At 36.2% G+C, this 60,948-nt stretch overlaps 15 protein-coding genes across 15 annotated transcripts; 10 read left to right on the forward strand and 5 right to left on the reverse strand.

Annotated features, from left to right (window-relative positions):
- Positions 1-5,015: 5,015 nt before the first annotated feature.
- Positions 5,016-6,764, forward strand: CBG27106 (the record flags this gene model as incomplete). The annotated part of the gene is made up of 5 exons (XM_045237703.1): positions 5,016-5,033; positions 5,294-5,329; positions 5,926-6,141; positions 6,614-6,694; positions 6,729-6,764. 5 exons carry the CDS (start codon positions 5,016-5,018, stop codon positions 6,762-6,764), a joined length of 387 nt encoding a protein of 128 aa, XP_045098924.1.
- A 2,107-nt stretch (positions 6,765-8,871) lies between these two features.
- CBG09403 lies at positions 8,872-9,688 on the reverse strand (the record flags this gene model as incomplete). Its single annotated transcript, XM_002636888.1, has 3 exons — positions 8,872-8,891; positions 9,315-9,425; positions 9,658-9,688. 3 exons carry the CDS (start codon positions 9,686-9,688, stop codon positions 8,872-8,874), a joined length of 162 nt encoding a protein of 53 aa, XP_002636934.1.
- A 3,127-nt stretch (positions 9,689-12,815) lies between these two features.
- Positions 12,816-16,447, reverse strand: CBG09401 (the record flags this gene model as incomplete). The annotated part of the gene is made up of 10 exons (XM_002636887.1): positions 12,816-12,902; positions 12,948-13,658; positions 13,725-13,781; positions 13,856-13,982; positions 14,029-14,209; positions 14,441-14,543; positions 14,584-15,242; positions 15,304-15,439; positions 16,021-16,179; positions 16,229-16,447. The coding sequence occupies 10 exons, from the start codon at positions 16,445-16,447 to the stop codon at positions 12,816-12,818; spliced, it is 2,439 nt and encodes an 812-aa protein (XP_002636933.1).
- Positions 16,448-16,715: 268 nt separating this feature from the next.
- Cbr-srd-9 lies at positions 16,716-17,783 on the forward strand (the record flags this gene model as incomplete). Its single annotated transcript, XM_002636886.1, has 2 exons — positions 16,716-16,903; positions 16,949-17,783. The coding sequence occupies 2 exons, from the start codon at positions 16,716-16,718 to the stop codon at positions 17,781-17,783; spliced, it is 1,023 nt and encodes a 340-aa protein (XP_002636932.1).
- A 70-nt stretch (positions 17,784-17,853) lies between these two features.
- Cbr-nhr-216 lies at positions 17,854-20,888 on the reverse strand (the record flags this gene model as incomplete). The annotated part of the gene is made up of 13 exons (XM_002636885.2): positions 17,854-17,949; positions 18,001-18,152; positions 18,203-18,321; positions 18,365-18,465; positions 18,509-18,604; positions 18,690-18,770; positions 18,823-18,930; positions 18,975-19,255; positions 19,317-19,375; positions 19,427-19,501; positions 20,416-20,522; positions 20,571-20,690; positions 20,754-20,888. The coding sequence occupies 13 exons, from the start codon at positions 20,886-20,888 to the stop codon at positions 17,854-17,856; spliced, it is 1,530 nt and encodes a 509-aa protein (XP_002636931.2).
- A 10,420-nt stretch (positions 20,889-31,308) lies between these two features.
- On the reverse strand, positions 31,309-31,872 carry CBG27107 (the record flags this gene model as incomplete). Its single annotated transcript, XM_045237704.1, has 2 exons — positions 31,309-31,433; positions 31,785-31,872. The coding sequence occupies 2 exons, from the start codon at positions 31,870-31,872 to the stop codon at positions 31,309-31,311; spliced, it is 213 nt and encodes a 70-aa protein (XP_045098925.1).
- A 33-nt stretch (positions 31,873-31,905) lies between these two features.
- CBG27108 lies at positions 31,906-32,482 on the forward strand (the record flags this gene model as incomplete). Its single annotated transcript, XM_045237705.1, has 2 exons — positions 31,906-31,915; positions 32,262-32,482. 2 exons carry the CDS (start codon positions 31,906-31,908, stop codon positions 32,480-32,482), a joined length of 231 nt encoding a protein of 76 aa, XP_045098926.1.
- Positions 32,483-32,854: 372 nt separating this feature from the next.
- Positions 32,855-33,986, forward strand: CBG09398 (the record flags this gene model as incomplete). The annotated part of the gene is made up of 4 exons (XM_002636884.1): positions 32,855-33,050; positions 33,486-33,616; positions 33,660-33,805; positions 33,854-33,986. 4 exons carry the CDS (start codon positions 32,855-32,857, stop codon positions 33,984-33,986), a joined length of 606 nt encoding a protein of 201 aa, XP_002636930.1.
- Positions 33,987-34,262: 276 nt separating this feature from the next.
- Positions 34,263-36,443, reverse strand: CBG09397 (the record flags this gene model as incomplete). Its single annotated transcript, XM_002636883.1, has 10 exons — positions 34,263-34,418; positions 34,494-34,644; positions 34,691-34,851; positions 34,897-35,028; positions 35,080-35,275; positions 35,326-35,529; positions 35,575-35,688; positions 35,743-35,840; positions 36,058-36,216; positions 36,264-36,443. 10 exons carry the CDS (start codon positions 36,441-36,443, stop codon positions 34,263-34,265), a joined length of 1,551 nt encoding a protein of 516 aa, XP_002636929.1.
- Positions 36,444-40,650: 4,207 nt separating this feature from the next.
- Positions 40,651-40,722, forward strand: CBG27109 (the record flags this gene model as incomplete). Its single annotated transcript, XM_045237706.1, has 1 exon — positions 40,651-40,722. The coding sequence occupies one exon, from the start codon at positions 40,651-40,653 to the stop codon at positions 40,720-40,722; it is 72 nt and encodes a 23-aa protein (XP_045098927.1).
- A 2,006-nt stretch (positions 40,723-42,728) lies between these two features.
- Cbr-dmsr-7 lies at positions 42,729-44,656 on the forward strand (the record flags this gene model as incomplete). The annotated part of the gene is made up of 9 exons (XM_002636882.1): positions 42,729-42,814; positions 42,905-43,117; positions 43,346-43,489; positions 43,538-43,796; positions 43,847-43,977; positions 44,026-44,151; positions 44,199-44,339; positions 44,422-44,496; positions 44,545-44,656. The coding sequence occupies 9 exons, from the start codon at positions 42,729-42,731 to the stop codon at positions 44,654-44,656; spliced, it is 1,287 nt and encodes a 428-aa protein (XP_002636928.1).
- Positions 44,657-44,971: 315 nt separating this feature from the next.
- Positions 44,972-46,285, forward strand: CBG09394 (the record flags this gene model as incomplete). Its single annotated transcript, XM_045237707.1, has 6 exons — positions 44,972-45,295; positions 45,491-45,619; positions 45,661-45,849; positions 45,900-46,040; positions 46,082-46,159; positions 46,205-46,285. 6 exons carry the CDS (start codon positions 44,972-44,974, stop codon positions 46,283-46,285), a joined length of 942 nt encoding a protein of 313 aa, XP_045094056.1.
- Positions 46,286-46,963: 678 nt separating this feature from the next.
- CBG09393 lies at positions 46,964-50,139 on the forward strand (the record flags this gene model as incomplete). Its single annotated transcript, XM_002636880.1, has 9 exons — positions 46,964-47,207; positions 47,260-47,437; positions 47,485-47,987; positions 48,042-48,080; positions 49,345-49,427; positions 49,473-49,598; positions 49,644-49,763; positions 49,812-49,972; positions 50,025-50,139. Coding segments are annotated over 9 exons (1,569 nt in total), but the record flags the coding sequence as incomplete, so codon positions are not given.
- Positions 50,140-53,937: 3,798 nt separating this feature from the next.
- On the forward strand, positions 53,938-55,610 carry Cbr-rhr-1 (the record flags this gene model as incomplete). The annotated part of the gene is made up of 7 exons (XM_002636879.1): positions 53,938-53,991; positions 54,037-54,483; positions 54,533-54,829; positions 54,876-55,028; positions 55,076-55,209; positions 55,256-55,496; positions 55,545-55,610. 7 exons carry the CDS (start codon positions 53,938-53,940, stop codon positions 55,608-55,610), a joined length of 1,392 nt encoding a protein of 463 aa, XP_002636925.1.
- A 1,010-nt stretch (positions 55,611-56,620) lies between these two features.
- Positions 56,621-59,972, forward strand: Cbr-acl-6 (the record flags this gene model as incomplete). Its single annotated transcript, XM_045237708.1, has 12 exons — positions 56,621-56,746; positions 56,791-56,858; positions 56,903-57,176; positions 57,227-57,593; positions 57,640-57,842; positions 57,889-58,063; positions 58,114-58,352; positions 59,013-59,182; positions 59,222-59,330; positions 59,379-59,537; positions 59,570-59,768; positions 59,815-59,972. The coding sequence occupies 12 exons, from the start codon at positions 56,621-56,623 to the stop codon at positions 59,970-59,972; spliced, it is 2,247 nt and encodes a 748-aa protein (XP_045094057.1).
- Between the last annotated feature and the right edge of the window lie 976 nt (positions 59,973-60,948).

Raw genomic sequence — 60,948 nt, forward strand, 5'->3', positions numbered from 1 at the left:
TCGCTGTCATCGCCCGGGAGCTCCACAAAATGGTCATTTAGATTAGGGATCAGTTGTTCCTTCGCTTTTCTCTTTTTCTCACTCTCAGAACCCCCGACGACTAATGGGACGACTTTTTGCAAGAAGACGAAAAATTGAGGAAGAGAATCGAGGGAAAATTTGAGAGCTGGTCAAGAAGAGAGAAAAGTGAAAAAAAAGAAGAATATCCGTATTATTATCTGATTGTACCTTTGAAGAGTGCCGACTAAAATTAGAATCAGCTCGAAAAATAGTTAAGGGAATGGATGGAATGCAAAGTTGTCAAAGTTATTTTCCAACTTCGCTTCGTTTTCAGACATAGAGTTTCTCAAGTTTTTGGAAAAAGAATAAAGAAACAGACAATTTTAATTATTAGGTTGTTCGGAAAGTCCTTTCCATTTTTAGCGTCAGATACATTCGAAGTAAAATAGGTCAAAACGATGTCGGATAAATTGGAGGTAATGACCATCGTTATCAATGACTATCTGCCAATGCCCCACTAAATTGTGGATGCCTTCCTTCCAGAACTCCAGTCACAGCGAGTTCAAAACCAAGTCAACCCATTTTTGATACGTTGTTTTGAAGTAAATTGTCGTCAATCAAGATGACGTTAGAAGTGGCTGGATGGGTAATAATCAGAAAGTAGAAGGTTAGAGCTATACAGTGAATAAGGCAGAATCGTCTAGACATATCCACCGAGATCGGCCTGGGTCTTCCTTCCCGCATGAGGTTGCTAATTTTAATTTTCAAAATAAACCTTTGCGTTCCTCTCCAATGGAGATCCACATAAAGTCTGAGTTATGTCACCTGACAAGAATAGGTATGGGTCGTAAAAGTGACACTATTATCAGGCAGCTCCTAATACTCCATTCTTTGGTAGACCACCATACCGACAACATCCCATTTTTAACACGAATTTCACGTTTCGAGACGTCTGGTGGTTGAGCGCCTTTGTCAACCCATTTGGCTTGTCGCTTATTGTAATCACACATTACCCATTTATCACCACTAGCAATGGTTTGATTCCAAAATTCATGTGTGCAACGCAGGATGAAAAGATTCAAACAGGTGCCCACCCGGGAAAAAAGTTGCGTTGAGCCAAAAGATGGGGTCAATTTCTTCCCACTTTTTTGACTGTGCCGAGAGTTTTCAATCTACGGTTTTTTAACGAAAGGCTTGCCACTGATGTACTTCATATATCACACGCAGTTTGAGGCGGGTCCCTTTCTTTCCCGGCTTTTAATGCATCCAAACCTAAGCCCATTTGCCTTTTTGAAGGTGGATTTTTGTCAAACAAGAATTCCCGTTTTTCAAATTACTGAATCCAGGTTGTGATGGTAGTTCGAATGGGTGCATTTGCGTTGTTAACCGCTACTAGTTGGCGATCGATTTCAGCTAATTTACGATCAGATATAAATACAATTAAAATGATAGTCCAAAAATGGAAATTAATAGAGCCAAAAACGGTGAGCATATCTCAAAAAAACAAAGTTCGAAAAAAACAGATCAAAAATGGAAAGGACTTTCCGAACAACCTAATAGATTCAAACGTTAACCTTAAATAAACACTCTAATGAAATGCTCTCCAAACCGTCCATTTTAGCCCATATATTTTATTTCATGTAAAATATATTTTAAAATCTTTTATTTGCTAATTCACGTTATGCAATAAATTAATCCATTTAAATCACGCCCCCTCTTTCTGCACACGGTTAAATATTTCACATATTGCAAAAAAAAGAACGCTTATGTGGAATTACACTCTCTCAACTTCATTACTCGTTGGATAATTTCCACTGGCACTTTTTCACTGATACGAAGCTTTTTGCAGACGCTCCTTATTGTTGTTTCTTTTTTGTCTTTTGATTGGTCAATTGCGAAAAAAGTACTAAAAGGCCCTAAGGGTCGCCATGTTGTGGGGTTCATGGCTAGGTTGAATTCATTTTCACTGAACGTCCCCCTTTCAAAAAAGATTCAATCAAAGATTAAAAAAATGGAACAACAATACAACTATTGTTGACATAGACTTCTAGCACTGAAGAAGAACTAATGGAAACTTTATCAACAGTAATGGGTCCAGGAGCCCATGGGGTTTTTGGTTGGTGTTTTACCCCGGTGAAAAACTATTTTCCCTTTCATGTACTGAGCCTCTACGTGGCGAAAGGGATCAACAGACGAAAAGTTCGTTATTTCAAGTTACCCTTTGGAAACATTTAAATTGTTCATCTTCTAAGAAAGAAGGGTAAAACCCTTCTGCGAGCAAATTTGCTCAGTATCATGGCTATAATATTAACTTGAATTTAAGAGCTTTTCACTAACTTTTCGAAGAATACCGAATATGCCTCTCCCTTAAAAACTTCTGATTTTTTCCTTCCTTCCGTGGACCCAGAACTTGTTCCTATTCATTTGATTGACTCATTTCGTGTTTTTGACCCCAAAATGTTTCTCCATCAAATCTTTATGTCACTCGTAATTATTACACATTTCGAGTTGTTGCAACAGCAAAAAGTCGCTTCTGTTTCTTTTTCAACTCGAACTACGGGGTTCAAAAGAAGAAAAAAGTCCATCGAGTGGTGATAATAAATCAGATGAAGAACATGACATCCCATTTGTCAACATTTTCTCATCGACTCATTCACTCACACTGACTTTTTTCTTTTCTTATTACACAAATTAACGGTTGATAGGGAGAAAAGAAAGGATATGAGAAATTGGAAAAATAGAACGACGATTATTGTGAGAATGCATTTAAAGAAAAATAAAAAATAGAAAATAGCATTTCAGTACTGGAAAAAAATATTTTCGTTGTGGTCTAGTTTTTTAAGATCCTTTTTTGTTGACAAACCGAATTTGAAAATTGAAGGCAACAAATAGAAGGGGAACAAGTTCTTGCTCTTCTTTCCTCTATTCCTAGCTCTAGAACCACAAAATATAACAACAAAGAAGTACACATTTTGTGAAGGGCTGTACGAACAAGATGCATGATGATATGTCATAATAAGATGGATTTGATAGTTTGTAAAATGAAGAAATGGGCGAAGAAAAAGAAGCACATGATTTTTCGGAATTACACATTCATCGGAAGAGTCATCAAGTGGTCGAAAAACGAATACCTACCATTGAACATCACCCATGCATTTGCACAATATTTCAGAATCACAGCGAATAATCTGTTGGACATAGTCAGTGAGAAGAAGGGAATAAGAAGAGGAATAAGACGAATAATATTATTATAAGAGATCGAAGACGGAAATGTTCTTCCCATGGAGCACCAAAAGAGAGAGCCTCAACCTCTTCTCGATTGACAGGTAATACTAGAGGTTTGCATGACTAAGAAATGGATACTCAAAAGGGTCCAAATTGGGAAAACAGAGGGAAAGTGAACACTGAAAGAGAAAGAGGCAAATGGAAACCTCCCCTTTATAACAGAGAAAGTAAATGGTGATTAATGGAGATTCGTGTAACAAAAGGGAAGTTTATAGGGATGATAAGAAACTGTATCAGCAAAAAAAAGAAAGAAAAAGGATCGATAAAAACAGTTGGACAGAAGGAAAACTGTAGGTTTTTAAAGACTCAATACAAATTCTCGAGTGACTCAATACAAATTCTCGACAATAATTTGGAAAAAATCTTTCTTAGAAAGGGTTTTGAATGCTACATCTAAAAAATCTTAAACTCTCTTTTCGTGGTCAAGTTTCCATATAAGTTGGGCTGGAATACAAAATTTTCACTCAAAAATTTAGATGCGGAGCGACGAACCAGCTAATAAAAATTGACTGAATCACGCCGACGGCGCACCAGCCAGCTATTTGAAGCGTCAGAGGCTTGGCGAACAAACTGGGAAGTTAAAAAACGAACGATGTGCAAATTGTACATATTCAGCTCGAATTGTTTTTGGTGCTCGTTTTATCCTATAAATAACAATTGATGAGCTTTTTTTTCCCTAAAAACTAACTTGAAAACTAAATTAAATTAATTTTCGGGACCTCAAAAAATCTCTCATGTATTTTATTCATAAAATTTTGATTTGCAGATCAGCATAAGAAAAAATTGAATTACAGAATTATATTTCAAGAATCAGAGGTTTCCAAAAATGTTTAACAAAATTCTGTGTGAAAGAAAATAATTTCTGAGCCTTACGAAAACTACCAATTATTATGGAAAGAACCGTTTACAAAACTTTCCCTTCATGATTCATAAGGGAAACTTGTGCGTTCATGAATACTGTCAAAAATCTTACATAAAATTGTTCCACTGAAAATTGCTCAGAATAAGCGCCAAAAATTGTCTCATTCTCTGAGAAAGGAAATCTATGTTGCCTTGTTGACCAGCATCTAGTCTCGTTTTCATTGTTGCGACGATTATATGTTTATACACAAAATGAATCTCAAATGACCACAAGAAAAAGAGTGACCACACAAAAAGAAAATGAAAAAATATTCAATTTGGTATCTTATTACCTATCAAATTCATTGTTTTGACCACCAACAGCTTCCACTAAAAATTTTACTGATTTGTTTATTTGAATGAGGGCAGGGAAAAAACTCACAAGCTGCATGAAACTCGACCGAAAAAAGAACACAAAAAGGAGAAAAAACCAATCGGAGGCCTTATATTGTGATTCGGCGCTTTGATTGAATATAAAAGGGTTGAATAAGGGGAATGTATAGGAACTATAGTACGTTCTCGGAAACCATTTGACTGGAAACCAAATGAACTGAACTCCTCTTTTTTCTTTTTCCCTCAACCTCTTAACCTACAAGACGCATTCTCTTCCTCCAAATTACAACTGGACATGTGTTCGGCGTGTATTCAAGAAGAAGAAGTAGACAAAAGGTCATATTCTCGAAAGAGAGGTTACTAGAAGAAGAAGAAGTTTGAAACAATTGTACTAAAAGTTAGAAAAATAGTGGAAAGCAAAATCATTGAAAAGCTGTTCTGAAATAAGAAAACAACTGGAATAGGTCAAGAATCTTCTGGAATTGGAAAATAGAAAAATGGTTCAATTAAAACAGGTAAACTGGGCGTAGCAAGGAAATGAGTCAAGGAAGGTTATAGCAAAATAGAGGTCACATCGAGAATCATCTTTTTAATGTTTAGACATATATTTTGCAAAGTCTACAAGATCTGGGATGTTTAAATCGGGAGAGATAAAGTGAACACTTTTTTCTCACAAAGCTCTTCGAGTGGGTTTTGATCAGTGTGTCTTTTGTAATTCTCGAAAAATGCCTTTTTCGAGAAATTGTCGAATATATTTTGATAAAAATTTATCGAGAAAGGAACGAGTTCCTCGAAATTTCTAGAAAAATGTGCAATGCGGAGTTTTGGAGTGCCGTTGCTGAAATTATTTCCTCGTTTCTTGGTTATTTGTACGTGCTGGCCTAACTTTGAAAATTGGGTTTTCCAGGCCACTACTATTGGGCCTAGGAAACGCCTGACATGATCGTGGTGTGTTTTCTAGGCCATTTTAACGAAGTGACCTAAAAAACTCAACTTCGAAAAGTTAGTCCATCATGTTATAATGACCTAGAAAACACACCAGGGTCATGTTTCCCGAGAAATTTTTCGAAAATTTTCTCGAAACCGTGTCTAGAGGAAATACTGGAATAAACTATTGTTAATCAAGTTTCTAAAAAAAAGTACTGTACAAAATTAGATATTCAGTCAGGTGAGAAGATTAAGATAAAGAAAGTACATTAAGTGTTTAGTATACACTCCATCCTGACAGTTTCGCTTCTCTCTCAATCTCCGGTTGATGAGATTATCAAGGAATACAAAAAGAGAATGGGGAGGGTTCTCGGAAGATGAAGGACACTCACTGGCTGAATAAGAATGCGCTGCTGCTTTTATAGATTTGCCCATAATCATCGTTTCTGTATCCCATTAACTGTTTGTCATAAAATATAGGTTGTCATCGGTCAAGAAAACGGGAAAAATGAGAAAGATGAAACTCGTCAAAACAACAGGAAAAAGGATCTAGGTGAAATTGAATTATTATCAGTAGAAACCGAGAGTGAAAGACAAGTGGAACGAGACAAGTGCAAAAGAAAAAGTGAACGGAAAAGTGAGGAAAGAAGAAGAAGCTCGATGGTTTTTTTCCGGCTGCCTCAAGTACACTTTTACGTGAGTAAATCTTGAGAATAGGTGACTAGATAATGGTATACTTCCAATAGAGATTATGAGAACTTGAACTTTGTTCTTTTACAAAATATAGTTTATTTGTTTGCCCAGTTCGCTTCTTATGGCGGCAAAAAACAAAGACTTTGCGAATTTGCTCAAATCCAGTCAAGGTGAGAATTTTCGAGAAATTTCTGGTGCTCTGTTATTCATTAGATTGCCTAGTATTGTTTTCAGGGCTCCTGAAGTGATAAAAATTCACTTCACTCGTTTTGATATACATAAGATAGTGAATCAAAAAACTACAGACGCTATAAAATTGATCAGATAGCGTCGGGAGTTGGAAAATAAATCAAAATCCAGAAGGAGCGCGGTTATATCATTTCAACCGGCATATCTGTGAGAGTCCGTGTGGCTTTCCTGATACTCACTCTGCGTCTATCGATTTTCAATTGATCTCTCATCACCTAATTCTCAGATATCACACGCACATCTCACGCAACTGTCGCGTAGAAATACACACAATCCGGAGAGATGGTGCCATCATGAAATTGAGAAAGTAGGTGAGAAGGAGGCAGGAAAAGAAGAAGAAGAAAAACAATATAATAAATATACTTCTTATACTATAAACAAGAGTTGAGATGAACGCAATGAGTTCTGGAACTGAGGTGAGCTACTCAATCAACAATGTCAATTTTTTTCTTCATGATCTTCAGACTTCAGTCGAAAAAAAAACTAACAAAGTTCTCAAATTTTCTCAGAACAGCTCTTGGTAATTTTGAATCTTAATTTTGCGGAAAAAAGTGTATGAAGAAACCACAAAAATCGAAATATTCAAAACACTTCTCAAGAGCAATTGTGCTGTCTCGAACCTGCCGCCATCGTCGTCACCAAGATAACAAAGCAGATAACAAATATTCATATTTTTCCAATCAGAAAGATTATTGGACAACACTAGCCGCAGATTGCTCTTCCTGCGCACACATAGTGGTGTAATTGTGGCTTCTAATATTTGACACTTTTGAAGATAAAAAGAACAAAAAAGAAGTGTGAGCAGCGAGAAAAGGGCAGAATTTCAATTCGAGGAGGACCAATAGGAATATGTGTTCTTGACTAAAAAGACATTGATGTGGTATTCGAAGATTCTAAGAAGAAGCAGAAGGGAAAAAAGATGCGATCGCAAAACTGACAAATGACATTTTCTGGATGGGAGGTTGTGTCTAGTAGTTGTCCTTTTCCACTCAATTTGTTTAGATTACGAACTCATTTACACTTGTTTTTCGTCTGGAGCATTACGAAGAAATCAGCTTTTGTCTAGATTTTTTAATGAAAAGTTTTCTTCTTACTACATTAGAAAATGAGGAATCTGCGGAATAATGGATGATTTATGTTAGTTGTTCTGCTCATTTCGGGAGCTAAACAATTTCAAAGGAAGGAACCGTAGATTACGAAATAAATTACAACCCAGATATATCTGCAGTTATTGATGATGGACATAATAAAAATCATAATAATAATAACTATACGGATGGCATCGATGAGTGCGCATGGATGACGTTTGAGGTCAACTTTTGAATTATATGGATTCATTTTGAAAATTGAAATGAAAAAGTTATTGGGTGAGGATCGTCATGAGGAGGATATTCGAAATATTTGTATTTATTTTGAAACTGAAAACCGATCCTTATAAGCATGGAGTAAAAGCAGGAAGGACAATAGTGTTCATCCTGAATTTAAAATAGCTATTTGGACCAAAGCTTTGTCCGCAAAATTGCAAAGGAAACCAGGAAAAAGGGGAAAAGAAGGACAAGGAGGGTTATGTTTGCTGAAAATTAGATTTCGGCTTTACAGAAAGAGAAGGAAGATTATGAGAAACCGAAATGTAACAACATAGAATGATAATTTGTAAACTTTTCCCATTTTCTCTCATTCTCTTCTCTCTTTCATCATCAACTACCACATCATAAATCTTATGAACACTTGAAAGTTCTTCAACCAATCAAACAAGCTTCCTTATAAAATCAAACAGTCTTTTTCCCCAAAGAATATCACGTTCCTCAAAAAAACTCCTTACAAAAAAACAGAAAACCGAGGGATGGGGGGTTCAATCTAAAAATGAAAGGTGAGCGATGTGAAAATCAGAAAAGCAAATGATTCAGTGTGTCATCTCAACAAAAAAAAAAGAAACTGTAGTAAACATGCGCCTCGACACGTTGCACGAGAGCCAGGTTAAGAGGGTATAAAACAAACAAAACCAAATTGTGCCGAATGATGATGATCGGACTTGAAAATTGAAAGTTTCTTTTTCTGGGGTATTAAATGAGAGAGTAAATGCGAAAATTGGTCTTCTCGAAAAACGCGAAGATGATGTTTGATGAGAGGAAAAAAACGAGTTGAAAGTTCGGAAGATCTGTGTTAGAAAACGTTTGGATTTGCATAGATGGGTCAGGTTTAAATCAAAAAGCTGAGGCAAACATGGAAAAATTCATAGTAAAATAGAAGTAAATCGTATTGAGGAAACTCAATTCACCATAAAACCCAAGGTACCTCAGGAGAGTCTTTCTATTAGAGGGGGAAATTTTATTAAAGAGGGGCCCTTCAAAAAAATGAAATTTCGAAATTACTGGAATATTTTTCACTGAAAACCTACGGAAATTTTTATTTGAAAAAACACATTTTGAAGAGGGTCCTTTTATTACAGGGAGGTTAATGACAGAAAACTGTTAGAAGATGGGCCTAACACATTGACTTTTGGACTAAAAAAATCATTCACTATTAAATTGAAAACTCTGCAGATGTAGTTCCCAGGCTATAAATATTTTCTAGGAATTAAGAAGTTCTAGTTCTATTATTGTTCTATCAGTTCTAGGATTTAGATTCTTAGAAATTCAAATGAGCAATTAAAAATACAAATTTTCTGGTTAATTGGCAGCAATTTTCAGATTTCTAAAGGCTTGATATGAATAGAAAATTGTTTTCTGTACGAAAAATTCTAGAAATTTCGATTTTTTAAATTATCGACAAATCTTAATTTTCTGGATTAAGTTCAGAAATTTTTAGATTTCGAATTGAAGCATTCAGAGAGCTTTCAACCATTTTCAGAATCACTTGTAAAATTTGTTTCACTATAAAAAATAATCAAAAAATTATAGCAAAACATTCAAAATTTTCAGACATACCTTGTAATCGAATAGTTGGCTCAGTATCATTTGCACATTCCTGGAACTGATGTTTATCCTCGTAGTAGCTGAACCTCCTGCGGATCCAGGAGAATCCCAGCGACATGGTACCTTTAGAAACAAATATTCAAATTATTTCAAAAATATAGAAATAACCGAAAGATACAAAGAGAATGAAGAGACCACCAAAAACGTTAATCCTATCAAAATGACTTGAGAAATAAACTTGAGAAACTTGAAACAAAATGACAGAAAGGATTCACAGGAGAGGAGTAGTTTTTATTCAAATTATAGCATAAAATGTTCCACTTTTTGCATTGTCTTGTTTCCTGGATTCTTATACCTCTTCGGTTTCGATTCACCCGATGAAACATCTATCATATATCCAGAAAATTGTGGGAACATGATCGCATCGGAAACACAAGTAATTATAGGGATTCCGAAAATCTTTGGCGTTCAGGGGAAACCTCTGAACCCTTCCGAACAAATAGAATGACACAATAAGAAGATGTTGGGAGGAGAAGAAGTCAAAATAGAACGGAAGAAGATCGCAAAGTGTTGGTAATGTAGTACAGAAGAGTCAACTCGATACTTCTCTCGGTGCGTAGAGTTCGTCACACTACTTGGTCCGTATTTACACTCATAATACAGTCGGCACAGGGTAGAAAATATGAGAGTGGGTAAACTGTTATGCCAAAACGGGAAAAGGAAAGCGCTCCCCTATACCAAAAGATGCTCCCGTTTACGTCGCAATAAAAATGTTTATTGCTGCGTTTTGTTTCGGTTTTGGTTCAGTTTATAAGTGGTGGATTAGGACAAGGGATTCTCTCGATTTCTTCTCCTACTTTCTTATTCTGGATGAGAGCAAATAGGACGAACACAAACCTTTTAAGGATTGTGGGAAAAAGGGCATTCGTGATAAAAATGGGTAGAAAAAGAGGTAGAAAGAGAAGAAAGTGTCAATAATTCTTATCAGCTTATTCTATGAGTGAACTCTTTTTTTTCGAGAAGAGTTATGCTCTCAAAAAAGATGATGATATCGTTTTGAAACTTTTTTTCAATTGAGAAAAAAAATCCAATGAGCAATTTCATAAGTAAGAAGGAGGGAGACAAAAAACGAGAAAAAACTAAATGTAAAGAAAACAAAACTATAAATATGACACCCATCCTCAACGAGATCTCAAAGGTGTCGAATAGGAAGAAAGTGGATAATACTCAAATGGAGTGCTCCGAGAGAGAAAAGAGAAAAGGAATAACCTGTTTATTTATTTGACGCACCAAATAAAGTCTTCTTTTTGGTTTTGATTTTTCGCTTGATAGTGAGACAAAGTAGAAAAAAATTTGGCTCATATAAATGTGAGAAAAAGAATAAAGAAGAATTCAGGAAGGCGAAAAAATGGGAAAAAGAGTTGGATGTGTATGTGTGGCAATTAGCCCAAAGTGACAGACTCCAGAACATTGTTCTTGTTTCACTGATAAATGACAACTGGCTCTCCCAGGTATCCACTCAGGTATGAAAGCCTCATTTAATCTTCTTTGGCTGCTCTTTTGACCTACTCTGAACTTTTTTTTGGGGAAGAGAAGAATGCATTTCAACAGAAACTGGACACTTTTCCAGGTGGGACATGTAGACACCGAACGTATTGGCTTTGAGTGACAGACTCCAGAACAACAGGAGAAAAAGAAACTCTAGAAATAACTCAAATACTCAGTTTATGGAGTAGAGTGTTCAAATGCTAATTCGTCTATCTCCACACCATCTTGTCACCCGCACTTCTTAAGGCAAAAAGACAGAAGGCAAATGAAATTAATTGGTGTGATCAAAAGAAAACAGGACCAAGTGAGGAGAGAAGAAAAGAGAGCACTCCTGTCTTTTCCTGTTTCCGACGACGTTCACCGGAAAACTGCACACCAGATGGACAAAAATGATGAATTGGATTAGATTCAAAAAGCATGTCGGCAATGAGATTTGCGGTAGAGAGGCAAAAACAGTCATAACATACGGTTAAGTGTCATTTAGGAAATTCAAAAATTATAGGAATTTAATTATTTTATTTGCCAACCAAAACCAAAAATTCTCATTCTAAAAAGAATACTAGGTGATTCAATATGGCTCCTAGAATTATGTGGCCTCAAAGGTAGCGAAAGTGACCACAACTTATTGAAAAACCTAATAGAAAATTTAAATATTGAAAAAAAACCTAATTACCTTCTTTGCTAACAAAAAACTAAGATTCTCATTCTAAAATACCAGGTGATTCGATATGGCTCCTAGAAATATGTGACTTAAGAGGGTAAGCTCAAATATCCTCACTTAACGACTCCTATTAAAAACCTACAACCTTTTAACCTCTTCCACCCAGCTGCCCCCAATAAAAACGGAATCGTCTTCTTCTCCTCCGGATACCATGTTTGTCGAAACGTTGTGCATAACAAAACCATCTGTCGACCATGTGAAAATCAGGGTTGAAAAGGAAAAAAAATGGATGGGCATTTTCTGCCAACACACAAAAAGTGAACAAAAAAAGAAGAAGCACTGCAATCCACTAGCACATCATGTAATTTTTGATGTTTCTTTTTCCCGTTCAACTGACCTACTAAATAAATGAATCGCCTTTTCCTCTGCTCATTCATCATTCATTCTTGAAGAACAAATAGTAGTAGGAATAGTAAGTCATTGGTGGTGTTGCAACTTTTGAAATGAATATATCTAAGTATCTTCTTTTTTCAAAATGTCAGGTCAGGTCCCTCAGACACTGATCGGAGATGGGGACGGAGGGACACGGGGCCAAGAGGGATAGGTGAGCAGTGTCTGATTAGATGATAAGAGATATGTGATATAGGGATGATGATACGTGGAGCAGAATCGACGAAAGAACGTCTGTTCACATGCATCCGAAGAGTAGACACAGACAAGAAATCAAATTGTGTATGTGCACTCTGATGTGCACGAGGGAGCAGAGGGACCACCAGCGTTTCATTTCAACAATTGTCAAACGGGAGTAGATAAAAAGATATGATCGGGTGTGATACTACGGCTTTCGCAACATTGAAGAGAAAAAAGATAATGTTTTTTTAGTTGAATGCTCTCGGATTTTTAGAATCGGAAAGTTCTGGAAAAACGACTGACATCTGGTAAAGAGAAGAGAGGAAACAACAGTAAAACAATAAAGAAAAAGCAGTTCACTGAATTCTCATTACCGAACGAAAAACAACGGAGAGACCCGGAAATCCAGTTTGCCCGTTATAAAAAAACTGTAATGGGTAACTATGAACTGTCAATATTTTACAATTGTTTGGTAAACACCATTTATTAACTTAAATCATCCTGACGGCCATATGAAGTAAAATGAAATAATAGAGGATGAATGAGACCTGAGAATGAATATTGAATGAAGAAGAGAAGATGTGGGAATCAACTGGTGACTGGGTCACGGTTTGCATAATCAAGTAGGCAATCGGAAGAAAGAGAAGACGAAGAAGCTGTTGATGATTCAAGATTCATAGTTTACGGATACTATCCGTCATGAATTCAATGAAGTTTGCTGCATGAGAAAAGTCGTCAGTGATGTCTTCTTTTATTTTCACCTGAAACAGAAAACATTGATCCTAGGTTAAATTTTGATACCGTACCTGAGCCAGCTCACTCAGAACATCCAAAAAGTTTTCTGACCGGATGACATGCCTACCCCGAATATCTCCAACCGAATTCTTTTTTTCAACAGCTTCTGTTTTCGTTCCAGATAAAGCATTTCCATATTCATCCGTAGGAGTTGATGGTAATTGTGAAGTTTGTGGAATCGCCCACATTCCATATGCCGGTATCATCGGTATCTTGTTAGCTTTCATTATCATATCAGGGTAGATTGGTGTTAGATTCATCATGATTTTGGGTGTAGTGGTCTTTGATATCGGCACAGGTGTTGTTGTAGTGGTAGAAGTTGTGAAAGTTGTGGAGTACATCGTTGTGGTCATAGGTGTGGTCCTCTCAGTTGTAGTTGTAGTTGGCGCTGGAGTCGTGGTTGTGGTAGTTGATGGTGTAGTTGTCGTGTTCGGAGGTGTAGTCGTTGTAGTTGTTGTAGTCGTCGTAGTTGGACATGGAGGAGGAGTCGTGGTTGATGAAGTTGTGGTTGGTGTACTTGTTGACTTCCCATCACTTATCCGTTTCTTTGTCCAGAAAGTCTGTTTGGGCTTTTGTGTGACATTTTCAATGTCTGAAAACATCTGATTCGTGAAGACGTTCTCCTGAATACCCCAACCGTGTTTTCGTTTTTCGGCTCTCATCCGAATCGGTGTGTACATTCGTTTTTCATTGATCACATTCTCTTCATCACTGTTTTCAACCTAAAAACATTTTTGTTTGTTCCTGGGAATAAAACTTCAACTAGAATATTTTTCACTTTTTCTCACCTCTGTTTCTTCAGATGACTTTCTCAGCACATTGCTTCTCATTCTTGCAGCAAGATTCTGAAAGCAAACATTCATTATTTCTGGGTTGCGTGTTTTGGTTCTGGTGTTTTTTGAAGATTTTCATTTCTCACGGGGTATCTCATGCAACAAGTGAATGCTGCACATTGCACGTAGCCAGCTAGACATTGACAGTTGAAACTGTTGCATCGAACTTGTTGGGGTGGAATGATAAGACAATCCACGTGGCAGGAGGGCATACTAGAAGTTTGACTTTTGAGACTTGAACCATCTGGAAGAAACTTACCAATCGGGGCGACATGTTGGCTCCAGAATGTGATTGTAATAAAAATTAGTCTCGTGCATGTACTGTAATCTTGCAACACACTGTTGATTACAATGTGGTTGACATGCTGGAGAGCATTGTTGTTGAATAGGCGGAGATGGATGAACAACCAAAACAAGAGGATGAGGTGGTCCGGGAGATCCTAAATTTTTTCAAAAGTTGGCCCCTTATTTTTTCACTCTAGAAGTGTCTTTCAAATTGAACCCTTGCTCCTTGTAAAATTTCGAATCATGCACTTGGGAGCATTTTTCATTGACGTCAAACCAGTTCCTATTTAGTAAATACGTCTTTGTAGTTTAACAAAAATCTAAAAGACGCATAAGCGAAAACAATCATAAGAGTCCAAAATACGGATAAAATTTTTATTTCGTACCTGGCATGGCAGTAGCTTGAATTGTAGTTGTAGGCGAAGAAAATTGCCTTCTGGATTCGCAGCACTCATTTCCACACCATCCAGAAATGCACGTCATTCCAGACTGAAGTTAATAGAAGTTTGTAAAAATTGTTTCACCTCACCTGAAAGAAGTTCCGATGATCTACTGGAAATCGGGGCATCCCAAATAATCTCTTTTTCGATGCGATTTTCATAACTTCTTCTTTTGGTGGTTCTTGAATTGGGGGCAACGGAAGAGGAGATAATGTTGGGAAGTTTGGATTGCCGTGAATTTGAGGAGCAATTTGTATGGGAGGAGTTGGAGTAGAAGATTCTTGGAGAATAGGATTCAGAAGTTGACTTAAAATTGATGGCCCGAAGTTATGAGTCATGTGATTCGGAAACGAAGACGAATTGGTTGAAAACATCGGAGGAGTTGGAGTTGGTACTTCAGTTTCCATCAGCCTTGGAAAATTAGGATTCATCGAAATAGTTGGTTGTTGCACTCGGACAGGAGATCGGAAGACTTGGCGATTCTCGGTTGGAAGTTGCGATATTCGGGCTGGTGGTGGTACTTGTTGGTAATAATATGGGGATGAAGTGACATTTGTTGGATTAGCGTAGTATGGGTTTGGCAGAAATGTGAAATCAGTATTGAATTTGGGAGCAGGTGTAGTAGAATAGAACTGGCTATTTACTGGATGTGGAGAGTAGGAAACTTCCGAGTGTGGGTAGCTTATGGGTTTGGGATTCGGAGATGGTGGTTGAACTCTAACTTGGTGAAAAAACCGCTTTACTGGTGCTGAAATTATCAAGATTGCAAGTACCAACTAGAAGCTTATCAGTGTTAGCTAAAAGCTTACCAGTGTTATAACTTCTTGGAGGTGTCTGAACCTGAGTTATTTGGTAATTACTACTTGGAGGGGAAAATTGGTAGTTTGATTTTCCGAGTGCCCAATTACTGTACTTTTCAGCAATATCCGAAACTCCATTGATTACCTGGAAATCAGTTGAGGCGTCTTCTTTCTAGAAGAAATTTCGAACCAATTGATCTTTCTCACTTTTTTGAGAATTCACTGAAGCAGAAAATAGTATTAGTAATTTAGTAGCACTGATTAAAATGGAAGTCATGATTCAGCAGAATAATGAAGCATCGAATGATAGTGGGAGCCCGTTCAACTTTTTGACACATTCAAATTCGTATTTGCCTATTTTGTGTATATCTTCATCTCCCTATTACCTAGATTTGCATGATTTGACAGAATATTACGCGTGCGTTCGTTTCCTTGTTTGCTCAACGATTTGCGTAATCGTTACGACTATCTTTGTGAAAAGTGTATTCCATTTTTGAAATTAGAAATTCAGGTTGAACCATGAGAGAATTCCCCTCCGAGATTCCGTTTTACTTTCTCACGAGCAACACGTGACGGTGGTAACATATTTTGCACGAAGAATGACAAGGAAAAACTTTAAAAATCTCTTTTTACATTCTAGTCTCCCATTCATTTTTTTTAAATGTGAAACCAGATCAAATCTCAGAAAAATATTCATTCCATAAAGAGGTCGAATAATTAGGTCACTTTTTCGAATCTAGCAAGAACAGCAGTGATCTTCTCGAAGCGGTTCGGAAGATTCTTTCTGACAATAAGAGCATCTTCACGAAGAAAATATTCCGAGCGATACTGCTTGTCGGAACCTTCTGGAGGAATTGTGTAGATGATAGTGACGCGATCGTTTTGCTGAAAAAAACGAGACTTTAGATCCTACTTTTTTTTTGAAATATAATACCTCTTTTCCATCACATTTGACAATGAAAAGTGCCGCTTCATTAGGATCCAAAACTCCCGTCGGAGTGGTAGTTGCCTTCTTGAGCGCCGTGCTTACACCGAACACAATTCGTTTCCCGGAAGTGTTCATCATTTTGATGTGACCTGATTGCTGAGAAATTTGCAATTCTGTTGGAGACAAATGGGTTGTCAATGTAGTGCCAATCGATTGAGTAGTCATGTTTTCACTCCAAAACCGTTCATCTGGTTTAATGATTTTGAACAATAAATTCTCTGCTAGACTCAACATCACAGAGACAAGAAATAAGACCACGTGATTGGAAGTTCTTGGGGAACAAATATGGGAACGAAGTACGAAGACGATGAATTTGGGTACAATGTGCCAACCACGTTGCTTTCTTCTGAAATCACTATTTTCTCACAGCTCACTGACTTCTAAATTTCATTTTTAGACCTAATTTTTGTTTCAATTTTCAGATCTTCGAAAAATGATTGAAATTATTGTTCTTGCTTACTACACAATTCTTGGAAGTTTTGGCGTAATTCTGAACGGAATTCTCCTCTATTTATCAATATTCCGATCGCCATCACAAATTAAAACTTATCGGGTTTTGATAATTAATTTTGCATTAACTGACATGCTCTCCTCAATCTTCATGATGTTAATTGCGCCGAGGTAACCAGATCTTTAATAACTTTCAAATGTTATATTTCATTTCAGAATCATCCCTCTCGATCTTGCGATGGCCCATATATTCTATGGACTCTGTCACTATGCGGGTCCCGTCATTTCTTATGCATCATACAGTTTTCTTCTTCATTTATTTATTCATTCAATGTGGTCTCTATTATTATCCTTTGCTTATCGTAGTTATATTCTCTCAAATGTACCTCCATCTATGATCAAAATATTCATGCTGATTATATTAATCTACATTCCATCTTTTACTCAATTCATCGTATTCACGTTTACTGCTGGAAACCCGAATACAATTTTGAATATGTTAAAAGAAAAGTTTCCCGACTATCAATTGAATATCAGTACAATTACTGGAATAACACATATTCTGTCTCCAGCTGCCATTTTTGCAATATTAAATTTAACTCTTCCAGTTTTCCCGATATATACTGCTATTTTAATTCTGCGAAAGAAAATTCTGAAGAAACTCGAAAAAAATGCAGAACACTTGAGATCCGAAACCAAGTCGATTCACAAACAACTTCTGAAGGCTCTGACACTTCAAGCATGTCTTCCATTTTTATTCTCTGGAGGTGTCTTCATCTTCTACATTCAAGCAAGTGGACTAACAACTCATCCGATCCTCGAATGTTTAATTTGTGCAATCCCTGCTCCGATCCCTATTCTATCCTCAATCATTTCTTTGTATCATATTCGCCCCTATCGTCAAGCTCTTCTTCGTATTTTTACTCGAATAACTATCCCTATTCCTACAAATGATCATCATTCTTCAGCCGTTGTTCTTGCTCCAAAACACAAGATTTCAATTTCAAGTTCCTCAAGATTACACCGATTGAGTCTCCCCAATAATTCATGAGTGAAAGTTTTGTTGCATAAATAAAAATTAATGGATAATTTGAAAAGCATAGTGATGAAATTAATTAATTTTAACTGCAATTGAAATCCGTCCTTTTTTCAGATACTTTGTATATATTGAAGATACGAACGAGTTCACTTTTTCTGACACGATCTGCTTGTATTTTCTGAAAATAAAGAAATATTATTTTCGAAACTGTAAAACATCTGAAACTCACTTTCATTGAATTCACGACATTCATCATTCTTAATAATCGATTAGTATAAACTTCCATTCCGCACTCTTTTGTGTAATGATAATGCAAATCGGCAATAACAACCTCTCGTAGTTCATCGAACTTTTTCACTAATTCAGGTGTCACTTTTTCATCTGAAACAAAAGTAGATCATAGATCATTGATCTAAGAAAAAAAAACCAACTTCCATAATAAACCAGAACTTGTGCTAGAATGAATGCGGTTTCAGTATCGGAAAGTTGTAGTTCATAAAGTGGTTTACATACATCATCTATAATTGAATTGACATGTGCATGGAATTCTCTGAAACAAACATCTCATAGATCAAAAATTTCAGAATAATTACGTTTTGATATAATTATTGGCAAGTTCAGTATTCATTGCAGTTTCTGGATTAATGTTTACAGTACGCCAGTCAACTCCACAATATGAGGATAATGTAGTTTTCTGAAAAAGCGAGTTATTCCGGTTTTACCATATCTGGTCTTACCTTTTCAGTAAAACAAGATTCACCAAACACTTTTACAGACATTTGAGCTCTTTCGAGCCTATCGAAAACAGTAAATGACATTTTAACGGTATCAATCTGAAAGGATTCTGTGGATTTAGGGGTACAATATAAACAAGTTTTACTTTTTGCTCATCGGTTAGATTATCAAAGAAGTCTACACTTTTAACCCATTTTGAAAATTTTTCAGATCGCGTTGTAAATGTGATTTTCCATCGGTAAACGCATTGATAGTATCACAAAACTGAAATCAGAGCGTTTTAAGCTGGTAAGGTAATGAATATCTCCTCAAGTACCTTAATTTGATTAGATGATTGTTGGTTCTGTCTATATAAAACTAGTGCTTGAGTAAGTCGTTGCAGTTGATTAATTGAACATTGAGTAATCATTTTAGGTGGAGTATACTGAAATAAAGTTAGCTGATTACCTAGAACTTCAAGGTTCCAACTTCTACAAATAAATATTTCAAATCGGTAATAATTTTGTCCATTTCTTCGCTGTCCCTCTTCTCCGCCTCCTTATCTAACTGTGAATTGCCACCCGTCGATGATGTAGAGCCATCACTATAACCAGAAATTTCGTCCAACCTTATCGGATCTCCCGATTTTACAGTACTACTTCCAGCCGCCTCCCCCTCGTGTGTCATTATGACGCGCTTGTTATTTTTGGGTCGTCCACTCGATCCAGAAGGATTTTTGTTATTGTGGCTGTCGCGATTGTATTGGACATCTAGAAAAAAATTGTATGTACTCCAATGGATTACGGTAGTCAGAAGTGCGTCTTCACTCACTATCTGGTGTCATTCCGACGGCAAGACATTTCTTATAACGGCAATCGCGACACACATTTCTGGAAGATTATTAGTCAGAACTCTCAGGAAAAATCGACAAAAACAATTACCTTCCGCGGCCGTCGACATTGCATTTTTGCGTATTTGTCACGCATGTATAAGTGAGATTGAGTACAACAATCCGTCTGGAAAGTTGGTGAAAACCTATTATGAGAATTGGCTCAAACATGGATAACATGCAAAAACAAAATTAAAAGATGGCAGTGGAAATACGGAAAAAGTCGCTACCAAATTCAATGATCCGATTCAGATGAATTACTGCTACATTATCAGTTTATGTCCATGTGGTGCTTAGACAAACTAAACTTCAGTGAAAATAAGGAAACATAAATGTCGTCAGTGGAAATTCGTTTGCTGATCTTTGACTAATCAAAAACAAAATTAATCAAATTTTCCAAGCTCCAAAACTGAAAGAAAAAAACTATACTAGTTTTCGAAAATAAATGTTGTCAATACTCGCAAGACTGAGAGCATTTCGCCATGTCTCTAACTACAGTATCTTCAGAGCAAAAACATATCATAAACGAAATCGAAAAACTGGAACTGTTGGCACAATTTACTGCACACATCGTTATTGTTTTCTCCCAATTTTTTAAAAATTTTAGACATAATTTGAATTACTGCAGCTTTTTAGGATTACTGTAGCTTATTTGGATTACCTTAGCTCATAACCATTCTAGCCCTATTTACCATAAGAGGATCAATTTCGTGAAATAGAGAGTTGATATTTCAAGCTACAGTACCTCAGTAGCCCCTTCTCCTATGTTATGATATTGTTGGAGATACTGTAAATAACTGAAAGTATAACCTTGATTTAGTTCTACGGGATTCCCTAGATTAAATCTAGGAAAATTTCAATTATTATTTCCTATGTTCCCAACCACAGAATAAGATTCCCAATTTCTTACTACCTAGTTCAACAAAAAGTGGAAAAGAAGAGAAGGACACTGGATAACATAATAATGAAAACATCCTGAAATCACTGTCATGCATGATTAGTACTGAAAATTCTTATGGATTAGTTTACACTTATTGTTACCGAAAGAACGCGGCACACGGGCGGCAAGTCATAACTCCGAAGTGGGTTCCATGAGAGTCCAAATTACAAACACGACACTTTTGCTTTGAATCATTTGAGTCTTGGATCTAAAAGGAAAATTGCTTCACTTCGTCGGAAAATAATGTTCGACTTACTATTTCTGGAAGAAATGGAGTGTGGGGTTCGAAGGTTGGATAACTAGTTGGTTGACTGAGAACAGGAGATGATTGAAAATTTGTAATATCCAGATTGGTATACTCGTATCGGGGATACATCTGAAAGCGTAAATAAAAAAAAAGGAAGGTATAGGTGAAAATGTTTTAAAATTCTAAACAAACATTTGGGTTGAGATAAATTTGACTAGTGGTATCCATTGACAATAGGGGGTAGGTTGGCATTTCACTAGGCAGTAGCAGAGGTTTATCGTCACCTAATAGAAGCATTACTGATGCTGCTGGACTATACAACATCATCAAATGAATGAAGAAAGAAAAGTGGGCGGAGTCATTACCCCAAAAGACTATGGTCAGTTTTTGTCGCTTCCTGGAAAGCTCAGTACCTCTAGATAACGCATGATATTTCAAAATGTATCTTTTATCCGCGACTTCAAAATTCGTGGAGTGTAAAATTTGGAGTCACTCTTAACGTAAATGAATCAGAAAATCACACTTTCTACGGAAAATATTGTAGTGGAAGAAAACATTTTTGGGACGGGAGGAACAAAATGTGTAGAGAGGTCGGAAGTGAAAATGTGGAAAATGTTAAAAGGAAGCCTGATATGACTGATAATTTGATAATTCGGTTGGTTTGTCTGGTCTCACACGCAAGGGAAAAGGATTTGCAAGGGGAGGGGCAGAACTTAAGAACTTCTTCTTCTTCTTCTCCTTTAGTGATGTTTGTCATTTTGGACTTTTTGGAGCAAAAGATTAGTCTCGGGGAAGACTGGGAGTATTTCCCCTTTTTAAATAACAATGTCAGGATGTTCTCACATAGTTCCATTTTGTTCTTCTGAGATGATGGGTGGTATAAGATGAGTGTATTTACCCTTCGATGAACTAAATTGATTAAATTAAGCTGAATGATAATATCACAAACTTTTTAGATTCTAAAAGATATATATCTTTCGGCCTGGACAATTTCCAGCAGATAACCTAGATAAAGCTATACGCTGTTGATTTAGTGATTAAAATAGCGTCTAATCAAGTCATGAATCACACTTTTCGATGAACATTTACCGTAGTTTTCCGAAAAATGAAGCAACCCGCCAGATGCGAGACTTCAACTATCGAAGATTTTTTGAAAACTGAGTTTAGACAGGATCCTTTGAAATATGAAATTTTAGGCTTCATCTATGGCTCCTACCTAGTTTAGCTATTACGGGAAATCTCGCTAAGAATTCCCATCGAGCTGACCTGATTCCCTTTTATCTGAACATCAAAATACTCTCTCTGAAACACGCTCGATCACTTTGGTGGGTTCTAAGAAGATTTCAACACAAGACGGTTTAAAACGACGCGAATAAACAAGGCTAATAAAAAAACAACAACAACAACAGTGAGCTATGATCATTGTATCTCCCTTACCAGCATATCTCTGATAACAGGTTTCTCGAAAAACCTGTAGACTAGACAACCCAAAAAGCCACGTGATAAATACTATGTTCCGACACAATATTGTATTATCTTGCCCCACCGAGAAATTGAACAAGTATGTGTTTTGGCGTTCTGAAAATGGATAACAAGTTAATCTCAAATCTAGGTGGGTGGCTAGCGCGGGGATCGCTGAGAAAAAATACGCATTTGCGTCTGTCGGTGGGTTGTTTTGTCTCTGGGAAAATTTGAAAGAAAAACTATACATTTTTTGGCGAGCTACGAATCTTTCTGAATACAAACTTTTACATTCCCCCCTATTGTGTACTTTTTAGGAAGTAAATGTTTGGAAGAAGAGAAAAACAACATTTTGATCTTGATATCAAATTTTCAGCACATTTTTCCTAACCAACTAGTAATCTGTTTTTGAGATATTAGGTTTAAAGGCAGACCAGATACATATTATTAAAACAAATTTGAGTGAGTCTGAGCGGAGATAAATTTAATTATTAGGAAGCAAATTCAATAATCTGGTTGAAATTTATCAATGATTTAAGGCGGATCTTGAAATGGTACGGATCCAGTCTCACTTTATTAGATTTTACTAATCACAAAAAATCAAATTCATCCACAAAAAAAGAATGAAAATTTTGGACCCAGATCAAGAAATCTTATTGTGAATGGCTAATGAAGCAGTACAAGTATACTCTTGTCCTAGGACAAAAGTGAAGACAGCAGGTGATAAGATAAAATTATTCAAACATCGAGGTCCTTTTCTCAAAGTAATTTTTCACCAATTGCGAGTATTTTGGAGTCAAATAATATTAAATCCAACTCAGTTCAATCACTGATCCACACAACATGAGAAACCAAAGAACTTCCTTAAACTAATTGGATTCAAAGGATCAATCTAATCTTCGTCTACTCCCTTTTTATGAATGATGTCTTTTGAGCTAATCTTGAGCTGTAATATCTACATGAAGGCTTTTCCCCCTGCAAACGAAAAGTCTCCATCCTTTCGAAGAAGATTTAAACGAAATGAAAATGGTGTGTTTTTTAGCTATAGTCTGTTTCAAGTTGACTCATTTTTTCCGATGGTCTTGACGTCTTCCGAAGCTACGTCGGGCGTGTCGGCTTGTTTGACGTGGGAGACTTCAGAAGGAAGCATAACTTAATTAGATGAAAAACAAAGATGGTAGACGCCTAGACAGTGAGATAGAGTTGGGTTCTTTGTCACATGGACTCTCTCAGGTGGATACGAAGTTCTAGAAAATAACAAAAACCGGAAATTACATTATATTCGGTAGCATAGGAGGGAGTTTGTACAGTATTTCAAGATTTGCTGAATTAGATTTTCCATATACCGTAAAACCTGTATCAGAAAGTCTGACCCTTTTAATTTTTGTGAGATTGCTGAGGAGGGCAATTCTATTAGAGGGAAATCGCCTAACTGTTTAATTGTAGTTGTCCCTCTATCAACAGTTTCTTTTTAACAAAACAAAAGACACCTATAATTCAATCAAAACAAAAAACAACACAAAATTGGGGGCACTTTAATTAGAGAAGGGCGCTTCAAACAAACGGGCCCTTCAAATAGAGGAACAACTTCTATTTTTCGTGGAGACTCTAGGGAGGTAGTTCAATTAGAGGGGCCCTTCTGAACGAGGATTAACGGCATGTCAATTTCTAAAAATACAGCTAACCAATTTTAATATTCAGGAATTATGAAGACTATCATATTCAGAAGTTATGAAAACTGTTAGGCCTAATAAGGGGCAATTATGTCTTTGAAAGAAAAAATTCAGAAAAGTACGGCTCAATAAAATCTGTAGAAGTTTTTTTAATATAAGGAAATTCTGGAGACTTGTAAACTATTTCGGAAAGATCTCAAAAATAACTTCGGATACGAAATGAAAATGAAAGAAATACATCAAATAAATAGTTTTTTTCTAATACGACATGTAGAAATAAGATAAAGAACAGAAGACGTTTTTCAAAAACTCCAAACGTACTCGTTACATTTCATCTGTATCTATCGTTACTGTGAAAAGTATGTTACTTTCTGTGGATCTGTTACATTTCGTGTTTTTACTTTACTTAAATCTTTCCCAAAGTTTGCTTCCCAGAAAATCAGATTTCAAAAAAGGATTAGTCATGGTTCTTGAAATGATCAACTTTGTTCTAGATGAATCACATTTGTTCAGGGAAACAACTTTGATTGTTTACAAGGAGTGTGCTTGATCAAAAGTTGGATTTTTCATGTGATATCATTCATATAAAACAGTAATCTGAATCAGAGAAAATGAAGTGTAGTTCGTAGTTGTAATTGACATTAGAAAACAAAATCCGGATCAGACCACAGTTTTTCAGGAGGCAATTCGACGAAAATTAACCTTTTATCGCCTTTCGAAAATTCCAGAAAAGGCTTTATGTATCATCCGGATGAGCTCTAATCGTGTCTAAATCTAAAAAGCATTTTGTTATGAGTACACGAATTGTTCTCGAACCGTTTCAACCTAATTGAGATAAAAGTCAAGAAAAAGAGAAATATAAAACTATAAACCTTTCGAACCTGACTTAAAAAAAGAAAACACCTTTCATTCGGGGCGACAGAAAGCACAACTTTGCGTCTGGTAGAAATCAGAAAATCTTGATTTGAAAATGAGCCAAATATGATTTATATGATGACCTGTTTTATCAGCAAGACCTTTGATTAGTGCAATGCGTGTTGTTTTCAAGAACATTTCTGAGCACTGTCCCACTGAGATCTCAAAAAGTGCAAAACAATTTTAATAAATTCCTTGAAGACACCATCCAATATTCTCATTGATATATTTTCAGCTATTTCCAGGATCCCCACTCTTCTATGTATCAAAAAAGTTTCTAGAACACAAAATAACAAAACCCCGGGATAGAGAGTATAACATTTGCAAGGGACAGGTGAATTGAATCAAACGCGTCACATAAAACGATTTCTTCTGAATTTCCAACATTGTAAACATGTTTCAGATGTTCTTCTATAGTTAGGCGAAAGGTGAAAAGGTGTGGTCACAAAATGAGTCATCTGAGGAATCAGATTGCTTTCGATTTTCTGGAATTCTAAAACTCGGTAGATTTGAAAAAGATTGAACACTCATTTTTTCAGTTTCTGTCAAAGAGATCAAAAAGGTCAACTGATAAATTCTTTATCATTATATCAAAATTTCTGGTCAGTTAAAACTTTCGATATCTTGCATAGGGTCCAAGAAAATTCTGCTCAAAATTGACAGTGTGAGGGACCTTCTATTAAAGGTCTTACAGTAATTTGAATTTTACAGTTTCGTTGAATGAAAAAAATCCCAAGAGAACAAGATGAATTGAAATCAGGGATGTTCGGAATGACCTTTTCGGAATTTTTCGGAATTTCGGAATATTCCGATTTTTAAAAATTCGGAATTTAGGAATTTCGTGATATTCCGATTTTAAAATTGTCGCAATTTCGGAATTTGTTTTAAAATTCAAGTTTTAAATTAGAAATTCCATTTTCCCATCACAAAAAAACGGCAAAAACTGGTGAAAATTGAAATAAAGATTTCGGCAGCTCAAAATACTATCAAAAGCAAATTCAGTTCGAGACCTGCAAACAAATTTTCTTCCGACGGACCGTAGTCAGAAAATCTAGATTCCGAACAAAAAGCTCCGGAAAAATTCCGGTCGGAATTCGATTCCGAAAAAATCTTACTGAATTATTCCGACCGGAATTTCTTTCCAAATTTTTCTCGGAATTATTCCGGTCGGAATATCATTCCGAAAAAGGCCGGAATTTTCGGAATTTTCGGAATTCCAAATTCCGTTCCAAACATCCCTAATTGAAATAAAAAGTCAATTATTTTGGAAACTTTCGAAACTTCAGATTTTGAAATTGGAATATTTCAAAACGGAGGTTTTCTCATTGGTTTTCTAGTCGTCTTTCATGTTTTGAATGTCTATGTAGTTGTTTTTTTTCCATCTCCCTCTAATTAGCAATATTTTTCAGAACTTTATTTTCATTAATCAACTTTTGATTTCAACTGCCATTTCTTGAACTCGTATTTACTCATATTGCTCATTTTTCTTCGCTTCGGAGTTTTCTTCCCATGACCATTTTTCCAAACCATTCAAGTATTCTAATTTCGATGTTTTCTGATATTTTTGTTGAAAAAATAACGAGATTTTTTAACCATTATTCTTCAACGCATGACATACTAATTATGAAATTCGAACTTCCGTTTTCTAATTGAGTGATTTCTGACATTCGTTGAGAAAAGTCCATTGATACAGAATACCAGAAAAATAGCTATATACAAATTCATGATGTTGACTTTTCCAGGTTGATGAAATTGGATCGCTGAAAAAATAATCTGAAAAAAATGCTCATAATGGAAATAAAGCTTCATTGAGTTAGTAACAAACTACAGAATTATAGAAACGAAATAAAATATTTGTCGTCGATAAGGTGCAGAAAGAAACACCTTCTTTTATTTTTTTAAAATAGTTGGGTTAACCTGGAAACCCCCTTCCTTGAATTTAAGAATTACGATGACCTTCTCCGTTATATTAATAATTGACACCATCTGACGTTTTTTGTTTTCTGCACTGCCAAAGTTTATAATGAGGTTAAAATGAGAGCAAAATGAGAATCTAATTAATTGGAAATAACGAAAAAAGAATTTGCGAGTAAATAATAATTTAGAACGGCTTACTGTAATAAAAAAGTTCCTAGTTCAAGAAACATATCTTAATTACTTTAATAATCAATTCCATCGAAAGAATAAATCACTTTACAGTATACCTGTCAAAAATCTAAACGAATAAACTCTTTTCAGCCTGACCCCTTACTTTTCTTCCCATTTTAAATTTATGATCAGATTTCCAGATTTTTTTTCTTGTTTTCTGTTTACTAGTTCCCATTGTTTGCCATCAATCTCCAGATGTTGTACCCAAAAACTACCGAATCATGTGTCTTTCTTCGAATTCCAATTGTTTTGGATTCTATTTGAATTGTATCTCTTTTTCATATTCTTTGTTTATAACTTTCTGATTTCAAAAAATAATAACTTGTTTTTAGTTGTTTCTAGCTGGTATTCAAATATCAAATCAAATGTGAGCCTTCAAATTATGTAAATATTTTTGTTTTGATCCTATAATTGTAATTTTTAAATGCCTCACTGTTTCTTATTTCTCAAAATTCTCACATCATTCATTAAGATAGAATTTGTACCCAGATGTCTGAACTTCAAAACAGTAAAAGGTCAATAAATCTGAGAGTTTGGTGTATCGAACGTTGATACTTTTGTTCATTCAGCAGAAAGAATGACGTGGCTTCTCCACCTATTCCAGTTTTCCACTGATTCTGAAAATAAATCCAAATGACAGTTAGCCTTAAAATGATCGGTACAACAGATCCGTTCAACTTGGCCAAGTCATCTAAAAATAAATATTTAAGGAAAAGTTACCGGTTGTACTTTAAGGGAAGAACCCGTTTTCACCCACTCAATACCACATGACTGTCGTGTATTTATTTGCTCTTTGTAGACCCTTCCACACTTTTTTTTTGCTTTTGTAGGATTTGGGAGGATTCAGGTCATTTCTACTCTAGACGCACTCACTCCATTCGGTTCAATCGCAAAAGTTCAGTTCGATCAAGGGAGAGAAATTAATTTGAGGGAGGTCAGCTTCAGAAAAAAATCCTTTATTTTATTCCATGAATTCGGGTACCGAATGAAGAAAATACCGTAAGCACTCTAATAGAATGCCACTCAAGACGTTAACTTTGAGCCCATATATGTCATTCCCTGTAAAAGATATCAAAAAGTGATAAAACAATAAAATGTTTATCATAATATCAAAAATATTTGGTTATTTAACTACTTTTGATATCTTTTACAGGGAATGAGATATATGGGCTCAAAGTTAAAGGTTTGGGTGGCACTCTATTAGAGTGTTTACGGTCATCACAGGCCAGATATAGGAAAGTTCATTTTGTTCATTGATCCTTCATTTTGCTCAAACTGACCCAGAATCTGTACGACACTTTTTTGTTTAACATAGCTGAACTCTTCATTCAGACATCCATAAATCGGAAGTTTTCAGAATCTGAAAACCTGATTCAGTTTGGATTATTTCGAGCCGAGTTATGGTCTCGGACCATATTTTCTTGCTCCGAGCATATAATCCCTCAAAAGACGTTAAATTTCACCTGGAGGAGAATTGTATTTTCGAATTCCCAAATCACTGTTTTAGAAAATGGAAATTTTGAGTTAGTTTGAGCAAAGTCATGAACCAATGAACGAAGTTTCCATCACTACCACTCACAACTGTATCTATAAACTAAATCAGCTCAGATATTCCGAAGGAAATCGTATCTCTAATATCACTATCGGAGCTAATTCATGAAAAGTTCTGAGATTTTAACCCATTTTGGTTTTGGAACAATGGTTATTCCGTGTTTTCCGAAAGCTGATATACATTATGGTATCACTGTTCGCGATCTTTCGAGGATTCGTAATTTTCTAATGAATCCATCTTGATTTGGAGTCCGCACCCAGCTCAAGCCACTCCTTGACAATACAAAAAAATTTTTTGAATAATATTAAAAGTGCAAACGTCAAGCGATAACTGCTTGTTTCTGATCATCTGAGATTGTCAACCATAATATCTCATCATTTCCGTGTCATAGGAAAACTAGATTTTTTCAGAGAATGGTGACTTTCAGAGTTTGCCTTCTTTAGAAAATGAGAAGAATATAAATTTTCAGTTCATGAGCCACTCCGAACTAAAATAGAATCTTCAGGTCTTCCCAGTTCTTCTTCCACAAAGTATTAACTTTTTCACTTAATCGTATGACCGTATAATTTGAATATCCTACGAAATGAAGGGTCTTCCTAAAGGGATTTGAAGTCATGAACCGAAATATTCTCGAGTCATCAAAGACTTTCTTTGAGGATCTAATATTAAAACGACTTCCTGTTGGTTGTGAATTTTGAATGATACTCTTGGCTGAAACTAGAAACACATGTGAACAGGTGAAGTTTTTTTTCGATTTATCTTGATTCCCATTGAAGATATGAGAAATGAATAAACTTTACTTTTGTTACCTGTTTTTAAATAACAAGTAGACTCAAGTTATAATCTTCCTGAAGTTTCGAACCCTCTTCAATAAGAAGAAATACAAAGTTATCCTCATAAATACCCCAGGTATAACGAAACAAACAAGGAATTTCATTTTCCTAAAAACCCCTAACAAGTGATGTTAGAGGAGGATTTTCGAGATTGTGTCGTCTTGCAACATATTTGTTATATAAAGTAGCTTTGTTGAAGACGGAAAATATTGAAACCGTCTGGCACCGTGGGTGTCACTAGATCGTTTTTGGTAAGATTCTGATTCCCAAGCCACCACTGTTCTCTACTTGGTGCAGATTATCCCATTGCTTTTGTGACCAACAACTCAGCTTTGACATCAAAATTTTCCATTGCTCACGTGTGGTCCTCCAACCCATAATAACATCTAAGAACTGAACTGTGCCGTGTATGTCAACCTATTTCTATGCATAATACTAGTTACCCCCGCACGTGTTTCATTTGACGCTTCGGTGCTGTTTCTTCTGCTATTATCATCAGAAGTAATGCTAAAAACATACGGATTAAAACAAAACATGTACATCCAAAGATTAACGAATTTTGTACTTCGAATAATACGATGAAGTCATTATTTGAATTCTATTCAAGCACAAAAATATCATTTAGTTTGGAAGAGGATGATTTCTGGTGTAATCTTGGCAACTATAATGTTACACTTTTGAAAAAGTGCGTTTTTGAAATCTATTCACGGAAGAGCACAAAAAAAGCTATTGGAAAGGGAGAAAAAAGTTTTCGGAGCACTATCATTATACTTCCTTAATAAAAAACAGAAGCGCAAACATTTGGTTGGTTTAGAGTAGTAATGACCGTTCAAACTGTAGCGATTTTTGTTGACACAAAGCTTTAGGAATCTTCGCTATTTTCAGCCCATTAGTGATTTTGGGAAAGCTTTTGATGTTTTCGGAACGTTCATGATCTTCAAAACCAACTCGGTCAAGTAAAACCGATTTCAAGAATTCGCTAGAAAAATAATTGTTTACTTATGTGAGTTTTCTGAATATCAGAAGACATTTGCATTTGACTGGAACGCTATAAACAATGACTTGATTCATAGGGAACATTGATCCTACTGAAATCGTCATCTTTCTCTTTCGATCCACCGATGAAAATGAGCGAAAAAAGTTTTATGTTGCAGAAAGGGCGTTTACCTTCTTGTCAATATTTTCGCACTTGCGCGGTCTCTCTTTGCCAACTTAAAACTACTCAAAAGTAAGCAGACGGACGAGAGAGACAATTGGATGAGCAGAAAGGACAAAATTGACCATGCTCTTGGATACTTCTTTAATCAAATTCTTTGAACTTGTCCGAGAATTATACCTTCTTGAGTGGGATTTCTGAATATGCCTTAAGTGGGTTCTAGTTTTTTGATCCCAGTTTTGTAAGCATCTGGAAATTTCGGAAAAGTCTGAGCCTGTTACGGTCATGACGATAAATTCTTCTCTCTCCTGGAACCCATCGGTGACAAAGATAAACGATAATGATAACCAGCCCAACCTGAGCAACTCAATCCATATGGATGCAGGATCTCATTGATTCAACAAAAAGATCAGTCAGCTGATCGGTTACTGTTTTGTTGTCTAAAGACCTGGCCAGAGCCCGATCCTGTTTTAAAAAGTTCTTCTCAAGGTGTTGGTCTTTATCTAATCTTTCCAAAAAAACCAATAAAATTATTTTTGCCTGGCATTTTTTTCAACTTTCCAAAGTCATGTTCCAAAATAATGTTTGGACACTAGCTGGAAGTAAAGAAAAAAGATAGCATCAAAAAATGACTTTCGAATAAGTAACATTCCCTTCTTCCTAAAACTGGTTCGGTTGAAACCCAACCTTTTTCATTCTTCCGATTCTGTTAACTCAATCTTGGACATTCTTTTTTTGTATACTTTTCCCACACATCCTATTCACCGAGCAGTGACTCAGTTTGACCTTTCAAACCATTCCCTCTTCACTTTTTTTTTCATTTCTTCTTCTTCTTCTTCTACTCACATCCTGTTCGTACGGTTTCTTTTTTCTGATGATAGTTAAGACTACACAAGCCCGTTCAGAATATGTAGAATACATTTATCTGATGAATTTGGACGTCGTGTCCATCTGAGATCCTGATTCATCACAATCACAGCCTCCCTGTCTATTCTCATCATCACTTTCATCATAGTTCCTTCCTCGAAAGATGTTTTTCGTTCACACACGGATTCGGGTCAATTGTGTTCGGAACATCGTCATCCTCGTGACGCTCATGAGAGGAGCACCCATAAAACAATAGAATAAATGTTGCTGGAAAACAAAAAAAAGAGGAAGAGCGAGATGCTGTTGACCAGTGGCCACCCATCTCCTGATTTCCAAGCCTTTTTGTGGTTGTGGTCATCTAGGAAATCTTGTGACCCATGTGTGTGTTCCGTTGACCCAGTGACCCTCCTTTGCGTCATCTCCTTCGCCTTCGTTTGTCCTTACGTGGTGTTTTCTCCTCGCCTAGTTTCACTTATCGGAACTTTTTTCTCCGAGGCCTCTGGTTTCACTTTCCCAATCTCGATTACCCACTTTCTGTTTTTATCCAACTCGTTTTTTAAGTGGGCGGAGTCCCTTTTGACCATATCGGGTAATGTTTTGAAATCCCACTATGCTTACCTATATATGGGAAGATCTTGATACGATCCAAAAGGAATCTGAAATCCAAGAGCAACATCATCCCTGACTTTCGAAATGTCATTGTCATCTTTGAAAAACCACTAAAATCTAGGGTGATATCATGATTCGAAGTTTTTCGAAAGTTCGAATTTCATCTATAATTACTTTTTCAAGTAGTCGTCTAACTTCGTTCAAAAATAGTTTTATACTGTGATAAAGTACAAAATAACATCCAATTAGATCCAGATGAGATCGCAGAATTGGTAGCTGCTAATCCTTATTTTTCGGTGTACTTCTTTAAACTTTTTTGCACTCTCTGAAGCTAATACTTATGATTCGGTTTTAACCTCAGATTAGGATTGTTTATGCATATCCACATTTCGATAATATTTTTCTATTCTTTCCAGATCACATCTCCTATGTACTTTATACTTTCAGCCATCAGAATGTTTAAACTCTTTCTTCCATAACTTTTAGTCAGAATTCGAAGGGGCGGAGCATATGGACATATTAGGAAATCTGTTGACTTCGAATTTCTTGAAGCTCCGCCTGCTCTCCGAGGGGCACACAGAAGCTTTATAGCCCCCCTCATTCCCTCTACCATACACAGAACGCTTCTGAGCTTCTTTGACGACACAGTTTGGCATTTAAAAGAATACAACAAATTCAAACCAGAGTTTCTTTTTCCAATCCCTTAATCTAAATGGTTCCGTGTTCCATCAGTTTCAACTATAAATAGTCGTAACCTTCTAGATCTTGTCTCATCTGCTTACTTATCTCTCAAATACTCTCTTGACCAGAAGTGCCTGGTACTCAGGGTTCCGTCTAGTATCACTCCTATATTACCTCCTCAGAATTCCGTCATTAGAATTTCTAAATCTCTAATCAATTTATGTTTTAATCTTCCCAAGGAACACTTCCAAATTTAATCCAAATGAATCCTGACAGATAATTCTATGAAATCTTCTCTAGGCTCCGCCTAGTTTTTGAAAAACGATTATCAATCAAAAACTTCCCATTTCGTTTCCATCGAGATTCATGCTCCCTATTAAACCCCACTGTCATTTCAGATGCATCTTCCAGTACTTCTCGTCGTTTTCATCCACTTGGTTGCATTATCAGAAGGAAAGGTCACTGCTGAACAACTTGACAAAAAACTTGGAGCCGGAATGAAACACGTGTCCTGTCAGATGAGGATCACCGGATTTTACATGAAACGACACTGCAAAAAGAATTTTAATACAACCCTCAGATGTGATTTGAACGGTAAGAACACCTACAAAAAAAATCCGATTGTGAGAGTTTGGTATTAAAAGATGGGTTTGGTGTATATTTATGCAATTCAGTAATCTGGATTTAGATGATGGTTTTTGAGTATGTTTATCATTTTCCATCATAAAATTAAATGTATCAAAATTTAATCATCGGGTGGCACCAATCAGTATAATCTCAAAGGGGTTTCAATCGATTTGTGCGTAACGAAAGAAATATAATCAAAAATTGTTCTGAAAAAAATATACTAGAAACTACAGTATACTCCAAGGTAATTAATGATTGACATTTCGAAATATGTAGTAAATAAGGAACCATCTGGACATGCCAGATGCAAATTTGAAACCTTCAGTCATTAAGTTTCAAAATTGCTTTGATCATTATTTCATTGATCTGTGAAGCCAACACAATCAGCTGCTGTTTTTTCAGAAGTCGAACGTAGATCGGTGAAAAAAGTGGCCAAGCTGTGCTGTGAAGATGCTCCAAGCTGTGAGCCATCTGAGCTCTTCGATGAGTTCTGCTGCCAAGGAAACGATTGTGAGCAGACCGATTGCCATCCGGTAAACAGACTCCAAAGACATTCAATTATTATCATTATTTCAGTGGGATGATTCAATCGAGGAGATTCAACTCGCCAACTTTGTCTTCTCATCAGATGACGTTTTCAACAACATTCAGGAAAGAATCATCGCAGAGATGAAGATTGGAAACCGTCCGGACTATTTCCCAGAAGTTTTATCAGTATACTAGTGAGTTTAAGGTCATTCCAATGGCCCCATCAATTGCTTTCTTTACAGTGAGAATCCGGAATTAATCGAAGAAAACGAGTCATCACTCCGCCGATACTTCAAAGCTCATCGCCTTCAAGCCGCTCACATTGCAAAATCATTTGGAATAATCAGACGTCACGATAACCAAATCAAATTCTAATTTAAACTCGATCATGTGTATTTCTTGTTCTTCTTTCTTTTTTTCCTTTTCACCCACTTTTCCCCTTTTCCATTTTTCTCTTTTTTTTTGTTGCATTCCTCCTACCTCAATAACTTTTTTTGTACCATAATTAATGTATTTTTCCAGTAGTGTAATCACGTTTTCAATGAAAAAAGATCTCAACGTTTATTATAATGATAAAATGATAATTAGTTTCCGACCCGTTAATTGTAAAATTTGAATAATAATGAAGACTAAACAATCTGTAAAAATGTTCTAAAGTCGATACGATAAAGATTCTATTGATCCGTAATCTTCTACCAGTTGTATTTGTCTTGTAATCACCATTTGTTCTGAAATTTTTCGATCCTGCACACGTCGACTTCGTCCACAAAGCGGGAATTTCGGCAAATCCTCGATAGCTTCTTCGACCTTAAAAAATCACAATCCGTTTATCCGATTTTAAATGGATTGCTCTTGGTAGTTTTTCCGAACACGTGGACCCACCTCAAACGGATTCTTATTTTTAGTTTCAGGCAATGAAAAATAGAGATAAACCAGTGAGACAGCAACGGGAGCCACAAAAAGAATCAGATATGACCAAGCTTCTCCTAGTTGATTTTTCATCGGAAGAAAAGCGGTTACAATGACAAATCGACTAAAAACCAGAATATATTAAGGTCTCTTAATAAATAAGAACTAACGAAAGCATCTGGATAACACTAGCCCAACTTTGAGCAGCACTTCGGGCAGCTTGTCCGACCAATTCCGCATTGATGAAGTAGCAAAGTGGTCCAGGTCCAAGTGCAAAAAAGAATGTGAAAATGCAAATGAAACAGATCAAAATGAATCCGAGTACGTGGTACTGAAAAGTTGATAACTAGAATTTTCTAGAAAATGTAGAACCCACCCCAAACTTGTAGAATGTGAACATCAATCCAAAAATAATCAAGTTACATATGAGAATTCCTGTGAAAGAAATTAGGAGCAACGGACGACGACCATTTCTATCAACAATTACTGCAGCCACAACTGATGATATCTGTAAAACCGAAACATTCAAAAGTTCTCCGCGTCTATTTTTTCAACTGACCATGCTCACTACAGAAATCGCGTCATTTGCTAGAGAAGCTTCCAGCACATCGAGTCCTGTATCCTTCAAAATTTCGAATGCAAATGCATTAATTACAGCAACACCACTGAATGACATTGCAAAAGTAACAACGACTCCGATAAATGCTTTGTCTCGAAGCGACTTCTTTATAACAACATCCATCATTTTGAATTTTCTGAAATTTAAAAGTTATTCTGAAGGCTTTGGCTCTTTTGAAAATTGTACTTTGTTGAATTTTTCTGTTCTTCTTTGATTTCGTTCAAATGTTTCTGAGCATCAATAATGTCACAGTTGTAGAAAAAGGCAATTGATTTGGTTGCAGCTTCAGTTGCTCCTCTTTGGATCAAGAATCCCGGAGATTCTGGGAAAAATGGAAGAGCAGCACCGAAGCACAACATAATTCCAATTTCTGTAGCATAGATAAGCCACCTATAACTCAATATATTCTTCACATCCTTCCTAGTCATTCCTTACCATAAATCTTCTGTTCCAAAGATTTGTGGCATGGCGACAACGGATCCACAAACAGTTCCTAGTTGAACACATGTTCCAGTCATCATTCCAATTGCTCCTCTATTTTGTTTTGGACTGAAATCAATGAGTTTAAAAGACCAATTCCATACTGATAATATGCTCTTTCACCTTGCTTCCGAGAGAAATAATGCGGAGAGACCTAGACTGACAGAAACCGACCATCCCATTACGATTCTGGAGACAATGTACAGTTCGAATAGTGGTATCTGGAAATTTCGAAAAAAGAATGCTGCTAAGGAAGTTTATCGGAAAAACAGTCTCGTCTGTCGTCTTTTGAGCAAAAGTTAGGACTTCGCAGTCTTTTAAGCGAGTTTTGAGAGCCTTTTGGGCGAAGTTAAGGCGCCAGCGTTTTTTGAGCGGACATTGGCTTTTGGGAGGGGACTGGGCTAAGGTTTGCCAGGATTCAAGTATTGTAAGACTTACAAACTTTGACGCAATTGCCATTCCTCCTGCTAAAACTCCGGCAGCGATTGAAATATATAATCCATTTTTTCTTCCAACCCAATCAGCTATGAATCGAATCGAAAACGATCCAACTAGTGCTCCCAAGAAAAGAATAGCGACAACAAAACTCCAAATATTCTAAAATTATATAATTGTTTCTAGACAAACCCCCAAAAAATTCTAACCTGCATAGTGTTATCTGATAAACCACCATCGAATCGTTTTGCCAATGTTTTATTCATAAATTCCAAAAATGCCTCTTGTGATGGATTTGTAAGAACTAGGTTGAATCCAAAGTGAAATGATCCTGCTATTGAAGTGATCACAGCTACACATATCATCCGAAAACTTGGTGCTTCCACCATTTCGTCTCCTGGAATCAATACAGATTTAGGACTAAAGAAATCAGACGATTCTTTTTTTTTCGCGAGGTGATACTTGTACCTACAACAAAAAAGAAAATGAGTCTTATCAGGATTGGGACGAAGACTGTCCAAATCAAATTCGAGATTATTTTAACACTTTTTCTAACGACTTTTCCGCATCAGTGTGAAATTTTTTTTTGATAATTTGCACACACAAGCGTGACAATTTGATGAGAAGGGGGTATAGGAGACGAAGTTTAAAAATCGGATGAAAATTGGGAATTATATAGGTAATCCCGGAATCGGAGAGACAAGAAATTTACGTTCGAATGTTTGAAACTTTTTATATCAAAACATTTCTGGTCATCCAATTAAAAATAAAACAGTTCAAAACAATAACAAGGCTCTTTAAAAATCATACCGCTACCATTTTGATAAAATTGACATCATTTTTAAAACATCATCATGAAAGAGCACATTGAGACCACAAACATAATGAAATCAAATGATACACTGGGCCTTTTTATGAATTGAAATGAACTCTATCTGTTCAAAAACTTGTTATTTGGGCATAGTTCCTCAATTTCTTATCACTCTTTAACTCATCAAAAGGGCGGTTCTAAAACAAAATAAAGTACAAATCGTTTGATCTTTAAGGACAAACTGTCTGCCAGTTGAACTGTCTAGGCAGAAAGCACTGTTTCTATCATAATTTTTGTTCAGTTTTCTCTATCACCGATCTTCTAAGTGATGATGTCAAAATTCAATAAATTGGTAGTTTGCCATGGTAGTTTGCCATGGATTATTTTTTCTTAAAACGTTCAACATTATCATCAAATTTTCAAATTAGGAAGTAGATCGTCTCTAAAAAATTAATTAATTTTTTTGGAGTTTTTGTTTTCATCGACAAACACGGAACAAGTTTTTCATAATATTTTGCCATTATCAACGACCAATAATATTTGAACTGTATGAATATCAATTTCTTTGGATTGTATTAAACTTGACTTCACTGAACTGGTTATACCGAAGAGTCAATTGATTCAGATCAATAAAACATCGTATTGGTTGTCATGGAAGAACGAGTATTGTCTGTGAATCCAAGGTATTTTGACCACTGTGACCTCTGAATTACGAAAGTACAAATATCAGGCCACCGAACTTTGGAACGAACAGCCAATACTTCAAAAGACTGTACAAAATGTGGTTCCAGGAAATTCAGTATCTTCAAACTTAAAAGATAGGCATGGAAAAAACTGTCCTGAAATTGTTCATATAAACCCCTTGAGGAGTTGATCTTTTGGGACGAGTATTAAAGGTGCGACGCAGCTCCCGGCTGAGCCACGTGGACGGAGCTAGAGCTGACGTCCAACGAAGGCAGGACAGCCATCGTTTGAAGCATAGGCTCCAACAATCTGAAAAATTCTGAAAATATTAATCTGAGACCCGCTGAATGCAAATATAATAGTTTTCTTCCATTGCTGACAAAAAAAATGCATCGCATCACGAATTTTGCGAAAAAAATGTGCGCTCTTCTTGCCACACATTGCTGAGCCCCCAAAAGATATTCTGAAGAAATAAATTATCTCACTTAATTAATTAATTGACATTGTTCGTAATTCAATTTTCTCTTCTTGAATAGCGATTGCGAGATACATTCAATGCATTTTTTCGGCGTTTTTTTTTCTCCTCTGAATGATGCATTTGTACATGTTTCTGGTGCTAAATCCAGTTTTGGGTTGCTTTTGTTGAGAAATTTATAAAATTTATGGAGCATCTCCAACCGAAGATTGACTTGAAGGTTTTCGACTATAATTGTACTTTTTGACTTGACAGATTTTTCAGACATTGTAGGAATTTGAATTTGAAATTCCAGTCACGATCCTTGTTTTATGCCACCCTCAAACCGACTGACACGCCTTCATTCGAAATGTTTCAGTGAATTATTAATTCTCACTACGTGATTTCAGTTCGTTTCTCCTTTTCTGATTCTGTTTCTGCCTGGACTAGACCATATAACAAGTAGTGATTTTCAAAAGTTTTAATTTTGGGAAAAATATTCAGAAAGTGTTAATATTTCCGGTATATTTGTTCAAAAAACACGTTGCTCCCAAAAACCTAACGGTCCATCTTTTGGGAGATTCAAAAGATTCACGTGGCTCACAAAAATTTTTGAAATTTCAGTACATTGATGTGAAAATTAAAACTTTTGAAATTCACTACTTGTTATATTTTAGAACGATTTAAAACACCTAGAATCTCAGGTGCCTCTTGTTACCACTGATTGGCCCCACTTACAAAAGTTGTCTTTTTTTTTGGACAAAATTAAGCTTTTTGTTTTCATTCTGGTTGGTAAACGAAATCATTCTTTTGAAATCTAATAGAATATTCTCCCCCACGAAAACACCTTTGACTCATTCCATGATGTCTTTTCCACCTATAACCAAATCATTTTCAACAATTAGTTCTGGTCTTAAACTGTCTCTCACGGAGGGTTTTCTACTTCCGCTTTTAACAAACTATGGAGTATTTAAAAATCTGTGTTTAACGTTTGGCTACTAGATATATTTTCACCATGACCAGATTATTGAGTATTAAATATTTTGAAGAAACTCCTACATGTTTACATGTTTAGCCCATGGTTTTACAGCTTATATTTCTTTCACAAACCTGAAGTATGCCCGTTTTTTTCGAGAATTTTTACCCGGATGAGAGCTAATTCTTCTTCAATCGAAGCATCGTTGAAATTGTCGACGCTTGATCCGTGATAAGAAATTTGTTGAAACCGATGTGTAATGTCATTCTATTTTCTCCTTTAGGTCCTAATCTAAATTTGAATCAATTTAATCAAAAGTCGGACAAAAAAGAAAAGATGTAAAAATGATGTTGCTTGGATTGTGTGGTTTATGTTGAATAAGATTGATGATGTTAGAAGAAGCGAAGGATTTTTTCGTTCCAGTATCGTTCAAAATGTTAATTCGGTTTCTTTTATTCTCTGTATAAAAATGAGGGTATGCTTAAATTATTCTGAAATTAGTCTATTGAAGTACGTTTGAATGGCAGAACATTTTGGACCTCTCTTTTTTTGTCAGAGTTTTGAATCACCTGTTATTTTTCGAATTTTAGCTTGCTCGATATCAAAATAGAACTAGATTTTAGGTAACTTAAAGAAAAATAGTATATGGAATTTTCAGAAACACAATGTTTTTGAGTAATCCCTGTCTGATGGAATTATTCTGATGACGGAACAAGGAGAAAAGGAGCCTCTTTTCCAGAAGAATGTGTCAGAATCCATTCTCTTTTTTCAAAATCATACGTTTTCCTTTTTCTTTTGTCTTCTTCACTATTTAGATTCCTTCTTCCAATTAGTATTTCCTGACACATAGTCATGAAAATTCATCATCTGTATTTGACAAGCAAATTCCGTCATTTCAAGTCTTTTCTGCATTGTATGCCTTTTTCTTTCCGTTTTTTCCTAATTTCCTTTCACAAAAAATACTTCCAGACAAGCAAAAAAAAATTGTCTAGAATCGAATCTTTTGATCCAACATCTCTCATCACAAGAATTGAATTAATCGCATGAGGGAGATGCTCTCTCGGAGAACCATAAAACAAAACAGAGCTTTGGTAGAAAAGAAGAAAAAAGCACATTGGTTGTGGGGGAGAGAGATAAAAAGAGAAAGAGAAAAGGATGGGGGCCAGTTGCCGCTAGTATGATGAAAATTAATTCGAAGATCCCACAATGTTGTTGCGAATCCATTTCCATTTTCCGCCCATTTTTTCGACGTTTTCATTATGAAGCAAATTGTCTTTGTTCTTTTCTCAACCTGTCGGCATGCACGGATTCAGCAATCTCAGTAGTCTAATTTTTGAAGCTCTGAGAGTCCGAAATCCTGGGATCATGAAAACACGGGGGTGTTGCTTTTTGAATTCTCAAATCACAAGACACCTAGTTGTTTAACAACAAATAAATCTTCGTCAATCGATTTTTATTTGAATTTTAAGATCCGAGTAAAAACTTTCTCGACTTCATTGATGATTCCCCCAGACCTGAATGTCTGAATACGTGAGAATGGGGCCAAAAAATGCTAACCTATCTTTTTCGGCAAATCGCTAAAATATTCCCGTCTCAAAAGTCTATTGAGATTGCCGTCCAGGAAGTGAATAGAGTTCTAAACAAATTTTTTTTGAGTTTGGGATCATTTTCATGGTATCAAAACACGAGAAATTTCGAAAGCCTTTTTTGAAGAAATTTGACAAAAATATCTTTTTGCTGTGATTAACCCTTTTTGTTTGTCCGGGTTGTGTTTTTTTTTGAAATTCTACCTACCGCAATCTCTAGTTACATAACCTTATTTTATAATTGTTAAAATTTTGTGAGGCGTTAGAGATTTTCGATCAATTTGAAATCTGAATTCAATGCTTTCAATAGACCCAATCACGATAGGACTACTTTAGAACATTCTGGAGTTACTTTTGATATTCACTTTGATTTGGCTCCGATTTGCCTCCGATTTTGAGTTAGGTGCACAGTGGGAGGTTTCTGGAAAATAACTGTTGTGTGTATCTCGCCTCTTATTCTGTGCATGCGGCTTACAAGTACCGTAAACACTTTGGTAGAATGCCACCCAAACCATCAATTTTGAGCTTGTATATCTCAGTTTCTGTGAGAGATATCAAATAATGAACAAAATACATTTGATATTATGCTTAACAGTTTGTCAATCGACTATTTTTTAATATCTACTGCAGGAACCGAGATAAATTGTCTCAAAGTTGCTGGTTGGGTGGCATTGGAGTTTACGGTAATTCCGATTGATTCTGCAAAATGAAAATGACGGGGTTCTTGCCATGCATGAAAAGAATCCAGGGTTCTAACATTTTAAGAAAAGAGCAATGCCAAACAGAATAGGCAAACTGAACATTTTTCACAGTATAGAAATCTAAAAACATGAAGCTTTATTTAATAACAATTTCAGTCTTGGCGATTGTTTTGGTTCCAGTCTGGTTCCTGTTAAGGGAAAAGTCAGCTTTGTAACCGAATTACTGTTTTCAAACTAGAAAAACATTTGAAAGAAAAAAGATTTCAAGAAAAAACACATTGGCAGTCATCCGAGCTCCTGACTCATTCTATTGGGAGCTTCTTGACAAAGAAAGGCTAGAATTAGGAAACCAAGAGAAAGGCGCCTCTTCATTGCCTAAAGTTTTGCTGTGATTTGTGCATCCCCCCATTCTCTCTTTCTGTCCCCCTATTCCATCCTTTCCTTTGCCAGTCACTTTGAAAATAATGCAGTCTCGTCACTGCTTTTCAAGCACTAGAGCTACATGAACTGCAAATTGAATTTGAGGAGAAGCTTCGCCATTTTGTTTCGAGTGAAAAAAGACAATGAACACGTTACGTGCGCAATCCTACTGGTAGCTCTCTTCTCTTCTTCTTTTTCAGTTTTTTTGCTTCCTTTACATCTTTTTTTTCCAATTACTCTTTGCATGTTAAAGCTTAAACCCTAAAATTAGGTCATTCTCAGAGATGAAATGTTCAGTGGTCAATAGTCAAAAAAAAAGAAAGACATCACTAGAATACTCTCGAGGGACTTTTTTCCTCCTTTTCTCCATTCTCCACCACCCCATTTTCCACGTTTTCCTTATTCATAAGTCGTGAGAATATTCTATTTGTCGATTCATCTTCTCGATGAATTCATTAACATCAGAATGTCACATCGCTCTTGAAATCTAGAAGATTTTGTTTCGAAGGCGAAGGCAACATCACACGAGACACAAACATTCTTTCCGGAGATTTCAAAACTTTTTTTAACCAGAAAAAGTTTATCTCGAAACTGAATCTTCCAAAAGAGCCTTCATCTATCACATTGATGATCTTTGTTTCCTGAATAGAGCTTGAACTCTGCTTGAACTTTTTATTCTCTTAAAATTAGCCAAATTTATTAATGGACTTCCTTATAAAGATGTCGACATTCAATTAGATTGCTCTCCGAATTAAGAGCTTTCCCTCAAACGTCAGTGTTCCTTGTTTCTCTAGAAAACGTCTGAACTCATTCAATTAGTCATAAAGTTCATGAACCATGTCTGTAATTCCAGTCGTTTTTTTTCTTCCTTCTTTGAGAGATTTTCCAACTGAAGAAGCGAAAAAAAATTACCACTGTCTTCTTCCTCTGCTCTCATGAGACTTCCCTATTTTGGCTAGGTTTTTCGTTTATTTTTGTTTCACTTTGCTTCAACATTTCCTTTTCTCACAAATTTTGAATATTTTTGAAGGATGTGCTAGATATGGAATGTCCCCATGATGCTCAGTTGTTTGATACGGACAGTAACAGTACACAAGCGATCCTTCGAAAACTTGCCCACTTTCAAAGGTTTGATCTTTTTCCACTCTGTGTTCTGGAATCTAAAAATATATAAAAAATGAAGAAAAGAGTGCAACTAAACCAATGATTAATTGTCAGATGGTACCAGCCAATTCACGGATATGTATGCGTACTCATCTGCGTTTTTGGAATCTTCACCAATTTTGTGCATGTGGCAGTTTTATCGAGACCCAACATGCGCAATTCTGCCGTCAACTGCATTCTAACAGCAGTGGCTGTATGTGATATTGGAACAATGGCATCGTATCTTGTGTATATTATACATTTTGTATTACGAAGGAACAATTCATGGTAATTCTTGAAAAAACGGGGTGTTTCTGAAATTTTTTTTGAAGGAGATAAAAAATGGATCGGGTATTTTTAGAAGGGGTTTCAATGAAAACTGATGATTCATTGGAAACTTTGATCCTGAAAACATCACAATTTTCAATCTTTGGAACTACTCTATAAATTCAGGTTACATCGAAAAACATATGAAATATGACTACGCGGTTTTCTGAAATTTAATGAATTTTACAGCACTCCGACGTTCACTCATTCTTGGTTACAATTTCTTTTATGGCATGTTGTTTTGAGCATCACACTGCACACAACATCTTTATGGTTGGCTGTGGCGATGGCTTTCATTCGACGGATGACTCTGAGGGTTACTGCATTGAACAGGTAAAAAGGATTCTGAAAGTTGTTCGCTAGAATGGAAGGTTATTTCAGCCAGTGGCAGCGACCTAGATTTGCGTGGAAGTTGTGCTTCATCATATACGTCATCGTTTTGGTACTTTGTATTCCGAACATGCTAGTTCATGAAATTGCAAAAGTAGAAGGACACAACTGGAAACCGGGAAAAACGTGTAAAGGGTTTCCATCGAATTATTCTGAACCGGTGTACACATTTATGGTCAGTCATGCAGCTACAATCAATAATTGTCGATTATTTAAATGGAATATTTGGATGATTGGAATTTTATTCAAGGTTAAATAATATTGAAAATGATATACAATTTTAATAGTTCAATATTTCAGATCATCCCTTGTATCCTGCTGATTTTCTTGTCATTTGGTCTTGTCTCGAAAATTCGAGATGCTGAAAAACATAGAAGGAAATTAACAAGTGTTCCGTCAAATGCTTCCACGGATTCCAAACCTCTGAAAAAGTAAATGATTGTCAAAAAAACAATTTATTCTAATTCAACTTTTTGCAGAAAGAACGGAACTCCAGATCGGACCACATTGATGCTTGTTGTAATTTTATTAGTGTTTTTGATCACTGAATTTCCACAAGGAATTATTTCCATTCTTTGTGCAATTTTTACAACAGATGTTCACAAGTAAGATTCTGAGAATTAATTTTTATAATCCGAGAAATTTTTTGAAGATATCTGTACTTCTACATTGGCGATGTATTGGACCTCTTATCACTTGTCAATTCATCTGTAAATTTTGTATTATACTGTGTTATGTCATCCAGATACCGGCAAACATTCTGGGAGGTCATCATTCCGTCATGGGCCTATGCGTAAGTTGTTAATCATTCGGTTTTCCAAAAAATAATAATCTGAAGAATTGTACTTCTTTGGATTCCGTAACTTTGTTTTCAGAATGTGGAATACCCGACGAGGATCTCCAACTGAGTTATCTCAATTACAAATGAATAACAGTTTACGGCTTGGAAGGTAAGATTATCATTTTTAAAAGCCTAAATACAAAATATAATTTTTCAGAAAACAAAGTTATACTCCACTCGCAACGGAGCCTGATCCCAGACGTGATGAGGAATATAGTTTTGAAGGATCGATGTCTGAGAATCGGAACGGGGGAGGACACCGATTATAATTCACATCACAAAATTAAAAATTGTTTTTTGATCTCGGTTTCAGATTTCCTTTGCCCGTTGTGATAACTCGCTCATTTTGGTACCAGCTTTCACATTTTCTTCCGTTTATTTTACGGGTTGCAATTCATTTTTTTTGTTTCCTTTTCTCTTCCTCTATTCATGTTAATTTTTTTTCTCAACGTGTTTCTTTTATGAAAAGTTCCACGATATTGCCGATTTTAACGTTACTTATTTTGGCCTTGAATCAAAAGGTATCATAAAAAGGTGAGAGTGGGAGAAAAATGCAAAAACAAGGAAGAACTTGGATCATTTAGATGATTATACAAGACGTCAACAGCATAATAATTGATGTCCTGAGCGTCAGCACTCATGAAAAACCGCTATGCAAAGTGATCCAGGAAGATAGAATTCTGAAGATGTTGGACATGGCAAAAGAAGTCGTCAAAGGTCAGGGAGCACTCGTTGAAGTGGATGCTCCAATGAAGGTGTGCGGGGATATTCATGGGCAATTCCCGGACCTTATTCGTCTTTTTCATCGTGGAGGATGGCCACCAACTGCCAATTATTTATTCCTTGGCGACTACGTAGATCGTGGAAGATACAGCATTGAAGTCATTGTTCTTCTGTTGTCCTACAAGGTAATAATTTACGCTAGATTACTCGAATTTTTGATCTTCTTCAAAATTTTGCAAAAATAGTTTCTATCTCTCAAGTCAAAATGTGACAGATGATGCTCGGAGGAGCTGTCATATGTTCAAAAATGACGTCAAAAATAATGATGGATCTATCTGCACTTTTGATATTTCTCCCTTAATAACGTTCAATGTTTCTAGGTCAGATTCGCCAAAAACTTCTTCTTGCTTCGTGGAAATCATGAATGTGAATATGTAAATAAGACGTATGGATTCTATGAAGAATGCCAAAAAAGATACTCAAGTACCCGCTTGTACGAGGCGTTTCAGGTAAAGTTTCAGGCATAATTTGATGAATGTATTATGTTCAGGACGTATTCAACATTTTGCCTCTCTCTGGTCTCATTGCTGAACGAATTCTGTGTATGCACGGTGGCCTTTCACCTCATTTAAAATCGCTCAATGATCTGAGAAATATTACGAGACCGACTGCAGGAAAAACTGGATTGGAAGTGGATCTGCTATGGGCTGATCCAATTTGCGGTCTCAACGGTTTTATGGTTTAACTGATAGAACCTGATGATCGATCAATCGTGATTTTGACTTTTAGGAGAACCAACGTGGAGCCGGATGTGGTTTTGGAAGAGATGTTGTGTTGAAAACATGTGCAGATCTCAACCTTGATCTTGTCTGTCGAGCTCATCAAGTCGTCCAGGATGGTTACGAGTTTTTCGCTAATAGAAAACTAGTGGTAGGTAAGGCCAATGTTTCAAGAATACCGTAAAAAATCAGACAATCTTCTCCGCTCCTCACTACTGTGGTCAATTTGACAATTGTGCAGCTTTTATGACATGCGATGAGAAACTTCAGGTAGGACGCATAAAGAAATTATCAAAAAAAATTGAATATTTTCAGTGCTCATTCGAAGTACTTCGCCCAACAAGTGGACGTCTGGAAATCCGTGAGAAAACTTTGCTGAAGGATGAGAGCTCGTGATTTGTTTTTGTAAAGAAATAAAGATTTTCGAATTGATTTTTATTTTTGACTTATATTTGAAAAATAGGATGACTTCAAAGTTTGATTTCCCTGATTTTCAGTCATGCTAATTCTGCGTCAAGTTTATTTTGATAACCTGTCATGTGATAACTCACATCATGTAAACGTGACTTTTAGAATTTTTTTACTACGGAAAAATGAAACTTAACATTAATAACCATTGAAAACCAAAATGAGAGGAACTAGAAACTATTTGGGTCGGTGCACGAGAACCTTCTTTGTTATCGTTCTAACTTTTCAACGAGAAGAAGGCGTCTTCGGTATTTTTTGAGAACAAAACAGGTACACAATTATCTTTGATTTATGTTTGAATTTTAGAGAGAAAGATGGTATGACAGGCCAAACTGGCGACATCCGCCAAATTGTTGATAATTCAATTAGACGACGACCACGTGTAGAAGGGACAAATGAGTGTATGTCTTCGTCGTCATCAAGTTATAAGATCGACCCTCCTCCCATTTCGTTGAAATCAGAAAGCGTCTATGTCTGAGTCTCCAATAAGGCGATGTCACTGGTGTTTCCCTTTTTAAGAAAATTCTATCATAACTACACTTGATTTGATTACTCATTTTGTTAAAACTTTTTGATTACTTTTTATTCTGTTCTTCTGTCCTAAAAATGAACAATCTAAAAGTGTTCGGACGAATTCAAGTTGCCAAGAGAAGCTATTCCCCACTTCCAGTGGATCCATTATTACGGTTTAAAGCTATCAGTCAGACACAAAAAGCTCCTCGTGTTTTGATTACTGGATCTCTCGGACAACTAGGAAGAGGTCTGAATTCAGTTTACAAGTATATGTATGGATCAGAATGCGTCGTTATGAGTGATATTGTTCGTCTTCCTGCAAATGCCACAGATGTTTGTAAGTTCTCCTAGAACCTGAAAGCTTATAAGTCTATGATCCCTTTCTTCAGCTGACTACAATTATTTGGATATTCTGAATCAAGGATCTATTGAAGAAATTGTTGTTAACAAGAATATCGACACTATCGTTCACTTCTCTGCCCTCTTATCAGCCGTAGGAGAGACAAACGTTCCATTGGCTTTGCAAGTGAACTGCAGAGGAGTAGAGAATATTCTTCAAGTTGCAGCGTAAGTGCAAACTATCCCTGAGGATGAGAGTGATTGCTTTATTTCAGAAAACACAAGCTGAAAGTATTTATTCCATCCACAATTGGTGCCTTCGGACCAACGACTCCAAGAGAAAACACACCAGATCTCACAGTTCAATGCCCAACCACTATCTATGGAGTCAGTAAAGTATATGCCGAAAGACTTGGAGAATATTTCAATCATCGTTTTGGAGTAGACTTCAGAAGTATGAGATTCCCGGGTATCATCTCAGCAACTAAACCAGGAGGTGGAACAACAGATTATGCCATTCAAATCTTCTATGATGCTCTTCAAAAGGGAAAACACACTTGCTACCTTCGACCAGACACTCGTCTTCCAATGATGTATGATACCGATTGCATGGCTTCAATCATTCAGTTACTGTCTGCTGAAAGCGAATCATTGAAGAGAAGAACGTACAATGTAACAGGATTCTCATTCACACCAGAGGAAATTGCTGATGCAATTCGACGAGTGATGCCAGGTTTCGAGATTGATTACGATATCTGTCCAACAAGACAAGCTATTGGTAAGTCAGATTGAATCAGATTGAAGAGGATTCTGATGTATATTCTTATTTCAGCTGACTCATGGCCAAAATCGTTGGATGACAGTGAAGCTCGTAAAGATTGGGGATGGAATCCAGAGTATGGACTTGAAGAGACCGTTCAAGTCATGTTCGCATTGCTGAGAAGAGAAGAAGAAAAACCTACAAAGATAGTCTCGACAGCATAAAACTGGTTATTACGTAAATAAATCATTGAATTGACTTGCAAGATTTTACAAGAGAGGGATAATAACAGATAGGAAAATATATCATTTGGGTGCAAAGTGGGTATACTTGGGTATTTTGAATCTTTAGGAATGTGTGTTGGGAAAGAAACCAGGTTCTTTCAATTTTTTTCACATACTTGTCATGGGCCGTCAAAATGAAACCAACCCTGTCGGTCCGGGTCAGATTCTGAAATTTCAAAACACTGAAATTTTTATGAAATTTTCAAATAACTTCAAAGTTTTGATATTTTTGTAAGGGCGGAATACTTCAGGAAATTTTCTTTGAGGTAGAATTCCAAACATTTTCAAAAGAATTTTCAAAAAAAAAATCAGATACCCGGGTGGACCGGGCCGGGCTGGAAGAATTGGCAAATATGACTGTTCATGTTGAAATAGAAATAATTTTTTTTCCGAGTTTGAAAGAAAAACTGTTCATTCTCTAAAGTTTATACGCAGCTACAACATTATATAATTTAGACTATAAAATACTAACAAACTAAAGATTAACAAGACTAACAATTTAGACTAACAAACCGAATATAAAAAAATATCAAACTTTAGATAAAAAAGAAACACATTCGATCAAATTTTAATTGAAACTAAAATTGATTATGCAAAAAGACATTCGTTGAAAATGAAAATAACAAGCAATTGATTTAGGCATAACATCCTTGATCTCGTTTATTTATCTATAGAGAAGATATTCGAGAGACGGAGAGTGAGAAACGAAAAAGTGATTGAAATGAAATGACGCTGTAACAGTTGTCAACGATGAGCACTCATTCTCTGTTCTCACTCTCTTCCGCTCTTTTTGTTTAAAATTATCCAGTGACGCTCAAAGCCTAACTATATCTAAACTATGCAAGGTATAACATAAAACCTCTAATAGAAGAGCTCCTAAATTTTAACTTCGAGCTAATTTTTCAAATATGGAAAATAATTGTCAACTGATAAATTGTTTCTCATAATATCACATACATTTTATCAGCTGACATATTTTTTAACTTGCATAGTAATCGAGATTAATTAGCTCGAACTTGACAGTGTGGGGGCACTTCTATTAAAGGTTTTACGTTAGATCTCGTCCGGATGTTTATGCTCTGAATTTTCAGGAAACCCATATCTAAACTACCCTGGACAATTTGGAAATTTAACCGAAACCGACAAAAAGCAACATTGTAAATTACAGATTCAGGTTTTTATTTTTATTTTCTTGAAAAATATTTTGCTAATCTTACAGACATGGATGTATATTCATTCTGGAGTAAGTATTGTCACATCACTTCTCGGAATAATTCTCGGCTCAATTTTATTGGTTAGGACGGAATGGCATGAAAAATTGTTTTTGTACCGGCTAACGTTAGCAGTAAGTGTTTCTTAACGAAATACAAATGGGATAATATCATTTCAGTATCTACGTAGAGCAGATCCTAGTAAATATTGGATTGCTTATCGGGTATTTTTTGGTGTATGGATTGCGATACATTCTATTCATTTAGTGACAATCGTTCTCAGTATTATTGCTGTTCATGTAAGTCATCCTTGAAAATTATCGAGAACTTAATTGGATGTGTTACAGAAATCATATCTGAAACTTCTGAAACCTCAACTTGTGGCTCTTTTGGTCCAGCTTGGATTATTTATCGTTTTGATTTCCAGTCTTGTTGTGTACAGTATAACTGGAACAAGAGTAGCTTGGTTAGCGCTTGTCGTTATTCTTTTTCATACATTGTTTGCTTCGTGAGTGATTTCATTTTTTTTTTTTTTGGAATCCAATCTAAAATTCTTTCAGCACAAACTTATTTCTTCTTGCGAAATATCATCGTTTTCTAGATGAAAAACTGCAGATATTGAGAGAGATTTTGAGTGCACAGGCCAAATCAGTTCACTTCAAGGACGATTCCTCTTTTTGATTTGATTAATGAATTTGTTGTTAATTCAGTTTCCAAAGTTTCGCTTGAATTGGTATCAAATCAAAAATGTACCCAAATTTACTGGCAGAATTTGGAATAATATTGGAAGAGAAGTAGATGGTGTGTTAATTGTAATTTTGAGGGAACTGGTAGAATTAAGAAATCAAATAGGAACTTTTGGAAGCAATTTGATTGAATTTTGGTTGGTTTGTTTTAAAGAGGGATTTTTACACAGGTAAAATGCAAACGGACCCATTACGGACAGTCAGCGTTCGCGCGCGGTTGAAATCGGAACCGCATACGGAACGCACGCGACCCGTTTTCAGAAAACCATAACGCCATACTTGTAACGGGCCGGGCCGGGCCGGGCTTTTTTCCGAATTTCGGAGACCCGGCCCGGGGGGCCTGTCATTTCACAAGTTTTGAAAATTTCAAAAAACACGTAAGGGGAGATCCTTATGTGATTTTTTTCGATCAAAAATTTTTTTTTCGAGTTTTTTCGATCTTTTTAGAGCAAACAGATAAACAATCCAAAATAACAAAAAAAAATGGAGAAAATTATATTGAGAGCTCAAAATTTGGCTCAAAAATACATAATTTTTGATAACGGGCCTTCAGGGCCGGGCCCGGGCCTTGAAAATCTCCTCAGGCCCGACCCGGGCTTTGGCGGGCCGGCCCGGAATTTTACAAGTATGCATAACGCATTATTCCGTATTCCTCCGTATTTTGTCCGTTCGCGAACCCCGTATCCGATCCGATTGCAAATGATGAACAAACGGATCCGTTTGCAAATCCCTCAAAAGTTTAAATTCGCGAATGGATCCGCTTGTTCGATTTTCACTTTGAAAAATGCTCTGATACAATGTATTTTTTAATTGACTCCAAAATTTTTTGAGACGGCAGGAAACACGCACAGAAACGGGTCGGCCCAAGAATATTCTTTTTAAAAATTCGATCTGGCCGGTTTATGGTTTATATTTTCTGAGAAGCGTAATGATACGCCTAGGAGTATGATTTGAATCTTTTAAGTTAGAAAGTATTAAATGAAGTTTAATTGTCAGATGTCCAGAAGTATTTAGTTCAATAATATCTGAAAACTCGAATAGAAAAGCTGTCCTCCCTCTTTCAAATATTCAATATTCTGAGACTTCTGTTGATCGTTGTTCAAGTGCTACCGATTTGCTGAAGATACTTATTTTATGTTCACCTGATTGCATTTCTTTCCCGCATTCAACACTTTGTGAGAATTCATAAACAAAACATGTCACGCCCGGCCTATATGTGCTGACATAAATATCATAAACCAAGAATTTTTTTTCCTCCTCCACCTTTCGTAATGGAATTCAGCAACCGAAAGAAACCACCGATAATCATCTACTCCCCACACTGTTATCTTTCAAAAGATCAAACAAAAATAATTGCGAGAAATGATGGAAACGTGCGATAAGTCAAGACGATTCAAGAGAGGAGCAGCACCTCTTCTGCAACACTGCGCCACGTGCGTTCTTATCAAAAAGAGATAAATTATTTCTCAAGGTGATCGGAAGATGTGTCGACAGCAACAAGTTCAATCAACTGCGAGATCAAACAATTAACATCTCTCTGTGTCATTCCATCAAATCGTTTCATTGTCAGAAAGACCAAGTTCAGAAACAAATACAGAAGTCAAATTTCAGATTTTTTACAGCATCACATGTGTTTTCAGCCATTTCAAGTACATTGTAAATGTATATAAAAACATATCGTAAAGTTTTTTCGTCAAAAAGTCCGGATAAAAGTTCTGAAAGTTACTGTTTTTCTCATTTTAAGACGTATCAATAGTCTCGAGAGAATCGAGCACTGTGTCAAACAATTGAATATACTTCGAGTGTATTCTTATCCCATGTTCCTATCTAAAAAGTCAGTTCTCAACAATTTCGTAGGATACAATGATCCTGAATTCTTTTTTATTTTCATTCACTCTCCTTCTGCATCTTTCTTTGATTTTCCACCGAAAACTTTCAGGTTTCCCTCTGATAAAGTTATCAGAAAAGGCGAAGCAGGAGTAACAACTGATTATGAATTCTCTTCTTATTGTTTCAATAATGAATTCGGTTTGAGATTTTTTAAAAATCTGTTTGACTTAAATATGTATACTTTCACTTTCAGTATTTGATGCACTCGTAATCTTTGAAGTGTAAGGATTTTCTAATAATATACATGCCGCAAAACCTGTAACAGAAGGCCACCATACTTTCAAGTTTGAGCTAATTTATACAAAATATCAAAAATGTGTCCACTCATAAAATGTTTGTAATATTATGATAATCGATCCAACAGTTGACAACTATTTATATAGAAAAGGTGAAAAATTGGCTCAAATTTAAAAGTTATGGGCTCTTCAATTACAGATTCTACGGAAGTTGAAACTTTTTATGAGTCGATAAGGGAAGATCCATTATAAAATGTATGTAATGGATATTCTGGTGAACGCTCTTCAGATTTCGTTCTTTTAACAATTTTTCAAAACAAAAAAATAAATGTAAACTTTCACAATGGATCTAATTCGAATCTCCAGCTTAATCTACATATTGAATTTTGAATGAGTGTAGTATTTCAAAAACGATGAGCCTGATTTTTTCTAGTTTGTAGTTAGTCGACATTTCAAAGAAACGTTTTCCTAGTGATTCCTGTTTCTCTCAAATTTCACTCCATCTTGAAAATGTTTGCTATCTGCCCATGAATCTATTTGCCCATAATGTCCATAAAATTTGAACCAAATTTACTTTACCTGTAGAAGTAAACGAATGGTTTCTCGAAAACTGAACCTCGTGCTAATTTCAAGATAACATCTTCGAAAGTTGCCGTTTGATTAAACGCAATACTTCAGATTCGAATCAGTTCCATCATATGTTTTAACCTTCAAAGCACTCTCTCTAGATCCGAAACGCTTTTTTTTCTAATTTCTGAATCTAAGAAAAAAAACTTCCAAAAGAATGTCAATCGTCACGCCTCGGGGTATGATCTTTGGGGAAAATAGACCCGCCCTTTTGTTCTTTTTATATTTACCAAGGATGTACCTTATTACCTTTATTACCATTTCAGTCTTCACTGCCCATCATATTTTATAAATATGTTTCAAACTCTGTCTCTAACTTCGATTCAATAAAAAAAAAATAAAAACGCGAATGCTTCCCTCAATAATATAAAATGTTATCAGTTGCATATTGTTTTTTGATTGAAAAAAAACTGTCAATAAGAAAGAATAGAAGCTTCATGCTTTTTCATATATTGAAAAAGTTTTCATCTTCTGCACAAAGCTTTTCAAATTATTGGATCTGAAAAAGAAATTGTTTATAAAACCAAGTACAGTTTTATTAGATAGTTTTCGTTCTTTAGAAACTTTCATCGTTCTGTTTAAGACCAATTTGGCTACAAACATCAAAAGTTCAAAGTAGTATTTAAAAAGTCAATAAATGATTCGTTCGCAAATTAAAGTATTAGGATTTTTGAAAGGTCTTAAATATTCCAAATTACTCTCCACAAGTTCAGACATCACAATATTGCTACAGTATCTTTTAAAGACCTCCAGCCCACAGACCACCGATATCAATGAAAACTTTCTGAACTACAACTTCCTATTTTTAAGTACGCACTAAATGTTTATTCTTTCTTTTGGTTGCCTTTTGACAGTCCGTTTTTTACTATCTTTTTGGCAACATTTTTATCTTTCGTCGGAAAACCGTGAAGCCATAAAATCGAAAATAAAATCACGTGACTTCTCATCACCTATCTTTCAGTACTTCTACCGAAATGAGGTCGCCTCTTCATCAAAATCAGCTCACATTGATATTGGGACTTTTCCAGGTATTCAGATACCTTTTGTTACATTTTTCAAAACAATCATTTCAGGCAGCATTCCTGGTTACATTTGCTCTATTTGGAAGTTATGCTCCAAGTGCTCTTCCAAGTAATGGCAAAGATGTGGAGGAGGCCACCAGAATGACGAATCTCTATCCTCTTTTCCAAGACACTCATGTTATGATCTTCATTGGTTTCGGATTTTTGATGACCTTCCTCAAAAGATATGGATTCTCGGCTGTTTCTATCAACATGCTCTTGGCTGTATTCACCATTCAATGGGGAATCATTGTTCGTGGAATGGCTTCTGCTCCTCATGGATTTAAATTCACAATCTCTTTGGAACAACTTCTCACTGCTGATTTCGCCGCTGCTGTTATTCTGATCTCAATGGGAGCTATGCTTGGAAAACTATCTCCTACCCAATACGTCATTATGGCCTTCTTCGAAACTCCAGTTTCTCTCATCGTCGAACATATCTGTGTCCACAATCTTCAGGTAAAATAATCAGATTCCCTCTCTAGTCTACCTCAGAATCCTATTTCAGATCAACGACGTCGGAGGATCCATCATTGTGCATGCCTTCGGAGCCTACTTCGGACTTGCTTGCGCTAAAGGATTCGGAAAGAAGGAACAACGTGGACATCAAAACGAGGGATCCACCTATCACACTGACATCTTCGCTATGATCGGAGCTATCTTCCTCTGGATCTATTGGCCATCGTTCAACGCTGCCGTCGCTGCTACTGATGATGCACGTCAAAGAGCTGTTGCCAACACTTTCCTATCTTTGTGTGCCTGTACGATGACAACTTTCTTGGTTTCTCAAGCTGTCGACAAACATGTAAGTCCGAAAATAAATATTTCATGGATCTAAATTATTGTTTCAGAAGCGTTTCGATATGGTCCACATTGCCAATTCGACTCTTGCGGGAGGAGTTGCCATTGGAACCACAGCCAATGTTGTTCTTGAGCCATTCCACGCTATGATTGTTGGAGTTATCGCTGGAGCTGTCTCAGTCATTGGATACAAATACATTACTGTACGGTCATAATTTTAAAGTTCCCTCCTGAACGCATCTCATTTCAGCCATTCCTGTCCGAGAAACTCGGAATCCATGATACTTGCGGAGTCAACAATCTTCACGGAATGCCTGGACTTATTGCTGGATTTGCTTCCATTGCTTTCTTATTCATCTACGACGAGTCTCAATACCCAGCTCAGTAAGTATCCTATCCACTGGAACAGATAACAAATATTGAGCTTCAGATACGACAAGATCTACCCTGGAATGGCTCGTAGCGAAGATGGAAAGAGAATGTTCGATGAAAAGACTCAAGCTCTCAACCAACTTATGGCTATCGGTCTCGTATTTTTGGCATCCTCAGTTTCTGGATACATTACCGGGCTCCTCTTGAAATTGAAGATTTGGGATCAAGTTCGTGATGAGGAATACTACGCCGATGGAGATTATTTCGAGACTCCGGGAGACTACGATTTCACTTCTAGAGTACGAATGGAAAAGTTTGTAAAAAGTATTTATAAACTCAAATTTTAGATCGTCACATCTGTCCAGAAGATCGAAGTAGCCGAATATAATCCACTCAGCCAAAAGGAAGTATAACTTCACCAATTGTTTATATGTCTTATAAATCATTGTATTTTTATTCAATAAAGTCAATGAACTATAAAAAACACACAGTAAATCTTTTCTAATAGAGTGACAATCCAAACGAATTCATTTTTTTGATTTTTCGATTAACCAGATTGTTTTTCAGCTGTGCAGAAACTTTCGAAAACTTGCAGAAAAAATATACGAGTTTAGATGTTGTGCTGGTATTCAAAAATCGGAGTTTTGGAAGAGAAAAACAGGTGACCGCGGCCGCGGCCACTTCAGAACTACCGTAATTAACAATTTTTTTCCCTCGATTTCCGTCCGCCTTCCGGAAATTTTAAAGGTTTAGAAAGTTTTATTTTCATACTTGTCTAGAGGTTTTCAACACAAAACTTATTGAAAAGCAAAAGTAATCGAGAACAAAAGACCGAGAATTTTAGGTTACGGTAGTTTTCATTACGGGAACCGTTGGCCACATTCACAGCGTTTCTATTCCACAGCTACGATTTACAATAAAAATAAAACACTTTTTTTTCAATAAAATTTAAGAAAATTCAGCAAAGACAAAGAAAAACTAGTTCCGGCCAAAATATGTGTGTTTTCGAAGAATTTGAAAGAAGTCCATGTTTAACATAATTTCAGATTTCTTTTTTTCAATTTTCACCTCAAAAAGTTCACATATTTCACGAATTTTGCTTTTTTTTCGGTCTCCTACACTCAAATCGTCTGGTCAAAAACTAAAATACTCTTTTTTGAATTCGCGCGGAAAAACCGTAGCATGTGCGCCCTATCGCACCAGATGCAAAATTTTCTTTTTTCTCAATTTTCCGCCACATTGTATTCATTTTACGGCTTATCTGGGTGTTTTTTGACAGGTTGATAACAGAAGTTTCACAATAGACTATATAGTGCTAGAAAACGAATTCTTTACCATTGTACTTTCTTCTAAACTTCATTCCGCGCTCATTTTTTAAAACATCATTTACATTGTTTTCCAGACCGAATAGTCGGCCAGACCGATGGATCTGGATGTCGAATCGTCAAGTATATCCCAGTTGAGAAGTCACTGTGAAACATGCTTTCCGATGATGGATGAAGTCGTCCCGATTCGTGAAAAATATGTTGATTTACTCGAATTCTCCAACGTGAGATCATCTGTCTAGAATATAGAAAATCTGTGTTTTTCCAGTTCAATGGGATTCCTTATCCAGTCATCGATTCATCCAGAAAGCCTAGAAGATTTTTAGCAGATTTTAGGTCAGATTCTAAAAGTAAGAATTTTGCTTAAAATGTTATTCCAGATACTCTTGGTCTCTTCCATTGTCCCATGACTATCCACTGGTTGAGAAGGAGGTTTTATCTTCAAAACGTGTTCACAAAGTAATCTCAAGACTGAAAGAGCAGAACGATGAGCAGAAAAATAGAGCAGTTCAATTTTTCACAGAAATCAGTGCTCGCTTATCGAAAGTCATATGCAGGTGCTGCGCATATATTCTGTACAAAGTATTTCGGAGGTTGATGGACAAACTTCTTGTTTGTAAAGAAGAAATGAATCAGTTGAAACAAGCGGAACAGGTGATTTCAAGTGTTCGGGAACAAACTGACTAATCATGCTCTTTTCATAGACAGGCATTCCAATTGTATATCTACCTCTACACAGAAGTCACCTCGACTATCTCCTGATAACATGGTGTAACTGGCATTTCGGTTTGAAACTACCTCACATTGCTTCCGGGGACAATCTCAACCTCTCTGGACTCGGTTGGCTTCTTCGAGCTACAGGCGCTTTCTTCATTCGTCGTCGTGTGGATCCCGATGATGAGAGAGGGAAAGATCAGTTGTATCGGGCAATTCTACATTCTTACATCGAGCAGGTTCTCGAAAAAAATATGCCGATCGAATTCTTTCTAGAAGGGACGAGAAGTCGATTCGGAAAAGTGCTCACTCCGAAAAACGGGTTGATTTCAAATGTAGTGGAGGCAGTTCAGCACGGTAGTTATTTTAGTTCAACTGAGTCTCACAAGCCGTTTGATTTCAGGGTTCATAAAAGATTGCTACTTGGTCCCAGTTTCATATACATATGATGCAGTAGTCGAGGGAATTTTCCTTCACGAGTTAATGGGAATACCAAAAGTTCGGGAGTCAGTTATTGGTGTCTTCCGTGCCATTTTCAGTGGATTCCGACAGTCGAAACAATGTGGTGTCGTGAGAATGCACTATGGACGGCCAATTCTCCTAACTGTTCGTTTTCTTTCGAATCTTACTCACGTACTTTCTATGTGTTCAGGAATACCTTGCTACAATCACAGCTTCATTGTCTAGCCATCGCACACGACCTGTTCGAATGACCAAATTGGCCTCCTCGTTTTCTTATCGAGAACTTGTACCTTGGCACCGTACACACTCGGAGACAGTTGATGATCGTACGATGATTCGTGCTATTGGATTCCATGTTGTCTACGGTTTGTTATCATATAAACCGTGATCATTGTACAGTTTTTGTGTTTTTTAGAAGCTCAGATGATGTGCTCGATCTCACCAGTAGCCGTGGTTTCCTGTCTGGCGCTTGCTAAATGGAGAGAGAAAGTCTCTAGAAGTACATTTGAACGGGACTGTGAATGGCTTTGTGAGAATATCATATCAGAAGGTGGCGATGTCGTTGGTTATCAATCCAAAAAGACGAAAGGGAAAGACCTGGCAGACTATGCATTCGAAAAGCTCAAATCGTGTTTGAAAGTGACTGATGAATACGTTGCTCCGCGAGAATCGCATAGTTCATTCATTCAACTCGCTTACAATAAGAATTCTGTTATTTGCAGATTCTCAATCAAATCAGTCATCGGTTAGTGTGTCCTTACAAGCCCTGAAACGAGCGGTAAAGGCCTAGAAAAAAAACGTTTAAAAATTGGTAAAAACTCGAAAAATCGCTTCTCTTCCATTTCTGGAAACTTCTGGAATGTTTTCTTTTTTTTTCGAATTCCCGCCAAAAATCCGGATTAGCAATTTTTCGAGAAAAAATCCAATTTTTATTAGAATTTAGCAACATTTTTAGACCTTTTCAGGTTTTTCAGCTATTCCTCTCGATTTTTCCGGGTTTTTTGTTTGAAATTCGATGGAGCGGTATTCGTGCAGATTACTGTAGATTACTGTAAAACTCGAATTTTTCAGTAGTTTTTTTTTTTGCATTTTCTTGTCTGTATTATTTATGGCCTGATTGTGTTTGCAAAAAAACTACAAAATGGAAGGTTTTCTACATTAATCTACAGTAATCTTCGCGAACACCATCCTGTCAAGTTTCAGACAAAAAATTCGGAAAAATCGAAAATGACACATCAAAAATAGCTGAAAAACCTATAAAGGTCTAAACATTTCGCAGAAAAAAACCAAGTAAAAATCAATTTTTTTCTCAAGAATTTTCCTAGTGAGATAATGGAAAACTTTTTGCGAGCGAAGGGTCCACCCTTATGTGATTTGATATTTTTTGAAAAACTAGAAACATCACATAAGGTTTCTGGGGACCCTTATGTAATCTTTTTCCTACTGATATTTCGTCGCCCAGAGTTTCAGTTCCAGGATATGTTGTCTTTATCTAGAATTTTCTCATAATTTATCCTTTCCAGCTATACTATTGTGTCTCGTTCTCCAAATGCGACACTACTATTTGATGAAATTGTAGAAGATACGCTTTCACTCTGTGACTGGTTACAATTTGAGTTCCTATTCTGCCGAGTAAGTAATTCTTATTATTTACAAATCAGCAATTGGATGGAATTACAGCCATGCGACAGTCTACGCGAACTTGTTCACAATGTTCTGAGCAGCAAGGACTGGTCACACCCGATCCGTGGCTATCTCACCTCTGAAACTATCGAAGAAGACGGCTTCCTGGACGCTGGTGATTTCCAAATTGGCGGAACAGTACGGGTATTTTTTCGGGTTGTCATTTAATTTTTTGTCATTATTTACAGGTTCGCGATTCGAAATCTCGTGAGGCTCTCCAATTCTTTGCCAATCTTGTCCGACCATTCATCCAATCATTGTATCTCGTTTCGTCATTTGTCTCTTCTGAAAGATGTTCTACTGAACCAACATCTGATAATAATATCATTCGTCAATTGTGCCAAGAGTCTCTTGCCGGAAAAATCAGTCTCCCATTCTCACCACTTCGTAAGTTACTGTGGGTCACAAAATTGTTCATATACTTTTTTTGTAGTTGAATCTATCAATTCGGACTCTTTCAAAAATGGTCTTCGCATCTTGAAGGATAAAGGATTATTGCAACGAAGCATCCCGAACTCGACTGCACGAAGCAGCAATTCTCGTCTCACTGAACTGATTTCCAATCTCGAAAGGGTTTTGGAAGTCAAATAGTATATTTATTGTAGATTGTAGTTAGATTGATAGCGAACTTTCGTTTCCTCTTGTTTTGTTTTAACGCATTTTCTGTATGGTTTTAAAGAATAAAGTTGTATAGGTAGACATTGTATTGAGAGCTTTCAAAACACTCAAATCAGGTGGATATGAGAAATTTGGATGATCTCTCTTATTGATTTGTGTTTCTGCAGGAACACAAATCAGTCCCGCCTGTCGGTCAAATGTCGTCAAAAGTGACAGTTCTCCCCGTGACCATTTCGATTGACGCGCAAGTGTCAAAGTAGTGCATACAAACAAAACGATATAGGTAGGTGTCTATAAAAGAGCCCAGTAGACACCGGAGTTCTCAACATTCGTATGTTCCCCCAGTTATGACCTTCATATTTTGTTAGATGTCTCTTCATTATCAGGTAAGAAATCTTTGTAGTTTTCCGCGAGTCAACGTGAAAACTGAAGAGATTTTTTACAGATTCCGGAGGAGCATCACTTCCATGGCAAACTCAATTTGTGTTGCAATTTTTGTTGAGCTTTGTCTGACCTGAATAAAGTTTTGCCATTTTTTTAATTTTTGTTTGCAATCGTTAAGTTACATTAAAGGGATTCTTTGCTTCTGATAAAAAATTATAAATCTGGGCATTTTATTCAGAAAACGGATCGAGTGCACCTATTTTTTTTGGTACGAAAAGTCGAAGCTATTGAAGAGAAACATATGTGTTCGTATCCAAAGGTACCACAACGACAACTACCTTAACCTCAAAATATTTTCAGTTACCGTATGTATTTTCTCATTTTCACTGCTTTTCGTCGAGTTTTCTGCCCCTTTTCACCAAAAAAGAAGGAAAATATAAAACTTTCGGAAAGGAAAAGTTGTCCGAAAACGCACGAAAATCGAGAAAAAGGTCCTACAACGACAATTACAGTAAGCCAAAAACATTTTCATTTTATCGAAATCGTACGTTTTTGGGTAATTTTC

The sequence above is a fragment of the Caenorhabditis briggsae genome, assembly GCF_000004555.2.
Source record: "Caenorhabditis briggsae complete genome, chrV, whole genome shotgun sequence".
NCBI lineage: Eukaryota > Metazoa > Nematoda > Chromadorea > Rhabditida > Rhabditidae > Caenorhabditis > Caenorhabditis briggsae.